The sequence below is a fragment of the Jaculus jaculus genome, chromosome 19, assembly GCF_020740685.1.
Source record: "Jaculus jaculus isolate mJacJac1 chromosome 19, mJacJac1.mat.Y.cur, whole genome shotgun sequence".
Taxonomy (NCBI): domain Eukaryota; kingdom Metazoa; phylum Chordata; class Mammalia; order Rodentia; family Dipodidae; genus Jaculus; species Jaculus jaculus.
In genome coordinates this window covers 56721500-56791998 of record NC_059120.1, presented here as the reverse complement: position 1 = coordinate 56791998, position 70499 = coordinate 56721500, and the positions used below count along the sequence as shown (strand labels likewise).

At 46.1% G+C, this 70499-nt stretch overlaps 6 protein-coding genes across 6 annotated transcripts; 3 read left to right on the top strand and 3 right to left on the bottom strand.

Annotated features, from left to right (window-relative positions):
• The first annotated feature begins 12320 nt into the window (after window positions 1-12320).
• LOC101611427 (small proline-rich protein 2G-like) lies at window positions 12321-12590 on the top strand. Its single transcript, XM_004667177.2, has one exon. The coding sequence runs from the start codon at window positions 12321-12323 to the stop codon at window positions 12588-12590; it is 270 nt and encodes an 89-aa protein (XP_004667234.2).
• An 8824-nt stretch (window positions 12591-21414) lies between these two features.
• Window positions 21415-21660, top strand: LOC101611142 (small proline-rich protein 2D). Its single transcript, XM_045137905.1, has one exon. The coding sequence runs from the start codon at window positions 21415-21417 to the stop codon at window positions 21658-21660; it is 246 nt and encodes an 81-aa protein (XP_044993840.1).
• Window positions 21661-30359: 8699 nt separating this feature from the next.
• Window positions 30360-30578, top strand: LOC101603033 (small proline-rich protein 2E-like). The gene has a single exon (XM_004667071.2). It carries the CDS (start codon window positions 30360-30362, stop codon window positions 30576-30578), a length of 219 nt encoding a protein of 72 aa, XP_004667128.2.
• Window positions 30579-40317: 9739 nt separating this feature from the next.
• Window positions 40318-40563, bottom strand: Sprr1b (small proline rich protein 1B). The gene has a single exon (XM_012950885.2). It carries the CDS (start codon window positions 40561-40563, stop codon window positions 40318-40320), a length of 246 nt encoding a protein of 81 aa, XP_012806339.2.
• Window positions 40564-52549: 11986 nt separating this feature from the next.
• Window positions 52550-54901, bottom strand: LOC101602741 (small proline-rich protein 3). Its single transcript, XM_012950883.2, has 2 exons — window positions 54825-54901; window positions 52550-53387 (listed from the first exon to the last, which is right to left on the bottom strand). The coding sequence occupies exon 2, from the start codon at window positions 53366-53368 to the stop codon at window positions 52580-52582; it is 789 nt and encodes a 262-aa protein (XP_012806337.2). The 5' UTR covers window positions 53369-53387; window positions 54825-54901; the 3' UTR covers window positions 52550-52579.
• A 6685-nt stretch (window positions 54902-61586) lies between these two features.
• LOC123456040 (sperm surface protein Sp17-like) lies at window positions 61587-62112 on the bottom strand. Its single transcript, XM_045138575.1, has one exon. It carries the CDS (start codon window positions 62072-62074, stop codon window positions 61619-61621), a length of 456 nt encoding a protein of 151 aa, XP_044994510.1. The 5' UTR covers window positions 62075-62112; the 3' UTR covers window positions 61587-61618.
• Between the last annotated feature and the right edge of the window lie 8387 nt (window positions 62113-70499).

Genomic DNA, 70499 nt, shown 5'->3' with positions numbered 1-70499 from the left:
AACAAGGGAGAAAGGAAGGAAGGGAGGGAGGAAGAAAGAATGAAATGGCCTGTCTCGGGATGAGAAAGAACAATGGCCGTGCTAGGGAGTTACTACGAGTCATGTTACATGAAGTGGTGTGTAACAGATCCCTTTTAAAAACTATACTGGAGCCGGGCGTGGTGGCGCACGCCTTTAATCCCAGCACTCGGGAGGCAGAGGTAGGAGCATTGCCGTGAGTTTGAGGCCACCCTGAGACTACATAGTGAATTCCAAGTCAGCCTGAGCTAGAGTGAGACCCTACCTTGAAAAACAAACAAACAAACAAAAAAACCAAATAAAAATTTCACTGTAGAGGCCTTTCATTTCATACATTTATTCCAAGATGTTATATTGTGTTTGAGGCAATTGTGGTAAGGTTGTTGCTTTAAATTCTTCTTCAGTATTTTTGCTATTGGTGTATAGGAAGGCTACTGATTTTGCTATGGTGAGTCTCAGTCTTGCTACTTTGTTAAAAGTGTTATCAGTTCCAGTGGTTTTCTGGTGGTGTCTTTGGGGTCTCTTATATGTAGAACCTTATCATCTGAAAATAAAAATATTTTGATGCTTTCCTCTCCTGTCTTCATTCCTTTGATTTGACGCTCTTTTTATAAACATTATTTATTTATCTATTTGTAAGGAGAGGAAGACAGAGGGATATTATACATACATATATACATACATACATATATATATATATATACATATATATATATACATATATACATGTATGTATACATATATATGTATGTGTGTGTATGTGTATATATATATACATACATACATACATATATACATACACATGGAGAGAGAGACCTCAGAAGAAATTCTAGACACATGCACCATTTTGAGCATCTGTTTTGATATGGGTACTAGGGAATTGAACCTGAGTGTCAGGCTTTGCAAGTAAGTGCCTTAACCACTGAACCATCTCTCCAGCCCTGATCTGATACTCTTGTTTTATTGCCGTAGGTCGTATTTCCAGCACTATGGAGTTAGACCGGAGAAACTGCCTAGCCATCTTGTTCAACCAAACCTTCTTATTAATTTATCTTTGTTTTTGCTGGATTGTTCAAGTTCCTTCTTCTTGTCTTCCGACTCTAATGTTCTGTCCTCTCATTGGTCCATCCTTTAACTGAGTCTTTCAAGGGAGCTTTTAATTTGGCTTATTGCAATTTTGATTTTCAGTATTTTAGCTTGGTTTTATTCATTTCCTCTTTCATTTCTTGTATTTGCTTTATTTCATTAAGCTTCTTTTTTTGTGTTTTCTCTTGGAATTCATTCAGGCGGTTTATTTGTGTCTTCTTTGATTTGTCTGAACATATTTATAATCATTTTCTTCAGTTCTTCATCTGGGATTTCATCTCATTCATTCTTACTGAAGACCATTACTATGGGATCAGTAATTTTTTTTTAAACTTTTGTTTTTATTTATTTATTTGAGGGTGACAGACAGAGAGAGAAAGAGGCAGATAGAGACACAGAGAGAGAATGGGCATGCCAGGGCCTCCGGCCACTACAAACGAACTCCAGATGCATGCGCCCCCTTGTGCATCTGGCTGACGTGGGCCCTGGGGACTCTAGCCTCGAACCGGGGTCCTTAGGCTTCACAGGCAAGTGCTTAACCGCTAAGCTGTCTCTCCAGCCCTCAGGAATTTTTAAAAGAGTTATGTAGTTATGGTTTTTTTGTGCTATTTGTATTTTTGCACTGGGACTTGCACATCTGGTCCCCATCGACTGACGTGATTGGTTTGATTTTAGTCACCGTTACTCGTTCAGCAGGAGTGTCTGCAGTTCAGGACGGGCCAGGGCTCAGGGCTGCTTCCTTTACCCGCACCAGTGGTTGGGGCACCAAGCTTGATCCTTTGTACTGCTCTGGTATTATAATGCTGCCTGCAAAAATAATCACTATTAAATGAAAGTATACTAGTAGTCAACCTAAAAAATACTAATCACTCCTTCAGTGCCAATTGTTTTAGGAGGTGAAAGGGTCATTGGTAGTAGTGTGGCTCCTAATCAGATTCATTTCCCTGAAAGTGACATCATTTCATTCTTCTTTATTGGTGATTAAATCTCATTGTATATTGATACTGTATGTTCTTTAGCCATTCATCTGCTGATGGGCACCTAGGCTGTCTCCCCACCTTGGCTATTGTAAGTAGTGGAGCAGTAAACGTAGATGTGCAGGTGTCTCTGTAGTGGACCGACTTGGGAAGGACGGAAGGAAGGAAGAGCGGAAGGAAGGAAGGAAGAAAACGCGTTTGCTTTAGTTGGGTCCCAGATTCTCGTCTTACCGCTGTCCTCCCCTGTAGTAATGGGTGTAGGTTGCAATGCACGCATCATCACAAGCATGTTGTTGGTCTTAACTGGCATCTCTTCACTCTGCCTTCAAGTTTCTTTCTCCGTGCCTCCCTGCCCTCCTGAGAAGGGAGCTGTGGTGATGGAGAAGTTGGCCCACATCCAGGGCCAGCTGTGTACCAAGCTGGGCTTTTCCCTCCGCTGACACCGTGCCGCTTCCTACTATCCGGGGAGGCAGTGCTGGTCAGCAGAGTCTCGGGGGCAATGCTGACTTGGTAGCCGACAGCAGCTTTTCAGTAGATGACACTTGCTCCCAGGGCAGAAGTTCATGGATTCGGATGCTCTTGCTCATAACAAACTCTTCCTCGGAAGGAGTCTGTGGCGCTAAACCTGTGGAAACATCAGTGTCTTTGTTGTCATAGGCAACAGCCACATTTGGGGAGCGGGTGTGCTGAGAAAACTGGCGTCCTTGTGGATGTGATCCTGACTGAGGGGAATGGACACAAATTTCAGATTGTGGAAGTGAGGCCTTCCTTAAAGAGATTCTATCACGGGCTTGTTACGAGGATACCAGGACTTGCCTTTTACCGGGGAAATTCCCTGGGTGTGTCCAAGAGTCCATGTCCCAATTGTGGGCTTAATAAAGATGCCGTGGTCTGTGGGTACTTGTTCTTAAGCTGTTGAGGGTGGCACCTTTTTACCCAAGCCATTCTGAATAATATAGATCCAACATTAAACTCCCTGCTTCCTGGCAAGGGATGGCGTCTGGTGTCTGGTTACCTCAGTGACCAAGTGTGTTTCTGCCCTGCCTGGAGCTCCGCTGCAGGGCGCAGGCTGGGCTGGGGTCATGCTCCTTGCTCGCATCTCCTCTGCCTTTGGCCAAGTGTATACTCTCGGAAAGCCTTTTGATCAGCTCACCCAAGCAATGAAGTTCAAGTGGAGTCACAAGTGAGTTTGAGGAAAGAGAAGTCGATCATAGATCATAGGATCCATGAAATAATTCACTGAAGCTTCATTCATATCTGTTATTTTCCAGACTATTCCAGATCCTATAGATAGGTTAGTGTAAAGCAAGCGACATCTCAGCTCTTCCTTCTCGGAGCTTACACTTGGTGGTGAGTGTAAGTCTGCCTATGTGCTTGTATCAGCTACGTTCTTTTTGCTAGGACAAAATGCCTGACCAGAAGCAGCTTATTATGAAAGGAAAATTCAACTTGCAATTTTATTTTTCAAGGTGGGATCTTATTCTTAGCCTAGACTGACCTTGAACTCACTCTGTTTTTTTCCTCCCCCAGGCTGACCTGGAATTCACTCTGTAGTCTCAGGCTGGCCTTGAACTCATGATCCTCCTACCTCTGCCTCCCAAGTGCTGGGATTAAAGGCGTGCGCCACCATGCCCGGCCTGGCACTCACTGTCTAGTCCGAGGCTGACATCGAATTCACAGTGGTCCTCCTGCCTCTGTCCCTCAAGTGCTGGGGTCAAAAGTGTGTGTCGTCATGCCCAGCTTCAGCTTACAATTAAAAAAAAATTTATTTATTTATTTTCAGCTTACAGTTTTGAGGAGAAGGCTCACCATGGCAGGGAAGAAGACACAGTAGGTTGGAGCAAGGGTTCCAGGGTGACCCCCGGAAACGAGGTGAACAGGAAGTGGGGCCGCGTGCAACGTCAAGGACGCACAGTGACGCACTTCCGCCGGAAGGCTCCGCCTCCTCAAGGCTTCGCAAGCTTCCTGCACAGTTGGGAGTCATGTATTCAAGTACGTGAGCTGTGCGTGTGCGCGCGGGGCTGCATTTACCATGATCTGCCCCTGACCCCTGACCCCGGTAGGCTACGTGGGGTCAAGATGGGGACTGCATTCAGTACAAATTGCTTCTTATAGCAGGAAAATTTTTGGGCTAGCAGGAACCGGAAGGATTTTAGGCATCCTCTAAACCTCAATGGCCTCTATTCTCATATGTTCATTTGCCAATATTTCACATCTTTTTATTTTCTGTGAAACTTTTTTTGAGAGCGAATTCTAAAACTTTCATTGACTATGGCATTATGTAGTACATACCAAGCTTGAAATGCAGCTGATGGATTTTTTAAAACGCAGATAACGACAGGTGGTTGAATCTTAAAAAGAAGATCTCTTTGGCATGGGGCGTTAATGAAGATTAGTGTTTGCTAGTGGAACAAGGTGCTCATGAGATGCTCAGCTTTTCTGGAGACCTTTCCTCCCCTTTCATCCTTTTCTTAAAGGGGAGCAGAAATGAAAGTCTTAGGAATGCACGCTTTTGGTTGGCCCTAGAGGAGAGATAGATGCGTTCTTACTGCTCTTCCTCATTAAATCCACAGGCTGAGCTATGTGGAAGGCGGGGTCGGGGGAGGGTCTGGGAACAACAGGCGGCATAACGCAGCCGGTGGAGGCACCGAAATGTGTCAGACCTCCACGGCTGCCTCCTGGGCTCCCCCCAGTACCGAGCCCGCAGCGCATGTGCTCTGCCTGGCCCCGCTGCCGTCCTGTCGCCACGGGAAGACGGGCTCTGGTTCTTCAGAACCACATCTGCATGCGTTTACATGTGTTACGTGGACACACTGTAAAGTGAACGCAAGCAGTAAAATGCTCAAAATGACCAAAAGGCTAAGAGTTCAATGAATCATTCTGGAGGAGAGGAAGGATGGAGTAGCTCTGGGGGGCTGAGGCCCAGCCTGCAGGTCCTGGTGAGGGAAGGGGCTCGGGAGAAGACATTGGGAAGATGGCACCTGCAAAGGATCCTAGGAAATAAGCTGTTCTGAAGAAGTTAAGGAAGATGGCCAGAGGACGCTGAGCCTCTGAGCTGTGTGAAGGGACTACGCGGTGTGGCCGCGCTCAGAACTGTCGTCTGCACAGCCGCTGCGCCAGGGATTATGGAAAGGTGGAGCAACAAACAGGCGGCCATCAGCCTCTCTGAGGAATATGGCCACTTAGAACAGTATTGACAGCCATGATAGTTAGCAATGGTAATTAGGTAACAAATCATGGCCGAAATGTTCTCCAGTGAATGGCAATTAATAATAACAACTAATCAAAAAACCCAATAATGACTAAATTATGAATAACTTCACTTAAATTATCTTCTAAACTTATTCCTGGTTTCCCTGTAATCACATTCATTGGTACTTAAATACATTAGATAAATTAGCAAACATATTAGTCCCTTGAATAATTGAGTATAGAGGTTATTCAAACCACTAGGATTTTCAATGTAAGTACATGTTGTCCTTCAAAATTTGAGGAACTGCCGCGTGTGGGGGCGCACACCTTAATCCCAGCACTCGAGAGGCAGAGGTAGGAGGATCGCCATGAGTTCAAGGCCACCCTGAGACTGCATAGTGAATTCCAGGTCAGCCTGGGCTGGAGTGAGACCCTACCTCAAAACAAAAAACAAACAAACAAACAAAAAAAAACGAACAAGACAAACAAAAAAAAAGTTGAGGAAAGAAGGAGAAGTTGTTTGGGAGAAAAACCTGTGGGAAGTAGCTTAGCTTAACATTTTTGGAGATCACTGAGGAGAACTTGCCTAGGTGTGTCAAACCAGAGTCTGGGTCCCGAAGGGCTGAAGCCCAGAAGACGTGGGGTTCTGGTGTACCCCGAGCAGTCACAGGAGGCTGTAAGAAGATGGCAGTGCCAGTCCCTGAGCACGTCTGTGCTTCATTGTAAGGATCCTACTATGCCAAGATATGGCCCTGGTAGACACTCCTGGGTGTATTCATATACCCATAATTGTAAACAGTGTTTAAGGAGAGTGTTCTTCATGCCACACACACTCATTAACGAGCATTAGAAGGAGTATTGAAGCCAAGGGTAGTATCCTTGGGAAGGAATGTGTTTTAAGTGTGAGGTGTCTAGGAAGGGCCAGGTACCCAGTTACGTCGCCAAGGACAACGATGCTCTGAGATGAGCGATGCTCTAAGTGCACCCTTCCCGGTCTCTCAAGCACCTCACTGGCTGCCAGTTGGCGCTCACTCCAGTTCTCAAAGTGGGTCAAGGCAGGGCTCTGTTAAGACAAGCTTCTCACTGAGCGCACTGCCCTGGAAGAGGATGTCTGGGAAGTACATGCCCAGAATTAAGAGTGCGTGCCAATGTTGGTGCCAAGTGGGCTGCCTTCGTGTCCTTTCCTATTCGTGGGTGAGCAGGTACAGACTGTTTGGTCGTCTGCAATACTGCCCCCATCTCAGTACCAATTTGGTTTTAGATAGTAAAAGCAGGGATTACATCTTGCTTTAAGAAAGCATTGAATCTAGAAGGCCAAAATGTATGGCTCTGGTTCATGTCACGCAGTCAATAGAAGTAATATATGGTGATGGTTATTTTGGTCTTACTCTGTTTTTTTTTCCCCTCCTAGATTATACTAAAATTTGCAAGGGGACATAAATTAATGAGACATGAGAAAGAGGAAGCTGGGTGTGGTGGCGCACGCCTTTCATCCCAGCACTCGGGAGGCAGAGGTAGGAGGATGGCCGTGAGTTTGACATAGTTGATTCCTTCAGAGGAATGCTGGGGGAGATTCCTACACTCACGTGAGCTGATTCATGTTGGGACGACTTTCCTCCGTCTCTAGACCCTTCCTTGTGTGTGTGCTCACTGGCAGCCCGTAAAGACCAGTTGCATCAGCTGCACATTCCTGAACAACAGGGCGGTTGCAGAGGCAACCTGTAGGCTGAGAAGTCGAAGCTCGTTTAATGAGCTGGGTAATTGTCCATTTGATGTTTCAAAAGTATCTGATTTCTTAATGTTCTGTGACTGTCTGGATTTCACACTTCTTTCTTTCTTTTCCTGTGGCGACATAGACTTGCAAACCAATTCCTCTGTTTCCATCCAGATAGTCTGAGCCAGGCCGATGAGTGGGGCCCGCCTGCAGCGCAGCGACCTTCGTCTTGCCAGAAGCAAAGCTCAGCCCAGAGCACAGCGAGACCCACAGACGTTCAGAAGCTTGACATAAGGACTGTTTCCTTAACGACCCCGGCTCTGGCTTAGTCTCGGGCCTTTCCTTGTGCCCTTGCGTAGTTTTGCTGCTCTGCCTGGAATTGGAGGTGACAGACAGCATGACCTTTGTGTCAGGGTCAAGCTGCTCCTTTCTGTAAGACAGCCACCCTCAGTTTCAACCCTGTAGCGCGCCTCCAGTCCCGGACCGGCCGAGTTTCCATTCCTGGGCAATGCGCCTTCCTTGCAGTGTGACGAATAAAGACCGTGCCTCGTGGTCGAATGCAGATTCAGCTTCTCTCTCTACATCATTATTCTGTTCAAATAAACTCAAGACGAAAAAATTTTTTTTAAAGTTTGTTTTTTCCTATTATCTTTCATGGAACAGTAATCCACAAAAACATTATAAAATCAAGAAGTATAAATGCCAGGGTTGAACTTAGGACAACAGTAATAAAGCAAAGTTCATGATCTGTGTAGATAGATTACAGACTCATGACACCCTTGGTGTGTTTCATGTCTCGTGTCTTTCATGTTGGTGAAACTTTGCTGGTTCACTCTTCATCTGAGGTAACCCTTCCTGTGAGGAGCTGTGAGCTCAGCCTGACCATCTGAACCTGGAAAGTGGCTAGAGTTACCCTCACTGTGGTGCCCACACGGCCATGGTTAGCAGCCCTGAGATAATTTTTATTAATGTTTATTAATCGTGCAAAGTGAGGGGTTTCTTTATGACATGTCTGTTCATGCATATAAGGTATTTTGATCACATTCACCTGTTACTTCTTTTCAGAGAAACAGAGGTGGGGGGTGGAGGGAAAGGTGCTCCAGGGCCTCAGCCACTGCAATGGAAGGCCAGATGCTTGTGCCACCTAGTGGGCATGTGAGACCTTGTGCTTGCCTTACTTTTGTATGTCTGACTTACCTGGGATGTGGTGAGTCGAACAAGGGTCCTTAGGCTTCACAGGCAAGCACCTTAACCGCTAAGCCATCTCTCCAGCCCTATTACTTCTTCTGTTTTTTAAAATTTTTTTCTTTAATATTAATTTATTTGACAGAGAAGAGAGAGAGAGAGAGAGAGATAATGGGTGCTCCAGGGCCTCTAGCCACTGCAAACAAATTCCAGACACACGTGCTCCTTGTGTATCTGGCTAACATGGGTCCTAGGGAATCGAACCTGGGTCCTTTGGCTTTGCAGGCAAATGCCTTAAGCGCTAAGCCATCCCTCCAGCCCCCTATTACTTCTTCTTATCTCTCATCCCCTTTTACACTGTAACAGTCTCTTTGATTTTCATGTTCTTACCAGAATCTACATGTGGGAGAAGAGATGTGACATTTTGTTTTCAGGAGAATAGCTTATTTCCCTTTTGTATGATGCTGCTGGAGTGGGACTGGGGAGTCTTTAGGGGAGGAGCCTCAAGGTGTCCTCACAACTGCATTGTCTGACCCTGTAATCCCACCTGGCCGGCTCTTTCTCTATTTGTGGATGACAGGAATCAGACACTCCTTCGAGGATGGTGTTTTAGTCGTGACGTGAGGCCACGTGGAGTGGTCAGGGACTGCACGAGGAGGCCCTTCCCTTGCCCTGCGGCATGTGCACTAGCCTAGGCGGACCCAGCAGTGACGACACGTGTAAACACGGGGCCTCAGAGATGGAGCGATGGCTTCCGTGGAGTCACGGTCAGTGGCGTTGTCCCAACCCTTCCTTACCGTCAGGAGCACCGACGTGCTGGGAAGTCACCCTGCCCGACAGCAGGATGTGATGCTGGCTTGACTCAGTGCCCCCGGACGTGGTGTGGCACAGCGGTTTCATGTTCAGAGATTCAGAGTGTTTCCTCTTCTTTAATCATCTTTTATTTCTCCTCTAATCACAAAATTATTATTATTATTATTTTTGGAAATCTTCCTAATAGTTGATGAAAACAAAAGGTACTTGCAACATCACCTTACTATCACTATTATTTTTTATTTTTGAGAGAGAGAGAGAGAGAGAGAGAAAGAGAGAGAGAGCGAGTGAGCGGGAGAGAATGGGCATGCCAGGATGTTCAGTCACTGCAAATAAACTCCTTGTGGTGCACGTGTGATCTTGTGTGTTTACTCCGTTGTGTGTCTGGCTACGTGGGACCTGGAGATTCAAACATGCATTCTTAGGCTTTGCAGGTAAGCTTCTTAACCGCTAAGCCATCTCTCCAGCCTGCAATATCACTTTAAATGCTTACCTAGTACACTACATCGTCAGCCCCACTGACTGTGGGCAGAGATCAAGAGATCTGACAGGTGCACTTGGAAAGCATTATCAACCTGTCACGAGTGACCAGTGCCAGCATGTGGCCTGAGGTCCGTTAGTGTCTCCGTGTCGTCTGTGCAGTACATGCAGGAGTGAGCGGGCGATGGGGCAGGCGGAAGAGCGATGACCTTTAAGGACAACGCAGAGAATGAACACGCCTTCTTGCAAACGGGTGGCGCAGTGGTTCCGTGGGTCACAGTGCTTGCTGCTTAAGCAGGTGGACAGCAGCTCTATCATTTGCAGCCATGTCAAGAGCTGGATGTGGTCATGCCTGCCTGCCACCCCAGGGTGGAGGTGGGCAAGGCAGGAGGATCACCAGGGCTCCCTAATCAGCCAGTTAAACTGAAAGAAGGGGGGATGGTAGTTCCAGGTACAGTGAGGGACTCTATCTCAGGGACATAAGGTAAAACATCAGTTGAAGAGGACATCAGAGGTCTTCCTCTGGCCTCTGCAGCATGTACATGGGGTCTTTCAATACCCTTAAATATGGAAAAAAGTGAATGAAATCCAACGTGTGGGACAAAACTAAGTTCACTTTCCACCCATGTTCTCCAAGAGTTCATACTGTATTTTTATTTTATTTTGTGCGTGCATGTGCGTGTGTGTGTATGCATGTAAGCATGTGTGTGTGTGCTTGTGTGGAGGTCAGAAGACAACTTCTGGAGGTCAGTACTTGCCTTCCACCTCGTTTAAGGAAGGTTTGCTCTCTCTTTCTCTTGTTCCTGCTGTTATTATTGAAGACTGCTGTGTTACCAGATCTTCCGAGCTTCTAGAACACTCTTCCATCTTCACTTCCCATCTCACAGTCAGCTTGCTGAGATTGCGGGAGCCCTTTGTAACTTCTGACTTAATTTCATGCCTTTATTTATTTATTTGAGAGCGACGGACAGAGAAAGAGGCAGATAGAGAGAGAGAGAGGGAAAGAGAGAGAGAATGGGTGTGCCAGGATCTCCAGCCACTGTAAACAAATTCCAGATGCATGCACCACCTTGTGCATGTGGCTTACATGGGTCCTGGGGACTCAAGCCTCAAACTAGGGTCTTTAAGCTTTATAGGCAAGTGCTTAACAGCTAAGCCGTCTCTCCAGCCCCTAATTTTATACTTTTAATGCTCTGCTCTTTCCCCCTCCCCTAGCTTGCCTACAGTTCTGTGCGTATGGTGGTTGAGTGTGAACACTCTGTTCTCTACCATAGGGAACATCAGTGGGGATCACAGAAGCGTGTTTTGGTAAGTAGATTTTGAATAAGTACGTGCGATTTTATTTATTTGTACCCACCCCCCCGTTTCCTTAATGTGGTAGTTAAGATGTGTTTGGCAAAGCATACAACAGCTGTGGCGCATCCTCAGGGGAAGTAAGGGAGAAAAGGCTCCGAGACAGCTGGATCCCCGTCTGAGGCCAGAGCCTGTCCTAGGAGAGCGGATGATGGATCACCAGGGTCTGAGGACGTTGGTCCAACCGGGGACTCGGCAGAAGCGGGATGCGGAGCTCGGCATCTCATGCTGAACAGGTTCCACGAATTGCCCAAAGCTGTCAGCACCACTTCCTAGAGAAAATTCCAACCTAGGGCGAAGAGCAGGCTGTGGTCACAGGGCTTGTCAAAGGGGGCACTTGAATCAGAATCCGAGTTTATTTTGGGTCTCTTGTTCCTTCAAATACACTTGTAAGCATATAAAGAGAATAAACATGGATATGAGTTCACAGTCCACAAAAGAGCCGTCAGCTGAAGCTGAGAACGCGGGGTGCATGGGCCTCAGTGGCTCGCCAACCTCAGGAAGCCCATTCACGGACGACCCCGAGAGAACACCCCAGCTCGCCTCTGCCTCGGGTTACCGGAACTTTCTCTGAGTCATGGCTCTCAGCATGACCAGGATGTCCAAGAACAGGATATTTCTTATTTTGCAGGGCCCCAGTCAAGCCAGTTGTGGATGGATTTGCATCCTGGTTAGGAAATTGTTGGGCCTGCCCCCTCTTAGGTAGTCCTGCTTCCCCCTGGGAGGGGCCGTCAGCCCTATAAAGAGGTCCTCTGACCTACGATGTCTGCAGCAATCCTGTTCTCACATCTGGATCGGCGGTGCAGAACCTGGTGAGTGTGATTTGTTGAATTTTTATTTGTCTTTTCGTGGGCTGTGCTCAGTCAGGAGACAGCACATTTGGTGGATCCAGGTCATCGTCACAGGGAGGATGTGACCGAATGGGTAGCATTTAGGAATGGAGCACAGTGTGGTTGCTTGTGTTAGATGTTGGATATATAATAATACAATACAATATAATATAATATAGCCAATATAATAAGAGAGGTTTGATTAAAAGAAAATGATGGAAGAGCCTATCTTTCTCTTTTCCATATCTTTTTGAAATTCCTTCCAAGTCTTCTGTCATAAGAAGTTGAGGGTCACATCAATTCTTTCAAACAACCATTTCTCAGCCATCCTCCTTGGTTTACAAAAGAGAAAGGATCACAAGGTTTCTGAACTTGTGGTGGCCTTTGTGGAAGGCTTCGTTTTCAATCAAATAGTGTCACTAGGTTCGATGAGATGGTAATACCTTCTTAGGAAAATTGATGTGAGATGAAAGAAGGTTTGCCATGGAATTAAGTTGATAAATTGGAAGGGAAAATCCAGAAAGTCATAAAAGGGTGGGTGGACATTACTGGGTGGACACTGGAGAGAAGTGATCTCTCCTGATGTCATGAGCCTTGGCGCCTTCTCTGGGGAACTCCTTTCTTATGAACACTGCCACACAATTTCTTTCAGATTCCGAGACTCCAGCAAAGATGTCTTACCACCAGCAGCAGTGCAAGCAGCCCTGCCAGCCTCCTCCTGTGTGCCCACCTCCCAAGTGCCCAGAGCCTTGTCCACTTCCCAAGTGCCCAGAGCCTTGTCCACTTCCCAAGTGCCCAGAGCCTTGTCCTCCAATGTACCCAGAGCCTTGTCCACCCCCACAGTGTCCGGAGCCGTGTCCACCTCAGCTGTGCCAGCAGAAATGCCCTCCTGTACAACCTCCTCCCCCCTGCCTGCAGAAGTGCCCACCCAAGAGCCAGTGACGACCTCACGACACCTCAGGACCAACAGGAAACAAGGAAAATGGCCTAATCTACTCCCACAGCAACACCTTCACGGTCCCTTCCCAGCCTGCCCTGGCCGTGGAAGAATCTTCTCTACCCTTTAGTTCTTAGATGACCTCTCGTAGCGTAAGGCATCTTTGAGAAAGCTATGGTGTCCCAGAGCTGCAGATGGTCCGTCCTGTGTGGTTCCAGCATGCCAGGGCTTCTGAAGACAAGGGCGGCACCTGTTTCTCTGTGCTAACAGAAGATGCCTTCGGTTTCTGTCTCCTGGTGTTGATTTTCTGCCACCTGGGCAACTGTTCTTTTACTTTCTGAATAAAGTACATTTTTGGTGATGGATTTTATTTTCCTTGAAATCCTTTGTTAATAATATCACATATTGTTTTGGTCCATTTTAAATTTAATTTTACTTATTTGAGAGAGATAGAAAGATGCAAAGAAAAAGAGAGAGAGAGAGAGTGAGAGAGAAAGGGAGATATGGGGGGGGGGAGAGAGAGAATGGGTGCACCTAGCTACTGTAAACAAACTCTAGATACATATGCCACCTCTTGTGTATCTGGCTTATGTGGGTCATGGAGAATCGAACCTGGGTTCTTTAGCTTTGCAGGCAAGCACCTTAACTGCTAAACCATCTCTCCAGCCCTGTTGTATTCTTTTTAAAAATATTTTATTTTTTATTTATTTGAGAGAGAGAGAGGTACAGAAATAGGCAGGTAGACAGAGAGAATGGGCGCACCAGGGCTTCCAGCCACTGCAAATGAACTCCAGACGCCTGCGCCCCCTTGTGCATCTGGCTAACGTGGGTCCTGGGGAACTGAGCCTAGAACTGGGGTCCTTAGGCTTCACAGGCAAGCGCTTAGCTGCTAAACCATCACTCCAGCCCCCTGTTGTATTCTTAATAGAAGGATAAGACACACAGAGAGAGACAGTCACAGACTGTGAAAAGACCAGGGTCAGAATTTAAAAGAACCTTCTGACACCTTGGTACATGCAGAACTGTAAGGAAATTAATTCTGACTATTTGAGCCACTCAGTTTGGAGTCAATTCTAAGGAAGCTCTTGCCCAGTAATTTGACAGTTCTCTGGATAATAGTAAATCTAGCAATGTGAAAACTAAAATGTTTTCAATCCAATCCTTGTCTTTTGATCTGTTCCACAGGCACAGACTTGATTCTTTCCATCATTGCTTCAAGTGGGGTAATAAATCTCCTTGGGATTGGAATGTTAAGAAGGGTGTGTGGGGGGGTGTGGGGGAATGTGTGTGGGTGTGTGTGTGGAGGGGGTGGGTGGGAGGGAATTACTCTAACCTCAAAGGGAATAAGACATTAACTCTGGAACCTAGAGTGAGTAACCAGGAACACAGGTTTAGGTGGCCGCAGAGTCCATGTTCCGATCATGAAGTTTTTTTTTTTTTAAGTTTTAAATTTTTATTTATTTATTTGAGAAAGGGAAAGAGGCAGAGTGATAGAGAGAGATGGAGAGAGACAGTGGGCACGCTAGGGCATCTAGCCATTGCAAACGAACTCCAGAAGCATGAGCCCCGTTGCTCATTTGGCTTACGTGGGTCCTGGGGAATCGAACTGAAGTCCTTTGGCTTTGTAGGCAAGCGCCTTAGCCGCTAAGCCATCTCTCTAGCCCCAGTCATGATGTTTTTATAACTACAGGACAAAAGAAGTGTCAGGCGTCACACCTGTCTTCTCATACACTTGTGTGTACATGGGGGGGGGCGGCGAGTGTGGATAAGAGCAACGTAGGCAAATCCCTGCTCTTGCTCTCAGGTTGACTGTGGTCTCAGCATTCAGGTTGGTGCATGTTAGGGAGTTTGTTCTTATATTGTGAAAGGATTTACTTAAAATCCATTGGAGGTTAAGGCCAGAGAGAAAGGCGGGTGTTAATTGGCCATCGAAAGAGCTATGGTAGCCCAGTGACAGTTTGGCCGTGTTTCTGCATCATCCCAACCTCTTTGGACAGTCGCTGAAACGCTCAGCAGTCGGTCAGCCTCGCGGGAGGCTCCCGGGTGTGGCTGAGCAGCGACATGGCCCACAGCAGCTCTCCACCTACTTCCTGCAGCGCTGCTCGCCCAGAGGCACCAGAACACGTGCCTGCCTTGGTGGCCTTGAGCGTGAGCTTCCTTGCATGCCTCTTTGAAGTTTCTTCTTGGACTCCACCTGTTTTCAGTTTTGATACTTATGCATGGACATTTGAGAGAATGTTAGCTTTGGGTTTTTTTTTTTTGTTGTTGTTGTTCATATTGATGGAGAATTTTGTGTCTAGGGAGGGATTACATTCCATAAAGATACAGAAGATCCCATTTTTGGGGTACTTATCCAAATTAGTAAAGAGTTGAGGAAAAAAAAATGGACTCCTAGAATGGGCAAATTATGAATTAGGAGGTTTATTTTAGGGAGAAGTGGGATCCAGTGTGAAAACTGGCTGAAAGGCACAACCCTTTCCTGGTTTGGAAGGCGGGCGAGAGGCGTAGAGAAATCTCGATCACAGAGAAACACCCCGGGGGAAAGGCCTCTGGAGAAGTCGTGTGCACACACAGACACACACAAACACACATAAGCACAAGCACACATATGCACACATACACACATATACATAGACACACACACATATGTGTGTGTGTATATATATATATATATATATATACACACACACACACACATACCTAGATTTATATATACACAGACACATGTACACATATATACAGACACACAAACATGTATGTGTACACACATACACACAGACACATGTACACATAGATACAGACATACACACGTGCACGTGTACACATATACACAAAGACACATGTACACATCTATACAGACACACACATGCACGTGTACACACATACACACAGACACGCACACACACACAGAGGCAAACCAGGTTAAGTTCAAGCCACACTCACACAGGGTGTCAGCAAAGAGAGAGACAGCAAAGGAAGGTCTCGGAGCTGGAGGAGGGATCGCGTGCTCAGCACAACAAGAAGAAGGCGTCCGGCAGCAAAGCGCGTGCGGAGAGCAGGCAGGAGAGCGCCCTGGCCCGAGGAGATCCCTCCCACTCCCGGGCTGGCTGGGGACAGGGAGCGCTTACTACGACAAGGACTGAGAGGCCAGCAGAGCGGGAGCACGTGGAGAGGGCTCTGCACGCAGGGTTAGGCTCTTCCATACGTGGAGCAGACAGCTGCACGTCGCTGAGGGGAACTTCCAGACCAGGCCACAGTAATGGAGGAAGGGATTGCTTGAAGCTTCCAGATCCAGGGGAAGTTCCATGATGGCAGAAGAAGCTGGCCTGCCTTCACAGGCCCAGGCAGACAGAGAAAAGCCAAAAGCCAGACTCACCACACAGAGCACTTCAGAAACACCAGGTGCAACTCAGACACTCTGCATATCTTTAGGCTGGAATTCCAAACCCAGCCCCCACACTTTAGGGCTGAACCCTAAGATCTGCCCAGTGACACCTCCTGGTCCCGCCAGCAGGTGGCTGTAAATCCAAGAAGTTTCGTTATTGGTTTTATTTATTTATTTATTTATTTATTTATTTGAAAGAGAGAGGGAGATTGAGAGAGAGAGAATAGGTGCACCAGGGCCTCCAGCCACTGCAAACAAACTCCAGGTACATCTGGCTTATGTGGGTCCTGAGGCATTGAACCAGGGACCTTTGGCTTTGCAGGAAAGTGCCTTAACTGCTAAGCCATCTCTCTAGTCCCCAAGAAGTTTCAATCAACTCCTGAATCTATTGAGGGGTGCATCTATCCAAACTACCATGCCATGGTTTAAATATCCAATTAGGATGAACCTTGTCATTAGGCTCAGGCGTGTCAGGGACAGACCTGATTGGTTGGTAGACTCAGGCTGCTGAGCTGGAAGGGGCCAGACCACCGAGGTGCGCTAAGCTGAGGGAGAAGCCAGACGCTGTGTGTGGAGAGTGTTGCTTGCAGCCATCTTGGAGGAGGCTACGTGAGACTCTGGTTCTAGTCCTGCCAGGGCAGGCAAGCTGGCATCCACGCTCTCCTTGGGCCTTGTCCTGGCTGGCTGCCCATCAAAAGCCATCTTTCTTCTGTCCTCCTTCAATATTGCATTCAATAAGCTATTTGTCAGATTCAAAAATTTGTAGCAAAAATGTGATTATATATATGTATTGGAATATATTTGTGGACATCTCAATGATTCTATTTTACTGATTTCCATAGTTGGCTGGACCAATTGACATTCCCAGCAACATTATTTAAATATCCTTATCCTCAGCCCCTCCAGCATCTTTTATTATTTGAGATAATTACACTGGAGTGAGATGACATCTCAGTATGGTTGTGACCCTCATTTCCCTGAGGCTTTGAGATGTTCATGGTGATGAGACTCCCCAAAGGTCAACAGTGAGGCATGCTCTTGGGTCTATAAGGGAGATTCTGTTTTGTCCTTTTTTCTTGTCTCCTTTCCTTCAAAACCTCACTCCAGGTTGTGAATAGGTGCCTCTGGTTTTGTTGCTTCTTTCTTAGGAGAGAAAGGAATGCAGAGGCATCACTCCCTTTCCTGAGAATCTTGCTGAGTCTAGACATCTGGCATTGGGGCTGCGTGACCCAGTTCAGGCCCCATCCAGTGAACTCCTGTGAGAGATCCCACCTATGCCTCTAGATGGACTTTCCCATTTCTGGAACCCTTCTATCTCTCTGCCTGTGTTTGATACGTACATACTAATAAGACTTTCATCATATTTTTGATACATTAAATAAATAGTCAAACCATCTTGGCATGTTCTAAGAATTCTTTTTTTTGGGGGGGAGGCTTCAAGATACCATATCACTCTAGCCAAGGCAAACCTGGAATTTTCAGGCTGGATATGAAGTCATAGAGATCCTCCTACCTCTGCTTCCCTAGTGCTGGGATTAAAGGTGTGTGCCACCCTGCCCAGCTGACCGAAGCGTTCTTCTATATTAAGGCCAAAATCCAATGTGGCTTCCAGTGACCATATCTCTGGATATGCCAGCAATATTTTGCCACATTTCCTCTTTCCTTGTATTTATTTCTTGCATACATTACATGCAAAATTTTGATGGTGGCGATAGTTTTGTTTAATGGTGTACAATTCGCAGCAGGAAAATGTTAAGAAAACCAAACCAAGAGACAGGCAGAAGTAGAGAAATATTAAAACATCCTTTTCATTTCTGCCACTTTCACATAGCAGTGGTTCATCAAAGTCCTTAGAGAATCGGGAAGCAGCAGAACCAGGGGTGGGCCAAGGGCTATTGGAAGTTTAAGGTCATAAGTAAAAGTTCCCAAACAGATGATGCATGACAGACAAATAAGACTAGTGTGTGTGTGTGTTTGTGTGTGTATGTATGCAGATGTGTGTGTGTGTGTGTGTGTGTGTGTGCGCGCACGCATGTCTGTTCCACATCTCAGATCTTGCATCAAGGAACTTGGCTACGGGCCACTCTTCTTTGCAGCCTATATGTATGGCATTGAGTTTCATTATTATATTTGTACACATGAGTATGCGGTACCTTGTTCATATTCACTCTTACCCCTTGGGTTAAGCATATGGGAGAAAATATGCAGCACTTTTCTTCAAAGGAAAGGCCTTTTCTCCCCTAAACACGATGCCTTTTGAACGGGGTATATTCTGAAGAAGACCTTCAAGCGGGAACGAAAACGGTACCATTTATGTTGTCTGACCCTGTAATCCCACCTGGCCGGCTCTTTCTCTATTTGTGGATGACAGGAATCAGACACTCCTCTGAGGATCGTGTTTTAGTCGTGACGTGAGGCCACGTGGAGTGGTCAGGGACTGCACGAGGAGGCCCTTCCCTTGCCCTGCGGCATGTGCACTAGCCTAGGCGGACCCAGCAGTGACGACACGTGTAAACACGGGGCCTCAGAGATGGAGCGGTGGCTTCCGTGGAGTCACGGTCAGTGGCGTTGTCCCAACCCTTCCTTACCGTCAGGAGCACCGATGTGCTGGGAAGTCACCCTGCCCGACAGCAGGATGTGATGCTGGCTTGACTCAGTGCGGCACAGCCGGTTTCACGTTCAGAGATTCGGAGCGTTTCCTCTTCCTTATTCTCCTGCAGTTGGAGAACCATGTTCTTGAAAATGTCCCTGATAAGCCAATCAAGACAAGGGACGTTGGCAACTGGATCTAAAACATTTAGTACGCTGCTTGCAGTGAGCCCGTGATGACGGGAAGATTGAAGAGATGTGAAAGAACGAGATTCCCCAAATAACAGGTCTTCCATGAGCACAGCCTAGCCACGTTCACAGATAAATGGGCACCATGTCTGCGCCCGTGTAATTTAGACTGTGTGGGGGTGAAGGGGGAATGTAGGCGGGTGTCGTCCGAGCTCAAGCAGAAAGCAGAGTAAACATGCTCACAGGCATATTTGAAAAATACTCATTTCACAAAGACGTTAACATCTGTTTGTAAAGAGAATGAGAAGAAACCATTACGTGGGACTGGTACAAGTTCATGTTTTTCCCCTCAGTATTTCAGACGTTTTAGGCTCTGCATCTCTCCCTGAAAACCTACTCTTAATCCTTCACAAAAGCCGGTGTCAGCCTTGCTTCTGAAGGTGAATCAGTGAGAGCACTTGGGATTTTTGTTTATGGCTCCCCCATTTCCCTCATGTGGAGAATGTGAGTTGTATAATGTTAAAAGGACACAGGACACAATCTTGAGGAAAGTAAGATGATAAATTACTGAGAATGATAAATTGCTAGAGTCTGGTTTTTAATTATTTATTTATTAAAGACAGGGAGAAGAAGAGAGAGAGAGAGAAAGAGAATGGGTGCACCTGGGCCTCCAGCCACTGCAAACAAACTCCAGACACATGCACCACCTTGTGCATCTGGCTTATGTGGGACCTGGAGAATTGAACCTGGCTTTACAGGCAAGCACTTTAACTGCTGAGCCATCTCTCCAGCCCCAGAGTCTGTTTTGAAATTTGAATCAGTCTTGGGAGAACAGGAGAGCTGTAAGAACATGGCAGCTTCTAAGGGCCAGAGAATGATCTGAGATTCTGTGCATGAAAAAAATGAGTTAGAGAAAGCCTGGCGTGGTGGTGCATGTCTTTAATCCCAGCACTCGGGAAGCAGAGGTAGGGGGATCGCCGTGAGTTCAAGGCCACCCTGAGACTACACTGTGAATTTCAGGTCAGCCTGGGCTAGAGGAAGACCCTACCTTGAAAAGCAAAGAGAGAGAGAGAGAGAGAGGGAGAGAGAATTTGGGATAGAAGAGGGTTGGAGATAGCCCAGTGATATCAGCCTCCACTCGGAGGGGCAGGTGTTATCCCCTCTGTCCATAGAGAGGGGTTTAAAAGGAAGGAATGAGGAGTGAGCTTTCCAGGGTCCCAAGACTTGTCTGAGATCGGAACTTGGGTGTCCTGTGACTTACGGCTTCTTTCTAGCACACTGGCTGATTGTACGACAAAGAGGGAAGTAAATATGTACCACAAATTGTCAATGAGTTAAAGTGGAACAAATAGATAAGGTAGCTTTTCTATGAGGGGGGGGGAAAGGGGTTTATTTTGGCTTACAGACTCAAGGGCAAGCTCCACGATGGCAGGGAAAATGCTGACATGAGCAGAGGGTGGACATCACCCCCTGGCCAACATCAGGTGGACAATAGCAACAGGAGAGTGTGCCAAACACTGGCAAGCAGAAACTGGCTATAACACCCATAAGCCCATCCCCAACAACACACTGTCTCCAGGAGGCGATAATTCCCAAATTTCCATTGGTTGGGAACCTAAGTTTATGGGGGACACCTGAATCAAACCACCGCATTCTGCCCCTGGCCCCCATAAACTGATAACTATCCATGATGTAAAATGGTCAGGAAGTTTAAGATGCAGAAAAGCTAAGAAAGGGTGCTGTCCTAAGTCAAGAGAGCTTTGACTTTTGGCTAGAGAACCCCCCAGGGTCTCCCTTGGCAGACATTTAGTGAAACGCAGAGGGGAGGAAGTGCTTCTGAGTCATAGCTCTCAACACAACCAGGATATCCAGGGACAGGACCTTTCTTACTTCACACAGTCCCTGTCAAGCCAGTTGTGGGTGGATTTGCATTTTGGTGAGGAATTTGCAGGGCTCGCCCACTATTGGACAGCTCTACATCCCCTTGAGTGGGACAGTCAACCCTATAAAGAGGTCCTTGGGCTGATGTCTACCACAATCCCGGACCTCACAATCTGGATCGACTTTGGAAAAGCCTGGTGAGTCTGATTTTTTGAATTTGCCTATCTTCTCATGAGATAAGTTCTATCTGGAGACAGTCAATTTGTGGGGTGGGAGATCCAAATGACCGTCACCAGGTGGATATTACACAGAAGACAGCCATTTAGGATGGAACACAGGGATATAGTTAGCTTGCATTGGTTGTTTGAGATCCACGTGGAAACCAGTATAACAAGGCAAGAGGATGCCTTTCTCCTACTTGTTAGGTCTTCCTTTCCAAGGCTCGGGCTTTAGCAGGTGTTAAACCCCCTGAATTCCTTCTGATCTGTTCTCATGCGCCCAAGCCAGCAGAGCAGGACTTCACAAGAGGTAATGGTGATGGAAAGTCTTGTGAAATGCCCAGGTTTCAGAACTTGAGACCACCTTATTTGATGTTACTTTATGAGAATTACATTACTAGGTTCTTTAGAATATAAATGCTTTCTCAGAGAAAAACATAGCCTCAAATTAAAGGAAAGCAGAGAGGAGAGGGAGGCAGAGAGTTATGAAAAAAGTTGGGGGGGGGGCAGGGACGGTCGTTGAACACTACCAAAAAATTTCTTTCAGATTCTGAGACTTCAGCAAAGATGCCTTACCACCAGCAGCAGTGCAAGCAGCCCTGCCAGCCTCCTCCTGTGTGCCCACCTCCCAAGTGCCCAGAGCCTTGTCCACCTCCAAAGTGCCCAGAACCTTGCCCACCTCCAAAGTGCCCAGAGCCTTGTCCACCTCCAAAGTGTCCAGAGCCTTGTCCACCTCAGCTGTGCCAGCAGAAATGCCCTCCTGTACAACCTCCTCCCCCCTGCCAGCAGAAGTGCCCACCCAAGAGCAAGTGATGACCTTACGACACCTCAGGACCAAGAGCACACAAGGAAAATGGCCTCATCCTCTTCCACGGCAACACCTTCCTGCTCCCTTTGCAGCCTGTCCTGGCTGCAGAAGAATCTTCTCTACCCATTAGCTTTTATACGCCTGTGCTGACTTCCGGAAGTGTAAGGCATCTTCGCCAAGGCTATCACGTGGCTACGCTGAGGAGCTGGATGAGAATGACCATCCTGTGTGGTGCCAGCATGCCAGCGCTTCGAAGGGCAGAGCAGACCTCACCTGTCAGTGCTGTTAGTGGGTAGCTTTCACATCTGTCTCCTTTGGAGAGGTGTCTGCCACTGACACAACTGTAATTCTTCTTTCTCTTCCTTAATAAAGTCCACTTTGGTAACGGTATAAACATATGCTTTATTTTTACAACGTGCTTTGTTATCAATGTAATGTCATCTTGGTTTGTTTACCTTTTTTCTTATTTCATTATTTACTTACTTATTTTATTATTTTTTTTTTGGGGGGGAAGCATTCCCTCTTTTCTTTCTTTTTTCCTTTTTATTGACAGCTTCCATACTTACAGAAAGAAAACTATGATAATTCCCTCTCCCACTTTCCCCTTCACTGATCTACACCCCATCATATCCCCTCCCTCTCTCCATTGGTCTCTCTCTTTTTTGGATGCAATCACCTGTTTATCCATTTTTGAGAAAGTATGTGTGTGTTTGTGTGTGTGTGTGTGTGTGTGTGTGTGTGTGAGAGAGAGAGAGAGAGAGAGAGAGAGAGAGAGAGAGAGAGAGAGAGAGAGAGAGAGAGAGAGAGACTGGGTGACCCAGGATATCCAGCCACTGCAAACAAACTCCAGACACATGATCCCCCCTCTTTGTGCATCTGACTTACATGGGTACTGGGGAACCAAACCCAGGTCCTTAGACTGCACAGGCAAGTACCTTCAACCGCTAAGCCATCTCTTCAACCCCTTGTAACTTTTGATGTTACTATACATAGACCTAATGTATTTTGATCACATCTACCCCATTACTTTCTCTTGTCCTCCACTCCCTTCTGCTGAACCTCTTCTTTGCAACTAGTCCTTCTTCTACTCTGATATTCTATTTTCAAATTAAATTATATTCATTGGGAGAAGTATAGAACCAAGGGAAGGAAAAGGAATACACCCACTTGTTCTGAGAGTTCCCATGGTGGTCCTGGAGGAGGTAAAGAGCCCATGTGGACAAGGGGAAACCCACCAGAACCTGGAGGTTCATGAGTGATGAATGGGCCACCAAGAGAACTTTCCTTCCTCTGGTAAGTGTCTATAGTCTTCTGATGTCCTGCTTTTGTGGTCCACTGCATGGACACCCGGCTGCTTCCGTGAACAATGGCGGGGATGGATATTTGCCAGAGCACAGGCAACGCCCCAGTGGCTGCATCACTGGTGAAAACGTCTCCTTCTCTAGCTGCCTTCAGTTTGGCATAGGTCCTCAGGGAGGGGTGGGGGCCTCATGAGCCACTCCAGCACACCTGATGGAATGGTGATGGGCATAGTCTTGTGCAGGCCCCGTGCAGGTAATTACAGCTCCTGTAAGTTCAAGACTGCCACAGGTATGTCCTATCAGAAAGACAGCATTTTGGTTGAGCTGCAGAGATGGCTTAGAGGTTAAGGTGCTTCCCTGCAAAGCCCGAGGACCCAGGTTCAATTCCTCAAGACCTACGTAAGCCAGATGCATAAGGTGGCCCATGTGTCTGGAGTTTTGTTTGCAGTAGCTGGAGGCCTTAACATGCCCATTCTTTCTGCATATCTACCTCTCTCTCTCAAATAAATAAGGTAAAGGTAATGACAGCGTTTCATAGTGTCCCTCCCCGCACACTGGTGGCCCTTATTTCCTTCATCCTTCTCTGTCACGCGCTCTGAAGCCTGCAGGGGTGATGTCGCTTCCTCGTGGATAGAGCCACTCTCAGCCTTGCTCAGAGACAGCTTCTCTGTGAGGGAGAGCCCCTTTCTCTAGAGACTCAAAACCCACCGAAGTGCTGAGAATGTGTGACCGTCGGTGGCTCATGATGGCTTATTTCTATCCTCTGATGCCCAGAGCAGTCTTCTATAACCAAATTTGACTGTGCTTGGGATCATACCAAAAATTACTTTTTTTTTTTATTGTATCAAACTCATATTATTTTCTTTACTGGGTGTTGGATTTCACACAGAGAGAATAGGCACGACAGGGTCTCCAGCCACTGCAAATGAACTCCAGATGCATGTGCCACCTTGTGCATCTGGCTTATGCGGGTCCTGGGGAATCAAACCAAGGTCTTTGGCTTTGCTGGCAAATGTTAACTGCTAAGTCTTCTCTCCAGCCCTGATATTTCATATTATTTTTAAAGCTAGGGTCTTGCTCTAGCCCAGGCTGACCTGGAATTCACTATGTATTCTCCAGGTGGCCTCAAACTCATGGCAATCCTCCTACCTCTGCCTCCCAAGTGCTGTGATTAAAGGCATGCGCCACCATACCTAGCTGTCATGTATTCTTCCATATTATGCTTTTGAAAGAAAACATACAGCACTTTTTTAAAAAAATTTTTATTTATTTGACAGAGGAAGAGAGAGAGAGAGAGAGAGAGAGAGGAATGGGCACGCCAGGGCTTCCAGCCACTGCAAACATACTCCAGATGTATGCGTCCCCTTGTGCAGCTGGCTAACATGGGTCCTGGGGAATAGAACCTGAGCCCTTTGGCTTTTCAGGCAAATGCCTTAAGCACTAAGCCATCCCTCCAGCCCAGCACTTGTCTCTTTGAATGTAGTTGTTTGGCTTAACATGTTCCTATCCAAATCCATCCATTTTCCCACCTATGACACAAATTACTTCCTTGTGGCTCAATATTACTACTTCATTAGGTATAAATGCTACACTTTCTTCACTTAGTCTTCACTGATGACCAGCTAGGCCGATTCTAGAACTTGCATTTGAGAACAGAGTTGAAGCAAACGCAGATGTGCAGGCGTCTCTCTGGTACGCACCACTTGACTCCGTTGTGTGTACACACGCAAGTGACGAGGCTGAGTCACGAAGCAGCTCCTTTGTAGCGGGTTAAAGAGCAAGCTGCCTACGGATTTCCTTATTAGGGGGACTAATTTACCTTTCTACCAACAGAGCACGAGGCACCCTCTTTCTCTTCATCCTTGCCAGTACTTGTGATTATTATCTTGACAGTGGGACTTCTCACCGGGGTGCAGTGGAATTACTGTGTAGGTTTGGTTAAAGTGTTGAACATTTTATTTTCTATGTATAATTCTGTACCCATCACTACTTCTATTTGCATCACAAGCTTGTGTTTGGGACCAAATTGAATCAACACATGTAATTCGACTGGCACAATGCCTAACTCCTAATTAGTTTCATAACAGCTGCTGATCATTCTTTCTGCTACAACACCGTTAGGCTCACCACCCCAACCACGATCATGCCCCTCCCCCTCCTCCATCTCCAGCCAAATTCGAAATATCTGCCCCCTTTTCACGTGTCCTTATTTCCTTCTTTCCCAGTGAACGCAGTGTCCCTGCACGCAGCCTCACAGCTGCCCGCATCACTCATGAAAATTTGTAGGAGCCATCTTTGTAACACCCACCTAACACCCACCTTCCCTCACTCCTGCTGCTCACCACCACGTGACTCCGGGTGCAGCTGCCCACACTGAGCGTGGCTCATCCCACCCATGCTGCCTGCTGATGCCAGGACGCAGGTGAGATGGGGTGTACTCTGTAACTCCACGTGCCCCCTTTTCTTTGTACGTGCCACCAGCTGCTGCAATGATGCGTGTGATTCTGGCCACTCGTGTCCGCTCATGCTGTCTGTATGCTACACTCTACAATGGCCTGCCAGAGGTCATCTCTCCCCATCCGCAATTTAGCATCAGCTGTTTGCAAGGAGCAGCTAAGGCAAAGGAACCGAAAGCACCAACTCAAACGCTTGCTTAACATAGGTCCGCAAGAAGGACTCGACTGGGTTGGAAAGATGCCTTAGCGGTTTAAAAAGCACTTGCCTGAGAAGCCTAAGGACCCAAGTTTGATTCCCCAGATTCCACGAGAGCCAGATATGCAAGGTGGCACATACATGTGTAGTTCGTTTGCAGTGGCTAGAGGCCCTGGTGCGCCCATTCTCTCTCTCTATGTGCATCTTTCTCATTCTCATAAATAAATAACTAATAAATACATAAAATATATTAAAGAATAACTTGACCAATGCCATGTCTTTAGAAAATTATTTATTTATTTTTGGGGGGCAGATAAGACAGTGGGCATGCCTTTGCATATGAAGTGCAGATGCATGTGCCACCTTGTGCTTCTGGCTTATGTTAGTATTGGGGAATTGAACGTGGGTCCCCTGGCCTTAGGGATAGATACAGACCATGTGCTCTAGAGGTAGATACAGTGCAGTGTGCTCTAGGGATAGGTACAGGGAAGTGTGCTCTAGGAATAGATAGAGGCAGTGTGCTCTAGGGAAAGATACAGTGCAGTGTGCTCTAGGTATAGATACAGGCAGTGTGCTCTAGGGATAGATACAGTGCAGTGTGCTCTAGGGATAGGTACAGGGCAATGTGCTCTAGGGATAGGTACAGGCTGTGTGCTCTTGGATAGATACAGGGCAGTTTGCTCTAGGGATAGGTACAGGGCAATGTGCTCTAGGGATAGATACAGGGCAATGTGCTCTAGGGATAGATACAGACAGTGTGCTGTAGGGATATATACAGTGCAGTGTGCTCTAGGGATAGATACAGGCAGTGTAATCTAGGGATAGATACAGGGCAGTGTGCTCTAGGGATAGATACAGACAGTGTGCTGTAGGGATAGATACAGGCAGTGTGCTCTAGGGATAGATACAGTGCAGTGTGCTCTAGGTATAGATACAGGCAGTGTAATCTAGGGATAGATACAGGGCAGTGTAATCTAGGGATAGATACAGTGCAGTGTGCTTTAGGGATAGATACAGGGCAGTGTGCTTTAGGGATAGATACAGGCAGTGTGCTCTAGGGATAGATACAGTGCAGTGTAATCTAGGGATAGATACAGGCAGTGTGCTCTAGGGATAGATACAGTGCAGTGTGCTCTAGGGATAGATACAGTGCAGTGTGCTCTAGGTATAGATACAGGCAGTGTAATCTAGGGATAGATACAGGGCAGTGTGCTCTAGGGATAGGTACAGGCAGTGTGCTCCAGGGATAGATACAGACAGTGTGCTGTAGGGATAGATACAGGCAGTGTGCTCTGGTGATAGATACAGGACTTGGTGAAGTAGGGATAGACACAGGGCAGTGTGCTCTAGGGTAGGTACAGGACAGGAAATCCAACTTGTTTTCCAGTGACCACCTCTGGGACAGGTCGGGAATGTTTGGCCACAATTCTTGCTTCCTTGCATTTGTTTCTTGCATATAGTAGTGTAGACTTTTTATTATAGGGGATGGATGGATGGCTCAGTGGGTAAGGCATTATCCTGCAAAGCCAAAGGACCCAGGTTGAATTCCCCAGGTCCCACGTAATCAGGTGCACAAGGTAGTGCATGCGTCTGGAGTTTGTTTCCATTCGCTAGAGGCCCTGGCGCCCCCTTTGTCTTTTCTCTCTCTCTCTGTCTCTAATAAATGAATAAAAATAAATAAAATTAAAAAGAATTTTGATTATGGTGATTTGCTTAATAGTCTACAATATACGGCAAGAAAATGTTAAGTATACTAAATCAAGAACCAGAAAAATACTAACACTTCTTTTTCATTGTCATTTCACGTACACTGAATCATAAGAATTTGTGGGAAATCAGGAAATACCAGAATTAGGGAGAGACGTAGGGTTATTTGAACTTCCATGATGGGAAATCCAAGTTCCTTAGATGTCCAAGTGCATGATAAATGGTCGGCAGGTAAGACCCGTGCATTTGTGAGTATGTGTCCGTGTGAGCGCACATGTCAGTTCCACGTTTCGCATCTTGGCTGGAGGGAGTTGGCTGTGAGCCACTCTTCAGGTCTGGCACATCTTGAGGTCTGCCTGCATGTGGGAGGTGAGGGGCTGGACGTCACTGCCTGCACGTGGGAGGTGAGGGGCTCCTCTCTCTCTGGTGCCTGCACTGTCAAGACTATCAGGCCCTATTCTAAAAACAACTTTTGTTCACGTACATTCATATATAAAATAATGAGTTTCGACATATGCATGTGGTGTACTTTGTTTATATTCACTCTCATGCCATAGAGTAAACAAATGGGAGAAGATGCCTCTCTGAGAGACTGGCTTATTTCCCTTTTACAACGTGCCATTGGAGCGGGATTGGGGAGTATTTAGGGGAGGAGCCTCAAGGTGTCCTCACAACTGCATTGTCTGACCCTGTAATCCCACCTGGCCGGCTATTTTTCTGTTTGTGGATGACAGGAATCAGACACTCCTCCAAGGATCGTGCTTTAGTCGTGACGTGAGGCCACGTGGAGTGGTCAGGGACTGCACGAGGAGGCCCTTCCCTTGCCCTGCGGCATGTGCACTAGCCTAGGCGGACCCAGCAGTGACGACACGTGTAAACACGGGGCCTCAGGAGATGGAGTGGTGGCTTCCGTGGAGTCATGTTAAGCGGAGTTGTCCCAACCCTTCTTTACCGTCAGGAGCACCGACGGTTCTGGGAAGTCAACCTGCCTGAGGATGTGATGCTGGCTTGACTCAGCGCGGCACAACCGGTTTCACGTTCAGAGGTTCAGAGAGTTTCCTCTTCCTCATTCTCCTGCAATTGGAAAACCATGTTCTTGAAAAGATTAGTAATTGCTTGATCAAGACAAGGGTCTTCAACAATATCACCTTAAACATTTGGAATGCTGTTTCTTGACTTTTTTTTGGTAAATATTTATTTATTTGAGAGAGGCAGATACACAGATAGAGATAGATGACAGACAGACAGACAGACAGACAGACAGACAGACAGACAGACACACACACACACACACACACACACACACACAGAGAGAGAGAGCGGGGGGGAGGGAGAGAATGGGTGCACCAAGGGCTTCTAGCCACTCCAAAGGAACTCCAGACACATGCGCCACCTTGTGCATGGGGCTTATGTGGGTCCTTGGGAACTGAACCTGGGTCCTTTGGCTTTGCAGGAAGTGCCTTAACATCAAAGCCATCCCTTCAGCCCTGTTTCCAGGCTTTTAATGTATGACCCACTCCCTTCAAAGTTACTGTAAATCCTTTACATATGCTGGCATTGGCTTCTGCTTCAGAACGTGTGGTTTGCTAAATCAATGTTGAATGAACGCTTGTGATTTCTATTCACGTCTCCCCATTTCCTCTTCCATGTGGAGATAGGATGCTTCTTAATATTTCCAAGGGCAATACAGCCACATCCCGAGGAAACCAAGGTGAAAAGTAACCAAGGACCTCGATTCTACTATGAAATCTGAGTTGGTCCTGGGAGAGAAGGAAGGTGACTGGGAAGATGGCAGCTTCCAAGAGTCAGAAAAATATAGATCAAGTCTGGGATTCTATGGATGAAAGAAAGATGTGGAGAAAATTCAGGCTGTAAGAGGGTCAGAGATGATCTCATGCCATCAGCACCTGCTGAGAGGAGTGGGTGTTAGTTTTCTTTGTTCATAGAAACAGATTTAAACTGATAGAGGAGACGTGAACTGTCCATGGTCCCAAGACTGGTCAGAGATGGAACTGGACTGGAAGGTAGCGTTTTTTTGGATCACCACTTCTTTCAAATACAGTGGCAAGTTGTAGGGTACATGTAAAGACAGGGCAAATGAGTTTAAGTTTCACGAACTGGCAAACAGCTAAAGTGGAACAAATAGACCGGGTGGTTTAAGATGCATGCCAGCTAAGAGACAGAAAGGCTGTTGTCCTTAATCAAGAAAGAGAGTTTTGGCCAAGCGTGGTGGCGCACGCCTTTAATCCCAGCACTCGGTAGGCAGAGGTAGGAGGATTGCTGTGAGTTCGAGGCCAGCCTGAGACTACATAGTGAATTCCACGTCAGCCTGGGCTAGAGAGAAAAACCAAAACAAACAAACAAAACAAAAAAAAAGAGTTTTGCCTACTAGAGAATTCCCTAACTTCTTCCTGTGCCACCACCTAATGAGAGTCAGACTGAGGGCCTCTGAGTCACGAGGAGGCTTTCCAGGACCAGGATGTCTTTTATTTCACAGAGTCCCAGTCCAATCAGTTGTAGAGGGATTTGCATTTTGCTTAGGACATTGTTGGACCTGCCCCTGCCAGGCAGCTGTACTTTCCCCTGGGTGGGGCTGATGGCCCTATAAAGAGGTCCTTGAATCCACGTCAACAGCAATCCTGGTTCTCACATCAGGATCAGCTTTGGAAACCCTGGTGAGTCTGAATCTTTGGATTTATCTGTGCTTCTGATGATGGGGTGGATAAAATAATGGAACGGAACACACTTCTCTGAGACTTTCTTTTCACACAAATAAGATCATTTGGTGCTGTGAAATATAAATTTATTCTCTGGGAAAATATGATGGCAAAAGAAGGTTTACCAAGCTGATGAAATGAAAGTGGAGATAAAGTGGAAGGGAAAATCCAGAAAGTCATAAAAGGGTGGGTGGACATTACTGGGTGGTCACTGGAGAGAAGTGATCTCTCCTGATGTCCCATAAGCTTTGGTGTCCTTCTCTGGAGGACTCTTTTCTTATGAACACTGCCGTACAATTTGTTTCAGATTCTGAGATTTCAGCAAAGATGTCTTACCACCAGCAGCAGTCCAAGCAGCCCTGCCAGCCTCCTCCTGTGTGCCCACCTCCCAAGTGCCCAGAGCCTTGTCCACCTCCCAAGTGCCCAGAGCCTTGTCCACCTCCACAGCGTCCTGAGCAGTGTCCACCTCAGCTGTGTCAGCAGAAACATCCTCATGTACAACCTCCTCCACCCTGCCTGCAGAAGTGCCCACCCAAGAGCCAGTGATGACCTCACGACGCCTCAGGACCAAGAGGAAACAAGGACAATGGCCTCATCCACTCCCACGGCAACACCTTCATGCTCCCTTCACAGACTGTTCTGGTCGCAGAAGAATCTTCTCTACCGTCTGTTCCGCTTGCAGTTCTGCCCTTGACAACCTCCTGCAGTGAAAGACAGCTGTGCTGAGGCTGTTAGGCCACCGCGTCCCGGAGCTGGCCGAACTTGACCCATCCGCTGTGGTTCCGGCGGCATCTGAGATCTTTGGAAGGAAGAGCCGCAGCTCTCCCCGGTGCCACCAGAGGCCGCCTTTCTTTTCTGACATCTAGTGTTGGTTTTCTGCCTCCTGTTCTTTTCCTCTCTGAATAAAGCACACTTTTTTTTTTTCCTTGCAATGGTAAAAGCATTTTCTTTTTCTTCAAAAACTGTTTTATCAGCAATATTCTATCACTTGATTTCTTTTTTAAAAAATTATTTATTTATTTATTTGAGAGCGACAGACACAGAGAGAAAGACAGATAGAGGGGGAGAGAGAGAATGGGGCGCGCCAGGGCTTCCAGCCTCTGCAAACGAACTCCAGACGCGTGCGCCCCCTTGTGCATCTGGCTAACGTGGGACCTGGGGAACCGAGCCTCGAACTGGGGTCCTTAGGCTTCACAGGCAAGCGCTTAACCGCTAAGCCATCTCTCCAGCCCCTATCATTTGATTTCTTTCCATTGATCTTCTATTATTTTATTTTTTTTCTCTCTGCTTTTGTCTAAGTATCGCACAAGAAGCCACTCAAGAGAAATTCGGGTTGCTTTGGTTTACTGTTTGAAAGGATTATCATCTACCATCTCTGCAAAGGCATGGCGGCAGGAGCATGGTCACGCTGTGTCCTCAGTGACCCACTTCCTCCTGTAAAATGCCACCTCCCACAGGTTCTGCAGTCTTCCGCCATTGCACCACTCGCTGGGGACCCACTGTTCTCAGGGGCCCGTGGGGGACCATTTAGACGAAGACCACAGCGAAGCCCTAGGCCAGGGTCTCTTCATTACTGCAGTTCTGGTTTGGGGTCGTGATAGGAAGGCTGTTTATGTATCACTCCAAGCGTTTCTTATCCACAGTGACTCTGTTCCTTTGCTTTGAGGAGCAAATGATTGAAATGCTCAAGAGCTCTTCTCCCAGTTCTTGAAACTAATGCGAACATCGTGGACATGTATTCGGCGCAGCAGCTTGGCCCAATGCCAGAGAACTAAAGTGCTCAGTAAATGGTGGCTCACTTTTGGTCTCTGAATAAAAAAAAAAAAAAAAGATTAAAATGCAACAACCTTTAAATTATTACGAAGATTATCAAGTTACACACTTCTTGAGGACAGGGCTGAGTCGAAGTGCTTCTCTGGAGTAGAACTGAGTCCTTTCTAAGGAAGTTTAGTTACATCTCTGTGGTGGTTTGATTCAGGTGTTCCCCCATAAATTCAGGTGTTCTGAACGCTAGGTTCCCAGCTAATGGAGACTGGGAAACTGCCACCTCCTGGAGGTGGTGTATTATTGGGGGCGGGCTTATGGGTGTTACAGCCATTTTTCCCATGCCAGTGTTTGGCACACTCTCCTGTTGCTGTTGTCCACCTTATGTTGACCAGGAGGTGATGTCTACCCTCTGCTCATGCCATCGTTTTCCCCTGCCATCATGGAGCTCCCCCCTCAAGCCTGTAAGCCAAAATAAACCTCTTTTTTTTCCCCACAAGCTGCCCTTGGTTGGGTGATTTCTACCAGCGATGCCAACCTGACTGCAACAATCTCTAAGAGGTGCTTTAAGGGAAGGAATGATGCAACGTGGCTTTTGTGACATCGGTTGGCAGGTTACAAAGTTGAACATGCCTTTATGAAGATGCTTTATATAATGACATAATATCACTCGCCCTTGAGTATGAGTGAGATTTTCTGTGGTATCATGAATAAAAGAAGTGTCACAATATAGAAAAAATTAATGAAGATAACTATAAGGGAAATATATAGAGGAAGGGGAAGCCATGTAGATGACCAGGGACTGTGCGTGAGGTCAATGAACGCCCTTGGAAGATGTAAAGGTGAAAAGGCCCAGCTCCTTACAAAGGTTTTGGACTTCCTCGAAGGGCAGCAGAGTTCCTCCTGTGGAAGTTGTTTCCTTTCCCGAGGTGTGCGCAGGGCCCTTTGTCAGCACCAGGGTAGTGCAAGCGGCCTTCCGGACATCTTGTGTGTACTTGCTTCATGTCTCCTTCCCATAGCCCGTCTTGGAGGTCCTCCGCAGTGAATTGAGCACAGGAAACCTGCTTGTCATGGGTAAGGCCCTGGGTTCAATCCCCAGCATCAAAAATAATAAACGTTATGGTCTGGAGAGATGGCTTAGTGGTTAAGCGCTTGCCTGTGAAGCCTAAAGACCCTGGTTCGAGACTCGATTCCCCAGGACCCACGTTAGCCAGATGCACAAGGGGACGCACGCGTCTGGAGCTCATTTGTAGTGGCTGGAAGCCCTGGCGGGCCCATTCTCTCTCTCTTGCTCTCTGCCTCTTTCTCTCTTTGTCACTCTCAAATAAATAAAAATAAACAAAAAATTATAAAAAAGATAATAAGCGTTATATCCAGAACAATATCTCCCAGTCAATTCTGCAGTCATCAGTGGTAGTTTAGTCCTGAAATTTTTTTTGTTATACTAAAAGAATAAAGGACAAAAGTCCCTCACACTTATTCATGATTAGATACTATCTAGTGAGAAAGGAAAATCACTCCATGTTATACAGGTATCTGGGGAAAATGTATCATTAACATTACACTAAATGGAGGAACTTGGATGCTGAGAATAAGGCAATAATATGCATTTTTCCTCACTAGTATGAAAAAGCAACAAAAAGTTTAAAAAGTATACTTATTGAACATAAACGAAAAAAACTTACTTCTTGCAGATGGCATGATTGTGTGTTCAGCAATTTCTGTGGAATCTACAGAAGTTATCAGAGGTTTGAGCAAAGCCTCAGTAGAAAATGTTAGAAGAGAAATAAATTATAGTTTTATATAAATTTGGAAGACTTATGCAAATTTCAACAGTCCAAAGTCCAGTCATTTAGAGAGAGTAGCATACAGACAGACAGACACATCACTGGGCTGGACTAAGGGATACACATGGCCAACTGATTTGTGTGTGCGCGCTTGGTACTGGCATTGAACCCAGGGCCTTATCTATGCTAGGCAAGTGACCCACCACTGAGCAGTATTCTCAGCCTACCATCAACATTTTCCCGTGGAGGGTCGAGGAGGACCACAGGAATGAGACAATGTAACAAAGGAAGGACCACCTTGAAAGAGACGGTTCTCAGGGGCGATGGGAAAAGGGAGCAAAAAGGATAAAGAGATGGGAACACGGGGGCTGGAGAGATGGCTTACTAGCTGGGGCACTTGCCTGCAAAGCCTAAGGACCTAGGTTTGACTCCCCAGAACCCACGTGAGCTGGCTGCACATGGTGGCACATGAGTCTGGAGTTAGTTTTCAGTGGCTAGAGGCCTTGGCATGCCCATTCTCTCTCATAAATAAATAAATAAATAAATTTTTTAAAGGAGATAGGAACGTTATCAAACCAGTTTGTTCATATATAAAAGTTCTCCATACAAAACAGATACTATCTTGATAAGAAATGATGACATTCTAGTTGAAAGATGGCTGTCTCCAAAAGATTTGTCTATATTCTAACCCCTGGAACTGGTAAATATGAAATATTTGTAAAGAAGGTTTTAACATATATAGTAAAACTGAGAATACCAGGCTGAGCTCACCCTGGATTATCCAGGTGAGCCCTAAATCTAATGCAAGTGTCCTCCTATGACAGAAGAAGAGGTCAGAGACGGAGGACGGAGTCATGTGCATGTAGAGACAGACACTGGACTGATGGAAGTTCAGCCAAGGAATGTCTGGGGCCACTAAAGCTGGAAGAAGCAATGCAAGATGGCTCCCTAGATCTGGAGAGAGAGAGAGGAGAGAGAGAGAGAGAGAGAGAGAGAGAGGGGGGGGGGGGGGAGGCCTGGAGTTCAGACTTCTGGCCTCCAGAATTTCTTTTTTAAAATCTGTTGTTTCAAGCCACCAAACTGTGGTCATGACAGAAGAAGAAAAGTGAGTGTGTTTCCATAGGACAGGTGTGGTGTCCTTGCCAAGTGAACCCAGACAACTTAACACGAATCTCAGCCTGTTCGCATGTCCAATGCACAACAAAATAAAATTGTAGGAATAGACCAAAACATAAAAGCTAAAATAATACAATGTTAATAAGGAAACCCAGAAAAATAACTCTTCCTCAAGATGAATTAAGCAAAGTTTTTTTTTTTTTTTTTTGGAATACAAAGCATAAACCTTAAAACATTAATAAATTTGACTTCACTAAACTTTAGAAACTTTGAGTTTGAAGTCAGTCTGAAGCAGAGTGAGTTTCAGGTCAACCTGGGATAAAGTGAGACCCCACCCCACAAAAAAAATCAAAAAATTATAAACCTTTGTTATTTAAGAGTCCACTAAAAAAAAAAAAAAAGACAAAAGACATGGGCAGAACACATAGAAAGTCTTGAAACTGAAAAATAAGAACACCTGTCAGTGTTAAAAATTAAGCTAGTCAAAGGTTTGAACAGATGCTTTGTAAGAGGAGTTTTCAACATCCAATAGTCACCTGAGAAATTTATAAATTAAATTTCAGGCTTGGAGAGATGGCTCAGCAGTTAAGGCGCCTACTTGCAAAGCCAAAGAACCCAGGTTTGATCACCTAGTGCCGACATAAAGCCAGATGCACAAGGTGGCACATGTGTTAGGAATTTGTTGCAGTGGCTAGAGGCATTGGTATGTCCATTCTCTCTCTCTCTTAAATAAATAATAAAATAATTAAAACAAATTTCAAGGAGATGTAGTAATACAACCCATTAGAATTACTTGAATTAAAAAAGCAGTAATGTCAAATGTTTTCAAGAACATGGAGCAAATCAAACTCTCAAGTATTGCTAAAGCCAAGATAAAATGGCACTGGCGTTTTGGGTAATGGTTGCCAGTGTCTTATACAAGTGAAAGTGCGTTTTCTTTATTTTTATTTTTTCTTTTAGAGAGAGAGAGACAGAGAGATGGGCGGGGGGGGGGGGAAAGAGAGAGAGCAAGAGAGAGAGAGACCTGGTGCTCCAGGGCCTCAGCCACTGAAATCAAACTCCAGATGCTTGTACCACCTAGTGGACATGTTTGACCTTGTGCCTGCCTCACCTCTGAGTGTCTGGCTTATGTGGGATCTGGAGAGTTGAAAATGGATTCTTAGGCTTTGTAGGCAAGTGCCTTAATTGCTAAGCCATCTCTCCAGCCCTAAAGTGCATTTTGTACATGACCCAGCAGGTCACGTGAAGTAGCCAAGAGATGTAGAAACAGAGACACACAGAAAAGCTTGGACATTCATGTTTATAGTAAGTTTCTTCCTCATAGACAACTTTGGAAGCAAAATCCGTGATTTGTTGGATGGAAAACATGGTGGACAAATTGTGGTCTATCCATACAGCAGTGTATTCCTTAATCACACTAATTCTGAGTCCAAGGATTATGGTAGCCAATAACAACGAGGCATCAACCAGATAAGAATGTGATGAGAAAGAGGAAATTGGTGTGAAACTTTTGAGAAAACGAATATAACAGTGACATAAAGTAAATCAGTGCTTGGGTGGAGGAATGATTCAGATGGGCACAAGAAAATTATTTGAGGTTACAGAATATTTCACATTTTAAAAATATTTTATTTTAATTTATTTATTATAAGGGCGGGGGAGAATGGGCACACCAGGGCCTCCAGACACTGCAAACAAACTCCAGCTGCATGTGCCACTCTGTGCATCTGGCTTATGTGAGTACTGGGTATTTGAACCTGGGTCCTTAGGCTTTGTAGGCAAGCACCTTAACTTCTAAGCCATCTCTCCAGCCCTATTTTCACATTTTAATTATCTTAATAAATCAGAATTTGTTGACAAGTATTATTAAGTGGTATATTTAGAATAGAACTCAGTAAAGCAAGTTTAAAAAAGTAATTTCCTTCCCAGAAGGGAAGGGAGGGGCTCTTTCCCATAACTGGAAGAATGTAGCACTTTGTCCTTAATGTAGCAAACTTACAGAGTCATATACCAGCTTACCAAGACCATGTCAGAAAATGCTACCTCAGCTAGTGGAGACAAAAGTCCATGACAACTGAATTGGGAACAGGAATGTCACCATCTTGAGTATGGAAAGCGAGACCTTAAGGATGTCAAGTAGTAGAAAAGAGGTGTCAAATACTCAGAATAAAATGAAAGAATCACCAAGTCACAAATATTATAAAGATTATTTGAGGGCCGGAGGGATGGCTTGGCAGTGAAGGTGCTTGCCTGCAGGAGCAAAGGATCCAGGTTTGATTCCCCAGGACCCACTTAAGACAGATGCCCAAAGTGGAGCATGCATCCGGAGTTTGTTTGCTGTGGCTGAAGGCCCTGGTGCACCCATTCTGTCTCTCCCTATCTGCCTCTCTCTCTCTCTCTGAAAGTAACTAACTAACTAACTAACTAACTAACTAACTAACTAACTAAATGACTATTAAATGTTATTTGAGCTGGGTGAGCTGGCATCTATTTATGGTAGGAAGTGTGTATGGTGGGAAGAATCATGAACCCTCAAAGGTGTCCAGATCTCAACCCTGGAACATGGGAATATGATAGCGTCCATGGCAAAGGGGAATTGCAGCTTGTCTTAGTTGTTTGAGCTGATACTAAAACAAAAATGCAGCCAGGTGTGGCAGTTCACGCTTTTAACCCCAGCACTTGGGAGGCAGAGATAGGAGGATTGCCATGAGTTCGAGTTCACCCTGAGACTGCATAGTGAATTCCAGGTCAGCCTGGACTAAAGCGAGACCCTGCCTCAAAAACAAAACAAAAGAAAACAAAAGAAAACAAAACAAAATGCTGTATGCTGGGTGGCTGTAAACTGCATCAACGTCTCACAGCTCTGAAGGCTAGAAGTCCAAAATCAAGGCAGATTAAACGATTGCTGAGGGTCCAACCAACCACAGGTTTTGAGCTACACAGGACTATGAGATTTCTTCCTTGGGCAAATGTGCTCTGGTTTTGAAACTGGAGTAAATAAATACTTCCCTCTTCTTGTTCTTGAATTCAGAGGTGGGCAAGGCGCTTGAACACGGCGAGGCCGCATGAGGGAAGGAGCCTAGGTTCCGTTATGACTCATGGAGCAAAACCCTGCTGTCCACAAAGAGAGACAGAGCTGCTGCTTCCGCTGGCCTTAACCCAGCAACAGGGCTGTTTGTTATTGCAACTAGTCTGTGCTGACTGATAGCATAGTGTAATTAGAAAAACCCATTTAAAAAATTGTTTATTTATTTATTTATTTATTTATTTGAGATCTACAGACAGAGAGAGAAAGGGGGGGAGAGAGAAAGAGAGAGAGAGAGAGAGGGCGTGCCAGGGCCTCCAGCCACTGTAGATGAACTCTAGATGCGTGCACCCCCTTGTGCATCTGGCTTACATGTGGGGAATCGAGCCTCAAACCAGGGTCCTTAGGCTTCACAAGGCAAGCACTAAGCCATCTCTCCAGCCCAGAACAAACCATTTTTATGTTTGCTTCTTTGGTTACTTGGTTGTGTTACTAGGAAGTTTTCACTTTGAGATGATAGTAAATCTTATCTACCACTTAAGCAAGAAAATGTTCAGGGTAATTTGATTTTTATGTAAACTCTTCAAAGATACCTTTTATGATTTTAATGAATGTGGTTATGGAAAGAGTTGGGATCGATAACATCACAACCATTTTAGTTATAGGAAATGTTAATGATTTTTTTCATTAGTTCGTTTTCCAACTTAAGGTAAAATGTGCTATTTTTTTTTAAATACTAATGCAGGACAGATTGCTTTGTCTCTCAGCAGCATAACAGAAAGGATAAGTTTGTGTTCTGCAGAACAAGAGGATTAAATAGTGTATAGTAGTATGTTATATGTTTTATTAAGAGCCAGAAGAGTTCAGACTCCAGTGGTATGGAGATGGCAGCTCTGGTTACCCGGGCTTGCTTATACCACTCTGAGTACATGTGTTGAATGATCACACTGCACCTCATAAACACGAACAGCTACTAATGTAGAAATAAAATTAAAATTAAGCATTTTTCATAAATATAGACACATCTACAAATGTGTTATTGATGTTTTCTTTGTTTTATTCCACTATAAATATTTTGTAATCTAAAAAAGGCAAGTGGCCTTGCCTGTTTCTTTTCCCACCCTCCCTCCCTCCCTTCTTCCTCCCTCCCTTCCTTCCTTCCTTCCTTCCTTCCTTCCTTCCTTCCTTCCTTCCTTCCTTCCTTCCTTCCTTCCTTCCTTCCTCTGTCTTTCTCTCTTTCTGTTTGGTTTTTTGAGGTAGTATCTCACTCTAGCCCAGGCTGACCTGGAATTCACTATGTAGTCTCAGGGTGGCCTTGGACTCATGGCAATCCTCCTACTTCTGCCTCCCGAGTGCTGAGATTAAAGGTGTGTGCTTTTTTAGGGTTTTCACACTATGTGTGTGATAAAGCTCTGATCTGGTTATCTGATGGATCAGCCTTTTCTAATTATGTATTTATTTGTTAGAGAGAGAGAGAGAGAAAGAGAGGGAGAGAGAGGGAGAGAGAGGGAGGAGGGGGGGATGAACAGGACCTCTAGCCACTGCAAACAAATGCCAGATGCATGCCCTACCATGAGCACCTGGCTTATGTGTTTTCTGGGGAGTCAAACCCAGGTCCTTAGGCTTCACAGGCAAGTGCCTTAAATGCTAAGCCATCTCTCCAGGCCTGGATCAGCTTTTGTTTGTGACTCTGTGAGGCCTCCAACCTCTCCCTCTCTCTGTGTGTTTGAATGAGGTGTGGGCTGGAGTGTGAGGCACATTCCTCTGGAGTGTGTGGCAACTTGGGACCCCTCACCTCCCTTTTTGGCATAAAATGAGAATGTAAGAGGACTAACAGTGAGAACTATTATCCTTAGGTGTATTTGGGACTCTGAGCTGTGGGTACCTAAAAGAAATGAATAAGAAGAAAATTTACCTATACTATGACAGCAATTCCTGAAATAAGGAGAAGTGGTGGAGTGAGGGAGCACAGGGGAGGTCAGACTTGGCGGGAGGGCACTCAGCGTTTGAAGAGTCGTTGGGAGTCAGCTTTGGAAAGACAGTGATTAAATAATCCAACTCCAGTGTGACTCACTGGGTTCTCAGAGCCATGCCACAGCACTACGCGCCCAAAGCAGAAAGCTCTGGGTGGCATTGCACAACCTTCCTCTACCAGCCCAGGAATGCTGAGCTCACCACCCCGTCCCCGCCACTGCCGCCCCAGTGCCAGGCTCAGACGCTGACTGAACAAAAGCCCTTACGCATCCCGCTCGTCCTCACCGGGGGAGGGAGGGAAAGCACCGGGTCAGACAGCAACGCGCACAGGCGAGAGTGGATGGAAGCTTTAATGAAGGGTTGACGGAACGGGACCGCTCGTTTACACCTCAGTCCCATTGGCATGAACTCTGATCAGGTCAACTAGCGCAGGAACCAAGTCCCTCGGCTTAATCCAGAGACCCAGGAGCCTCAGGCCCGTGGGAAGGAAAGCGTCACAGAACTTGATGGCAGGGTGTAAACGAGAGAGGGACTGTGATTCCAGGTGACAGTGTGCTGGCAAGGCAGAGGCCCACGCACAGTTGGAAGGACGGTCCACGTCTCAAGGCTCTGGACCACGTTACTTCTGCGTGGTTTTCTGCTGAGCGGGTGCTGGAGTGACCGTCGAAGGGCAAGGTCCAGGAACGACGGGGTGGCAGGGCTCAGGTGCCTTGGGGTGGCAAGGTTCAGGAAGCTTTGTGTCACAAGGCTCCTTGGTTTTGGGGACGCATGGCTCCTGGGGTGGAGGCTGGCACGGCTGTTTCACCTGCTGCTGGTGCAGCTGGGGGGGTGCGGCGCACGGCTGCTTCTGCTGGTGGGAGCTCATGCTTCGGCGACGGCTGGCCCTAGACACAGAACAGAGGAAGGTGGAGTGACCTGGCACGAAGCCACAGCGGATGCCCCTAACACTGCTTATTAAGAGCCTCTCCACTGCAGGAGAGCTCTGGTGGAGAGGAGCTTGGAGGTCATCTTTTCCCTCCACTCGAGCCGGGGCCCCCTTCCTACGCACGGTGAGCAGCGCCAGGCTTCTAGCAGGACGTTAAGACTCTCCACGTTGGGTTATAGGAAAACCGCAATGGAGTGTGTGCCCGACCAGAAAAGGACTCCGGCCCAGCTGCTCACTGTGATCAGTGAGATGTTCTCTCGCCAGCTGGACGACTCTGTCTGCTCTCCAACAGTGGCCTGGCACACATGCTCCTCCTCTGCCTCTGCGTGCTCCCTCCTTCTCTCCTCATGGAGCTTAACCAGACATTGTCAGCTGACCTCAATCACACTCCACAAACTGTCAAAGCACTTGTCCCTGACACCAGACACCAAACCCTCACTGTGTGGCTTCAAGTCTCTCCTAAACAAATGGCAAATTCCCTGTTGTGTCCATGAGTTTTTATTTTACTTTTTTCCCAGTAGCCCAAAGTGCCAAGTAAACTCTTACAAAACCATTTGTTGGAAGAATAAAATTCTCAGCATTGATATCATGGACAGAGATTGTGTTAGCAAAAGTGCCACGAGCCTGTTTTCTCCTGATCCTTCTGCGTACTCAGGGCCGTGCACATAGCAGAGATGCACCAGGAAGAGCCTGGCTATGATCGTTGTATTTAAAAAAAATTATAAGTAGAGTAACACACACGCAGACAGAGAGAGAGAAAGAGAGAGGGGAGGAGGGAGAAAGAGAGAGAGAATGGGCACACCAGGACCTCCAGCCAAGACAAGCGAACTCCAGATGCACGTGTCACTCCATGTGCATTTCCTTGAGTCCTGGGGAATGGAACCTGGGTTGTTAGGCTTCGCCGGCGAGTGCCTTACCGCTGACCCATCACTCCAGCCCCATGGTGACTTTTAAAATAAACATTTCTAGGGCTTTAATTCAAATGAATGGTCTGCTAACGATGGCCAGATGTCAGTGACTGGGTGAAAGGAGACAACGGAGATGCTAAGGAGGTCCTGATAACAGGCAAATAAATGCCCAAGATGGTAAAAAAAAAAAAAAAAAAGCATCAGGGCTGGAGGGATGGCTTAGCGGTTAAGGCATTTGCCTGCAAAGCTAAAGGACCCTGGTTTGACTCCCCAGGACCCATGTTAGCCAGGCACACAAGGGGATGCATGCGTCTGGAGTTCTTTTGCAGTGGCTGGAGGCTCTGGTGCACTCTTTCTTTCTTTCTTTCTCTCTCTCTCTCTCTCTCCTCCCTCTTTCTCTGTCAAACAAACAAGTAAATAAAAACAAAAATAAACAATTTAAAAAAATGCATCAAATCAAGAGACTCACCTGGCGTGCAGAGGAGAACAGGCAGTGTGGCCCCTCGGCGCTGATGTGGCACCCTCTGCCAGCATCGGCTTTTATACAGGGAACAGGCCTTGCCTCAAGGAAACGGCATCGTCTGGGCCACTGTGTCTTCACTGCTTACCGGCCTGTCAGACGTGACTCACTGCAGCCCTACACCCACCTGCGGGCTCAGCTTGGTGACGAAACGACTGATGCGACCCATTGCGCTGGCACTTGCTTGCAGCTGCGTCACCCGAGACTACTCCCCTCCGAGAGCGCCCTCTGCTCTCAGCTGCCCATACCGGGAGGGTGGCATGGGCTGAAAGAACCCTTGAGAGGTGGGCTCTGTAGTCAGGAATCCTGTTTTTATGGATGGGGCCATCCGCAGCCCAGCTGTGGTGATTAGATCTGAGGCAGAGCTGAGATCACCGAGTGGGTTTTTTCTGGCTCATTTGGGAGACCGTGGGAATGATTCCATGGCCTGAATTTTCCCAAGTAGAAGAAAGTAATAATTCCATGTGTCCATTATCTTGTTGACTGAAGCCTGGAAGGGGGAGTTAAAAAAAAAAAAACCTAAAATGATTATTTATTTATTTATGAGAGAGAGAGGGAATGGGCACCCCAGAGCAGAGCACCCACAGAGCACGGTGTGCTCCTGTGTACGACCTCATGTGAGAGAGTTAGTGTACATGGCTCAGGTTGCAAACACTGGTAGTGACAGACGGGAGAGAAAGCTATGAGTGAATTCATCTTATCTTCATTTCTAGGACAAAGAATGCCAAGACCATTTATTGGAGATCTTCAAAAAGACCCTCAGACGATGGGTCGGGGGTATGATGGAGAGTGGAGTTTCAAAGGGGTGAGTGGGGGGAGGGAGGAGGGTATCACCATGGGGTATTTTTTATCATCATGGAAGTTATTAATAAAAAAATTAAAAAAATTTTTAAAAAGACCCTTAGAGGTGTTCATGGTGATGTGCAAAAAGAAACCATTTCCAATAGACTTTCTTTTTTTAAAAAAATTTTTATTAGCATTTTCCATGATTATAAAAAAATATCCCATGGTAACTCCCTCCCCCCCCCCCCCGCCCACACTTCAATAGGCTTTCTTTATGGCTCAGATTTCCCCTTGTCATGACTCCTGTTCCCTGTATTCACATTCCCAAACAAACTCCCACCCTAAGTAGCTTTGGAGTCAGGCATACCTTATTGGAGAATTCTTGTTAAGAAAATCAAGAGGGCTGGGGAAATGGCTTAGTGGTTAAGGTGTTTGCCTACAAAGCCTAAGTACCCTGATTCGATTCCACAGGACCCATGTAAGCCACATGCACAAGGGGGCACATGCATCTGGAGTTTGTTTGCAGTGGTTAGAGGCCCTGGCATGCCAATTCTCTTTTTCTCTATCTGCTTCTTTATCTCTTTCAAATAAATAAATAAAATATTTTTAAAAAGAAAATCATGAAATAGACAGTTACTTGGTGAAGAAAACAAGTGGTATAGTTTACAGGCCAGCAGCCAGCGCTCAGGGAACAGACAGCCCGGTGGCTGGTCAGGCGTTTAGGTGTGATCTAATTTTCTCCCGAGACTCTGGCGGTTGGAATGGCTGAGGATGGTCTTTTTCTCAGCTTCCTCCTGGCTGTCACAGGGTAGTGAGTGCAGGAAGGAAGCCTTCTCTGCTAAGCCTCACCATGACTGGCTTTCAAGAATTTTTGATGGAGGGCTGGAGAGATGGCTTAGTGGTTAAGGCGCTTAGCTGCGAAGCCTAAGGACCCAGGTTCGATTCCCCAGATCCTATGTAAAGCCAGATGCACAAGGTGGCACATGCTTCTGGAGTTCGTTTGTAGTAGCTGAAGGCCCTGGAGCACCCATTCTCTCTCTGTGTGTGTCTGCCTCTCTCTCTGAAACAAATAAATTATATATAGATAAAGAATCATTGATGGAGTGCCATGAGAGGAAGGGCACTTTGTTGGTTTGTCTTTGTGGGTTTTTGGCCCTGACACTGTCTGAAAAAATGCTGTGCTTCTGATCAGAAGCAGGAACTTTCAAAGGGTAAGATTGGCAGGTGGTCACTGGGCATGGACTCTGAGGAGGGATCAAGTAGCGTATTGGAGGGCCATGGTGAGGTGGGTTTTGTAGCAGTGTGTGAGATGCTGGACACTTGAAAACCAGACTCCAGACTCCAGAAAGAAAATGTACAGGCTGGGCAGGGACGATTGCAGAGGGGCCTGGGCAGGCTGCTGCCAGCCAAGTACCTGTTCACCTGGAAGAATAGAGTGTTTTTTTTTTTTTGTTTTTTTCTTTTTTTTTCAAGAAAAGAAGAAAAACTTTCTTTGATAGGCCAGGGCCATACTTGTCCAAGTTGTGAACATGCACTGGGTTACGACCTCTCATTTTCTTACCAGAAATTTGGGATTCACTACAAAAGACTCCTATGCTATGTTAGTATGTAAGGCAATCTGCCTTTCCTTATGCAACAAAACCCAAAACAAAACAAAAACAGTTGGCTTAATGGCAGTATTAAGGAAAACAGACTAAAGTTTTGAAATTCTGCTCATGAGGAGTTTTCTTTTCCTTGTCTACTGAGTAAGTAAATGTTTGGTAATGGAGGAAGAGTGCCTTGGGTGGAAATGGACAAATTTAGTAAGCTCTGCTTTGAAACCAACATGGAGATATTCTTTCTTAAATGGCGATTGCCTTATCCTCATCTTTATTTTCATTTTAATGCCATCTGCCTCTTTTCATGAATATTTCAAAGGAATCCAGTATAAAACAAAGCAAAATCTTAGATAATTTCCATGTCCTCATTCCACTCCATGAAAAAAAAAGCCCAATGTCTCAGACATTATATTTCATAGTGAAAGACTCTCTGATGGCTCCAAACTGGTCTCAGGCCCAGTTCTGTGAAAACTGCAGCCCCATATGGTTGGATCTAGGATATCCCAAGACCAAACAGGATCAAGCTAAATTTGAGTCATCTGAGATGACAAGTTAGGAAGCTTTGGGTAATGACCTGGGCTGGAACCTCCCTCGTGGGGTGTGTGTGTGTGTGTTCAATACTGGTGACACTCATCTTTACAGTTACATTGAGTTGCGAATGACAATGGAAAATTTTGAGGATTATCTAGATCTAAGGAAAAAGAAGAAGAAGGAGGAGGAGGAGGATAAGAAGAAGAAGAAGGAGGAGAAGAAGAACTACTTGAACCAGAAACTTGCTAAACTTTTGGCTGAAAGTTTCTTTTATGCCTAAGAAACAATGAGCCTGGGACTAGTGTTTCTGAGTTTTCACAAAATACCAGAGCAGAAAGAGCACGCTAAGTTGTGTGGTCCCAGAAGAGGCTGCCCAGCCTGATTTGGGAGTGGTGAATAGAGAAGACCAGCTGCTGACATCAAGAGTGCCTCCCGGAGAGGGAGCTGACTCCACAAAAGAGAATTTCATCATGCCTGATGGAATTGTTCATGCGTTGTGACTCAAGTTTTAGCTAGTCCCCTTTCTTCTCTGACCCCCACCCATGGAAAATTCTCCTGATGTTATCTCGTCTGCTCTACTACTGCAAATTGGATTGTAGTGGGGTGAAAAGGACTGATCTTTTATTTATTTATTTATTTTTAGTTTGCTGGACCACTGAGAGCAGAAGATGTGACGAGTATTTTATCTGGAGATCCAGCCCTCTTGAGACGATGTCATGACTCACTGGACTGGGAGTTGGGCTTATCCAGGCAGAGGTGAATGTTAAGGTAGAGAAAGAAGAGAATAAACAGATATTTTTAACCAGAAGTTCTGACTGTGAGGGAGCTGAGAGCTCACTAGCACCCAGTTGTTTCAGGGTACACAGCCACACACGTTTGGTGAGACCATCAGAGTTCATTAATATTCTGTTATTTCAAGAGACACAGCCATTCATGTTTGGTGAGACCATCAGAGTTCATTAATATTTGATTATTTCAGGGTACACAGCCACACATGTTTGGTGGGACCTTCAGAGTTCATTAATATTTGATTATTTCAGGGTACACAGCCACACATGTTTGGTGGGACCTTCAGAGTTCATTAATATTTTGTTATTTCAAGGTACACAGCCACACACGTTTGGTGGGACCATCAGAGTTCATTAATATTTGATTATTTCAAGGTACACAACTATACATGTTTGATGGGACCATCAGAGTTCATTAATATTTTGTTATTTCAAGGTACACAGCCACATGCGTTTGGTGAGACCATCAGAGTTCATTAATATTTGATTATTTCAGGGTACACAGCCACACACGTTTGGTGGGACCATGTACCTGACATCTAGCTAATGCAATGGCATTGGAAATGAAGATTGTCACCTTCAAATACAAGCAATTAAGAGAAAGTCTTCCTTCTTTTGTACTCCGTGAGCCGGGTGGGATAGTAGATGGGGTGGCTGCTGAGCCTAGAAAAGAGGAATGTGGATCTCTGCAGGGAACGAGAGTGGAGTGCGCGATGGACGAGCCATTCAATAGCCGCTGCACGAGGTGACGGGTACTGCGGGACGTTTTCTCGGGATGATGCCGCTCTCTGACAAGCCCGTAGCATGAATCATATGGCTGGCCTGTCTGATGCGTTTCACCGGGAAGAACACCGACTCTTAAGACGCTGTAAAGGTTGTTAGTTTGGTGAATTAAAGTGATCCCAGGAGCCTATATCAGCTACTTTCTCATGGCTATGGCAGAGGCCACCTACGGGAAGCAAGGATTTGTCTTCATTCATAGTTTCAGGGGACATGGTCCCTTGGGGTGGCATGACATCACAGCTCGGCTTGTCAGGAAGCAAAGAGCTCAGGGGCTTTCAAGGCCCCAGGACCTGTTCCTACTAACTAGACCACGGTCCCCAAGGCTCCTAAGACGCTGCCACTAGCTGGACCAAGTGTTCGAACCCAGGAGTCTGTGGGGACATCTCACACCCAAGGCACCAAAGAGCTAGAGCTTTCAGCATCATGCTGAGTGAGGTCAGTCAGATGTAGAAAGACAGGCATTACTCTATCTCCCAATGTGGAATTTAAGGAAAAGATAAAAGGATGCAAAGTGGGAAGGAGACTGTTGAAGGGAGAAGTAAGAAGGGAGAAGGGGCCAAGAGAAGGAAACGGGGTAAAACATGTTCAAACTCCATGTGCATACACAGCAATGGCAATAAAGCATATGACTTTGTAAAATTAGTATATGCTAGTGAAAAGAAAAAAAAAATGTGAATTTAAAAAATATGTAAAATGATAAGACTTGTGCTTTATAGTTCACAAAATATAGGCTGATCGATATAGTCAAGAACTATATCCTATGTTTCATAGTCCTAAACATTCTGCTCTATATTTTTCTATTGGAAAAATGGCATGGGGTGTTTTGTTCCTAAACCCATTATCGTCATGGATTCAAATGGAAAAGGGTCAAACTTGGAAGCCTTTCACTTGGATTCAGGAAAGATAACCCAAAGCCGGGCTTGGTGGCCCACTCCTTTAATCTCAGCACTTGGGAGGCAGAGGTAGGAGGATCACCGCGCGTTTGAAGTTATCCTGAGACTACATAGTGTATTCCTCGTCAGAATGAGACCCAACCTCAAAAAACCAATTAAAAACGAAAAAAAAAAAAAAAAAAAAAAGGAAAGATAGCGCAGTCTCCTGGAAGATTTAGGATTCCTCTTCAAGGGTGTTGCAGGCACAGCCAGGAACTAGCAGATGGTTTGTTTGCAGGCGTCAGGCCTGCTGCGGAGGAGGTGACTTGAATGTGAGAGGCGCCCAACGCCATAATGTGTTCACTTGGTCCCTGGCTTTTGGCACCACATTGGGAGGTTGTGGATGGAGGCCACCAGGGGCAGGCCCTTCGAAAGTCACGTCCCCCGTCCTGTTCTGTGCTAATCCTCCGTTCCTGGTTTTACCACACCGTGAGGGGCTAAATACTTCTGCCACAAGAGGACCTTGTCATTTTGTCCTCCTTATTGTGGTGGGCTGGTTTGGTTGGCAGAGAAAATTTCAAGAAAGAACTGGTATCTACATCGCATCACATTGTACACTGCTTTGATCAAAACTTACAGCAAGAGAAAGGGAAAAGTCAAACAGGAAAATGAAAAAAAAAATCTGCAGCTTGGCTGGAATAAGAGCATGGACACAGTTAAAGTTGTGGACAATGGGGGGGTGAACAAAATATCTAAGTTTAACACGATTAAAGAGAAACTGGGCACTTTGCACTGAAGTAATGGACAAGGTGCCTTGCGGGTGAGACTCCTCCCGTGGAAGGTACAAGAGTATAAAAAGGCAAATGCATTTTGAAAGACTTTGCTTTGAATAAAAAAAAAAGTACCATCAGGGAACAGTGGCCTATGGAGTGACCTCCTGGGGTCAGTCACACAGGTGCTCAGAGGTGGCCACAGCTGTGGTACATGGGGGGGGGGGCTTAGCAATATCTCAGGCTGGTAGAATTTGGCATCATTCATGTGGTGCTGGCATTGAAGGCATGCAGGATGTAAGAGTTATGGGATCAATGGACTAAGTCCTGGAATTAGTCTGAGGAGAGTAGGCAATGTGTAGGTGGACCAGATTACCTGTAAGGATGTGTGTGTGTGTGTGTGTGTGTGTGTGTGTGTGATACACTGAGGGTAAAGACACAAGGCACCATGGTGACTTCAGGCTGTTGGAGAGGTCAGGACTACATCAAGGAATTCCTAGATCAGGAAGGATCTGGTTGAGAGTAGAATGCAGATGCTTTCGTCAAACTCACTGCTTCGCTCGGTGAAGGGAAACCTTACCAACCTCTGCCAGCACCAAATGATTCCTGCCAGTTGGCTCACAGCAGGCTGGGCCCCGAGTCCACAGAGGAGCCCAGAACCAACACAGACACGGCTCCAGTTAGGAGAGGTCAGGTGTGAATCCAGGGACCCAGGTCTAAGAAGAGCATGATACGGGAAGGGCACAGGAGTCTGGTTTAGGCTGTGGCACATTGGACAAACTGCCCCCATGAAGTGATTGGTTCCTGGGAATTCTGGGAGATGGTAGAGGTAGGGAGGGAGAGTGAATGGAGGGCGTAATGGCACACAGAGAGGAAAGAGGGCACAGACTGAGAAAGCTAAGTTGGAGGCTAGCAAAAATTAGTTTAGGGGGCTGGAGAGATGGCTTAGCAGTTAAGCCCTTGCCTGTGAAGCCTAAGGACCCCAGTTTGAGGCTCTATTCCCCAGCATCCATGTAAGCAAGATGTGCAAGGGGGCGCATGCGTCTGGAGTTCGTTTGTAGTGGGCAGAGGCCCTGGTGTGCCCATTCTCTCTCTTTCTCTCTCTGTCTGTCTGTCACTCTCAAATAAGTAAATAAAAATAAAAAAAATTAGTTTAGGAGATTGGTTAACCTAGGCTCACCTTGACAATTTTTATAGTCAGAAATGTGGGTGTACTGGATGCTCCCTCAATCACTTACTTTTAGCTGAACAAGTAAATACAGTGATTTTTCCCCCCAACAACTAGGAGGTTATAATCCAATAGGAAGCAAGAAAGAAAGGTGACAAAAATGAAGGCAAGGCATGGAGAAGAAAGCAAACGTCATTTCTTTATCTGTGTAAGTTAACAGCGCAGTGGACCCAAGACGCCCGCCAGCGTCTGCCAAGCAGGGTCCACGTGGCTTGAGCCTCATGATCATTCTTCTTGCAGGAGCCGTACGCTGCTTGTGACATGACCGACCTCACCCTTCTAAACATTTTTAAATGTGCACTGGAGGTGTGCCAGGCACAGAAGAGCTCAGGTAAAAAAAAAAAAAAAAGAAGCTGGTCCCAGAACCTGGGAGGCAGAGGTAGGAGGATGGCCATGAGTTTGATGCCACCCTGAGACCACATAGTGAATTCCAGGTCAGCCTGGGCTAGAGTGAGACCCTACCTAAAAAAAAACAAACAGAGACAGAGAGAGAGAGAGAGAAGCTGAGACACAGACAGAGGAGACAACTGGCTTGAGCTGTCGATGAGCTGGTGATGTCAGAAGGCCTTGGACTGAGAACATTAGCGGTTGTTGGTCTAGCAGGTTCCCCAACAGAAGGGTGGGAGGTAGGGTGGAAAGACGTCAGGGGCTCTCTCCAAAGGAATCTCAGCAAGCTCACCCTTGTGCTGTTCATCTGTGATCTGTGTGGGAAAACCTCAGGAATGTGTTTAATGAGCAGAACTTAGACTTTTCCTCTAGCTCAGCACAGCGTCTCGACTGACTGCTATTATTTTAAATATCACAATAAAAGTCATAAAGGGAAGTATGAGATCACATCATACAGTGCAAGTTATTGTGGAAAACATAGAAAGACTGAGGATTAATGAAAAGCAGCCCAAATGATCACTGTGCACTTCCAGTTTGCTGAGTTTATCATCGGGACACTTTTTTTTTCCTTCATGTTCCATAAATCCTCATGCATACATATATTTAAACAAACACGGACAACATTGTGAAATGAATTAGTGCCACAAGATTATGTTTTAAAATGTTTAAAAGGGTAAATTTTGTGTTTCAGGGGCCTGGAGGGATGGCTTAGTGGTTAAGGCTCTTGCCTGCAAAGCCAAAGGACCCAGGTTCGATTCCCCCAGGACCCACATTAGCCAGATACACAAGGTTGGCACACGCTTCTGGAGTTCATTTGCAGCAGCTGAAGGCCCTGGTGCACCCATTCTCTCTCTCTTCCTATCCATCTGCCTTATCTGCCTCTTTCTCTCAAATGAAATAAATTTAAAAAAATTAGGTCGCAGACATTTTTCTATACTAAAGCGTGTTTTGAAAAGACAGCTCCAAATGGCAGGAGGTTTAGGAGTACCTTATTCCACACTCACCATAGCTGCGCGTTGCGCGGTGAATTCCTGTGCCCCGAACGTGCTTATTCAACAGACGCTCATCCTGCTGTGAGCTGTGACCCGTCCACCACCGAACTCGGCAGCCACGAGAAGCCTCTTCAACACGTGCCTATCTAACAGACACAGGGGATGCCAAGGGGTGCCATCCTCCCCGGCCAGTCTGACAGCCACTCAAAGCCTTGTAATGACTTGGTGGGTGATTTTGATCTCAGAGTTTCCCAACGTCTCGGCATTCTTGTTAAACCCTGTTAATTTGGAGAGCCTGAGTAATCCGCAGGTTCTGCGTGCCGCCTGCCTCAAACCTGAGATTGTAGGACAGCTTCTTAAGTCATGGAGCGTATATGCCTGGTGACACTGCAGTCTTTGAAACTCGTCATTTGCTGCTGGGGACAGCTCTCCAGTCTCCCGCAGCCTCTGTGGGCCACCCCTGTGTGGAGATGAGGCTGTGGAAGAAAGCAAGGCGCTAGGATTCTAGGCTCTGGATGTCATGCGGAGGCATAATTTATGGGTTTCCTTAACTAAACTTCAAGGTATTAGTTTCTTGGCTTGAAAAATGGCACGGCAGCCCATGATGCTCTCAAAGCCTCCTTTCCCTCCCGGGATCTCGTTTCCTTACCTGTGCTTTCCCAACATTGTAGGCTGTTTTCACTTGTGTACAGTGTGATACAAGTCACTGCTTAGAACTCGCTGCCCGTTTTAATCACTCAATGAAACTCTGTGTGTTTTTCCATGGCAGAGGCACGGTGGGAAAGGAGAACGGGGGGTGGGGAGGTAGCGTGTGTGGTGTGTGTGTCTGTAGGAGAAGGGCATGAGTATCCAGTCTTCTAGAAGAGACCATGAACTCTCCGAGGGGAGGCACCATGTGCTCTTTTCTCATGTTGCTGCAGATGCAGGACTGTCGGATCACAGTGGGTGTCCAGCACAAGGGGACACTGCGCCCCGTGGATGGCGGAGGAGTTTGTGTATGTGTGCGCGTGAGTGCCTAGAGAGGTATCGTGAGGGTTCCTCTGCGGCAGCGTGTGGATCCGCGCGCATCGAGGGCAGTTCCAAGGGAAAATGAGAGAAGGAAAACTCAGAGGAAATTCGAGTGCGCACGAGTGACGTATCCCTTGGTTGAAGTGGAGACTTCCCGGTGTCACTGCGGACGAGGGATGGCTTGGGGGGCCGAAGCCACGGGGCTCAGTTGCAACCCAGTCCAGCGCAACAGGAGGAACTTGTCCAAGCGGTGACTGTGCGAAGTGACAGGTTGCACCAGTTCCACAATACACAGTGCACAAGCACTGTCCCAGGAGTGCCCTCTAAATGCGTCCCTGCGACTTCCTGGAAGTGCACAGTGATGGGGTAGGGAGGTGATGATATCTATTCCCTCCCTCCATGATCTATAGGTCTTGACTCACCCATGAAGACAAAGGAAGAAAAGAGAATTAGCAAAGATGCTCACACAGCCAAGAGCAGTGTTAAAGTAATTTAATGGGGAAAAGCAGGAAACAGGGAGTTCTTCCTTCCAGCATCACCCTGAGATAAAGTCTGAAGACCCGACAAGGCACCAAGGCCTTCAACTTCACTCAGAGGACCACACGACTCTTTGGAGAATATGCAAGGGAAGGCTTTAATGCATATATATAGATTTTTAGGATACAAACAGAGTGTGGCTCAGCAGGGTGTAAACTGATTACAGGGTCTGCGGACACGGAAGCACAAGGGAAGAGGGTGGTGAGAGGGGAGGGGGTGCTGGCTCCTCAAGGACTTTGCTGTGGACTGGACTATTTCTGCTTGGTCTTCTGAGGAGCTCCAGGAGCGACGGTTGAAGGGTACACCGCAGGATTCTTGGACTGGCATGGCTCTGGTACCTTGGAGAATCCCTGCTCAGGGATCTTGGTATAGCCTGGTTCTGGTACCTTTGTTCCTGGCTCAGGGATGCCAGCAGAACAAGGCCCAGGAACAACAGTGTAGCCTGGCCCAGGGATGTTGGTAGAACAAGGCCCAGAAACTACATTGTAGCCTGGCTCTGGGATGTTGGTAGAACAAGGCCCAGAAACTACATTGTAGCCTGGCTCTGGGATGTTGGTAGAACAAGGCCCAGGAACCACAGTGTAGCCTGGCTCTGGGATGTTGGTAGAACAAGGCCCAGAAACTACATTGTAGCCTGGCTCTGGGATGTTGGTAGAACAAGGCCCAGAAACTACATTGTAGCCTGGCTCTGGGATGTTGGTAGAACAAGGCCCAGGAACCACAGTGTAGCCAGGCTCTGGGATGTTGGTAGAACAAGACCCAGAAACTACATTGTAGCCAGGCTCTGGGATGTTGGTAGAACAAGGCCCAGAAACCATGATATTGCCTGACCCAGGAACCTTGTAGCCAGGCTCAGGGACTTTGGTGTGGCACGGCCCTGGAGTCTTGCTGCTTCCTGGCTGTGGAACATTTGGCTGGCATGGCCCTGTGGTTATGGGAACAAAGGGTCCTTGTGGTGGAGGCTGGCAGGGCTGCTTCACCTGCTGCTCTTGAGGCTGAGGGGGCGGGACAAAGGGCTGCTTCTGCTGGTAGGAACTCATGCTTCAAAAGACGCTGAGCCTGAGACAGAAAAACTGGCTTACTGGTTTGGAGAGAAAAGGCAGAGCCCTAGTTCAAGGACATGTGTAGCTCACAGTGAAAGACATCATTCCCTTTCCCTGAGTTTGAATCCATGGTCCTTGCACACTTTCAAAAGGGTAAAAATTGGGTGGTAGAGATGGCTTAGTGCTTAAGGAGCTTGCCTGCAAAGCAAAGGACCCAGGTTCAATTCCCTAGGATCCATGTAAGCCAGATGCACACCGTGGCGCATGCATCGGGAGTTCGTTTGCAGTGGCAGGAAGCCCTGGCATGCCCTATTCTCTCTCTCTCTCTCTCTCTCTCTCATCTCTATCATTTATCTATTCATATCTATCTATCTATCTATCTATCTATCTATCTATCTATCTATCTATCTATCTATCATCTCTATCTCTTTATCTCAACTAAATAAATAAAATAAAATACTTTTTAAAAAAAGGTAAAAACGAAGGAGACTTGTTAGGCTTCGTGTGAGGGGAACCCTTCTCTTTGCTCCTTTTCCCCCGGGTGCACATAAAACCCTCGCTCAGCCCCAGACACAATACAACTCAAAACAACAGCAGGCTTGATGTGAGGCCCCAGGTTTTCAACAGTCTGGAAGGGCAAAAAGCATTGCGTCTATCTGCTCATTCTCCCATAGCGAGTCTTTACTAAGGCAACTGGGTGGCCTCTCCGATCCTAGCACGCCCCGAGCCCACGATACCCACCACTGAACCACTGGTCATGTCTTCTCTGCGTGGTTCTTTGTGGTGGCTCTCACGGCACCAGGGCTTTGTTGGCAAGACTCGCCGTCATGGCCTTCCTCCCTGCGTCTGCCATGTTCAAACCCTGTGACCCCTCTATTTTAGCAAGACGCCTCTCCTCTGAGCTTAGCCATCGTTTTCCCTACTGTATGTCAGGAAATTATGCCCGTGTACGATTGAACATTTGAACGTCCAGTGCCTTTGAGGCAATAAACATACACCGAATCAACGTAAACAATAACGTAATAATAAACACAGCACCAAAGTGCCTGGGCATAATGTCCCATTGGTGACTTCTTGATAATTTACTGCTGAGCTTCATCCAAATGACTCCCCCTTTTCTGATCCTCAGTCCCATAACTGTAATCTGAGTCAAGTCAAAACCATCTGCATTAAAAATAAAATAAGGGACTGGGGAGATGACTCAGTGGTTAAGGCACTTGCCTGACCTAATGACCCACGTTCAGTTCTCCAGTATCCACGGAAAGCCAGATGCACAAAGAGGGGCACGCATTTGGAGTTCGTTTGCAGTGGCTACAGGCATTGACGCACCCCTTCTCTCTCTTTCTTGGTCTCCCCGCACCCCCGCAAACAAATAAATAAAGTATTATCAAAGGTCCCAAATGAAATACATATCGTGGGGGGAAATGAAGTACTTCCAAGCTGGGAGTCTTACCTTGGGAGATGACGCTCTCTGGACTGGGATCTGTTGAAGATCTGACCAGCTGGGTTTTATAGAGACAACGAGCCCTGCCTTCAGGAAGTGGACGTTTAGAGAGCTGCACTGCCTTCATTCCAGCTTTTGTGATGAAAAACCTCCGGCTTAACATTTTTTTTCATGCTTCTTGTCTGACAGTGACGTCACCGTCACCTGGTCTGTCTTCTCTGTCACCCTTTGTGGTGCGCTTGCTGTGGGCAACAGGCTTCTGGGAGGCTCTGGGCTCTGTCAGTAGGGGCTTCACTCCCAGGACCAGAAATAACCAGGCTGGTTTTTTTTTTTTCCTCCCATGACCTTAATCTTTCGTTTCAACTAATCAGCTTTTTAGTATTAAAAATGTGGATGGAGAAATGCACAAGAGATCTTTCTGGTTCTTCTGGAAGGTCAGAGGGAAGGCAGCAGTGAGCAAATGATGCGTCAGTGGACTCAGGCCTGGGAGGGGAAACCGAGAGGCTGAGATGCTTCCTTTGGAAATGGGTTGTCCTCATGCTGGAAGAAGCCAGAAAGTGCTGGTGGTGCGGGGGAGGGGGGACTTTAAAATTTTTTTAAATGTATCTTATTTATTTATTTGAGAGAGAGAGAGAGAGGGAGGGAGAGAATGGGCGCATCAGGACCTTCAGCCATTGCAACTGAACTCCAGATGCATGTGCCCCCTGTGCATCTGGCTTACATGGGTCCCGGAGAGTCGAACCAGGATCCTTTGCCTTTGCAGGCAAATGCCTTAACTACTAAGACATCTCTCCATCTGTTTTTTTAAATTTTAAGTTAACTTTAAAAAAAATTTTTTATTTTATTTAGTTAAGAAAGAGAGAGAGGGAGGGAAAGAAGCAGGGAGGGGGGAGGGAGGGAGGGGGAGAGAGAGAGAGAGAGAGAGAGAGAGAGAGAGAGAGAGAGAGAGAGAGAGAGAGAGAGAGAGAGGGAGAGAATGAGCATGCCAGGGGCCTCCAGCCACTGCAAAAGAAATCCAGATGCATGCGCCCCCTTGTGCAACTGGCTAACATGGGTCCTGGGGAATTGAACCTGGATTCTTAGGCTTCTCAGGCAAGCGCCTTCACTGCTAAGCCATCCCTCCAGCCCTTAACTTTGTTTTTGTTTGTTTTGATTATGGGCTCAGTGAGTAAGGTGCTTGCAGCGTAAGCGTGGCGAGCAGAGCGGAGTTTGGCTCCCCGGCGCACACGAAGCCAGCACGTGGAGTGTGCACCTGTAATCCCAGTGCTTGGGAGGCAGAAGCAGGCTGGTTGATCCTTGGGACTTGCTGGCTTGTTCATCTGTTCCAGTCACAGTGAGCTCCAGGGTCAGTGGAAAGCAGTTGAAACAGAAAACATGACCACAGAAACCTGTGTGTGCACACACACAGACATAAATGTACGTATACTGTATACACATACAAACATACACAATCTTTTAAATTTACACGTAGTAATTGTGTACCTCAAGAAGCCAAAAGTAACGTTTTATTTCATGTATATGCTGAGTAACAATCAAATCAGAATAATTAATATCAACCACTTCAGACTTTTATCACTTATTTTTTATTTTTTGTTTTTTGGTTTTCTCAGGTAGGGTCTCACTCTAGCTCAGGCTGACCTGGAATTCATTATGTAGTCTCAGGGTAGCCTCGAACTCGTGGTGATCCTCCTATCTCTGCCTCCCGAGTGCTGGGATGAAAGGTGTGTGCCACCACGCCCAGCTTTTAGTATGTCTTTATGGAAAATGCATTTAAAATAATCTCCTCTAGCTATTTTTAAAACATTCCATGCATTATTTTATTTATTTATTTATTTATTTTTTCAAGGTAGGGTCTCACTCTAGCTCAGGCTGACCTGGAATTGACTGGGTAGTTTCAGGCCAGCCTGAGGAAGGTGATCTTCCTACCTCTGCCTCTTAAGTGCTGCGATTAAAGGCATGTTTGCCACCATGCCTGGCTATGCATTATTTTTTAAAAATATTTTTATTCATTTATTTATTTGTGCAATAGAGAGGAAGAGAGAGGGACAGAGAAACAGAAAGAAAGAGAGAGAGAGGGAAAAAGAGTGGGTGCACCAAGGCCTCTAGCCACTGCAAATGAACCCCAGACGCATGTGCCACTCTGTGTGTCTGGCATTATGTGGATACTGGGGAATCAAACCTGGGCCAGCAGGCTTTGTAAGGAAGTTCCTTTAATGACCACTGAACCATCTCCCCAGCTCCACACTTCGCTTTACTTTTTAACTACATTTACTGTGTAGTTAAAACACCCACTCCCGTGTTCCCCTCAGCCTCTGGTGCCCGCTACTCGACTTCAACGTCCATAAACCCCTCCCCCCTTTTTTTTAAGATTCTGTGTATGAGTGAGATCGTGTGATGTTTGTCTTGCTCTGCCTATTATACTCACCGTTCTATCCACGTGCTATCCCGTTATGTACTCACACCTCACTTCCTTCCTCCCCTCACTGTGGCCAGCGCTGGACTAGACGTTGGAGTGCAGGAGTGTCTTTCACATGGGCACTTCAGCTTTTAGGGTTATATTCAGCAGTGGGATTACAGGGCTAAAAGGTAGTTCTGTCCTCATCATTTTACTGTTTTCCATAATAGTTGTACTAATGTACATTTCTACCAACAGTGTGCAAGAGTTCCTCTTTCTCTATGTGCTTGCTAGAATTTGTTATTTTTCATCTTTAAAAATTATTTTATTTATTTGAGAGAAAGAATTATATACATACATACATATATATATATATATGTGTATATATATATATATATATATATATATATATATATATATATATATATATATGGAGAGAGAGAGAGAGACAGGAGAATGGGTGTGCCAGGGATTCCAGCCACTGCAAATGAACTCCAGATGCATGCACCACCTTGTGCATCTGGCTTATGTGGGTTCTGGGGAGTCGAAGCTGGGTCCTTTGGCTTTACAGGCATGGGCCTTGACCACTAAGCCATCTCTCCAGTCAACTTTTCATCTTTTTTCTTCTTTTTCTAATAGTCAGACTCACTGGGGTGAGGTTGTGTCTCTATAGTTTATATTATTTTATTTTTATTAAGAACATTCTTTGCATGGATACATCATGTGCTGGTACTATCTTTATCCTTCTCCCTGTCCCATTCTACGGGGGGGTGGAGGGCTCAGTGGGATTGCTGGTATTTCCCATGAGGTTGTGGGTTATGTATTACGGAAGCTGCAGTCAGTTACTGGGGAGATGCGGGGCCTTTGGGCATGACCTTCCAACCTACATTCTTTCCACCTCCTCTTCTGCAAAATCCCCTGAGCTTTGGTGGGTGCATTTTAAGTCTACTTCAGAGATGAGCTCTTGGGAGCCTCTGGATTTCTGCTTTGGTAGGTGTTGAGAGTCCTCAGCATCTGTCTCCTTCACCCCAGTTCCTCTGTGGTTTCAGCTGGGCCTTGCCTGAAGTTGCAAGGGGCAGTTTATTTCCTCATGTCTCGCTACCTTCTGAAAAAGAAAAAAGATTCTTCAGCAGAGAGTTAAGTCAGTATAAGTTAAATGGGATAAGCATTATTAATTTAGGTAGAAATTGATGTATGTAACCCCTCTTTTAGCCAAAGATTAATGAGAGCTTGACACTGGAGAGCATGATCTTTGTCTCCATAGGATTCTGACCTGGTTCTCAATTCCAGATATAGGTTCCTTTCCACTGAGCAGATCTCATAGCCAATCAGGAAGCCGTTGGTTACCCACCAAGGCTGTGTGCCACCATTGCACTGGTGTGTACTTCCTGTCAGGCTGCGAAGATTAGACCCCTGCTTGCTCACACCATTGTGGATTAGACCCCTGCTTGCTCACACCATTGTTGGTTAGAGCCCTGTTTGCTCACACCATTGCTGGTTAGAGCCCTGCTTGTTCACACCACTGTTGGTTAGACCCCTGCTTGCTCACACCATTGTTGGTTAGAGCCCTGCTTGCTCACACCATTGCTGGTCACCTTCCCTCAGTAGCTCAGGTAGCACTTTCCAGCACTAGTTGGACCATCTGGGGACTGGCTGTCTTCCAGATTCCAGCCAGTTCTCTCCATGCTCTGTGTTGTTGGCAGCATATGGTATCTTCAGCAGCAGGGTCTTACCTTTTACCTCAGGTAGGTAATCAACTGCTCTGATAGAAGCCTGTCTTATTTTGGGGTCCTTGCCGGTTTCTCTGATCAATAGCTCAATGAAGGTAGCACCAATTTCTGGTATTGCTAGTTACAGGTCAGAGCTAAAATGTTTTAAGGTTGGGTTTCATTCATCCTTCCGGGACCCTTCTTTTCAGGTGCTCCCCATATAATCCTGTTGAGGGTTATATCTTTTAGTCAACCTTCAAGGAGAAAGGGTTGTGTGGTACCAGTTCATTTTGGGTTTAATTTTGTGTTTCTTTCCCCCTACCCTCCCTTTCCTTCCCCCCATCCCCTGCCACCTACCAAACCCTTCCATTCTTATTTTCTAGGCCTCAAGTTGCCTATCTGGTATGCAGAATGTTTCTCTTGACTAGTAACTACCACTATTTGGTTTAGTTAACTGAAAAGGATTATGGGAAAGGCTCTGCAGTTCCATGCATCAGGATGGATGGATTGAGTGCTATGCTCAGGAGAAGGTAGAGGCAACCGTTGATGAAACCCATGGGTGATTGTTCTCTGCTTTGGTTATGTCCTCCCCTGTTTCGGGCAGAGTCCTCAGGAAATTCAGTTTAAGCTCTCAGGTGTGGTGTCCTAGTTGATAGGATTCACTGTGAGGCTCTTCAATCTCTTGGGATAGGCTGCTGGTTATGGCGTGAGGCTGGGCCTGGGAAGTGGGTTCATTAGGATCTAAGGGCAGCGGCGCTCCTTCCTGTCCCGGGAGTGACCGGGTGGGGAGTGGGGGTGAGACGTGCGGTTGCCTGGTTCCTCAAGTCAGTGCCACTTCTGGTGGGGTTGCCGCAAGCTCACTAACACATGCGCCTGGCTCCTGGGACCTCTGTCTCCTCGCTCTGTCTCTCCAGCCTTATGTTGTCTAGTCACTCAGTTTCCTCCTGTGCTCTGCTACGAGTGAAAAGAAACATCTCAGCATGACAGGGAACTTGATCTAGTCTTTCTTCCTTCTGTGGGTGCTGAGGGCCCTGGATGTTTCCCTGTTGTCTGTCTGTCTTCTCTGGGGTGGCACAGAAACAAGCTCAGGTTCTGAGTTCATATTTCAGATATTTTCTTTGATCACAACAAAACGAAGCCAGAGGTCACTAAGCCACAGTTCCCCTCCGCATACACTCAGTATATGCAATACGCCTAGTAGGCTTCACCTTTAAGAAATGCAACTCAGGTATTTCCAGCACGTCAGCTCCCAGGCACCTGATATCCCTGGCTGAGCCACCACTCTCAGTTCCTTCCACCCATTTCTCACAGCAAGTAGTTTCTCTCTATCCTTACACAGCCTGGCTCCCATGGGTGCACAGTTAATAGAGTTTTATTTTTCTAGATAGATCCATGAGTTCTTTTCTTAAGTATATCCATGGGTTCATAAGAGAGAAAGAGAGTGAAGGATGGAGAAAAAAAAAACCCCAAAAACCAGGAGGAGAAAGGGTGGGGGGAAGGAAGGAACAAGGACCAGAGAGCACTATTATGAGGCAGATGCTAGAAAATGAGTCACTGTCTTATGACAGATTTGTGGGATAAGCTGAGGTGCGGATGTGTCACCGGCCTTCCCCACCCATATCCTTTCCTCTCTGCCAGCATCTTCTAGGGTAGTGCCAGGGCTGTACCATGCCTAAGCTCCTGTCTCTGGTATTATGTTAGCTGTCCTTTGCAGTTGGGGACAGGTTTCTCTCCTCATTAGAACTATCTCTCGGGAGCCCCAGTCACAGGGAGCTCTGGCCATAGCTGCCACCCACTCCTCTGGCTTCTGACACGCGTCATTGTCCTGGGAGTTTTGTAGGACTTGATTGTAGGTGTTGCTAGGTTCCTCACTGACCCTGCCAGCCTTATACTCAATTAAAAAAAATAGATCTTTCTTATGATCATCTATTTTTTTTTATAAATGCTATAGAAATTTTATTTTTTTCAAATATAATACTATTAGTCTTATTCTGTGTGGCTCTGTAAGCTGAGTGGATGTTCACCACTGAATCTTGCATGTGAATTGTGCTCAATGAGTGTTTGAATGCATGTTATGACAAATGAAAATCAATGGGTAACATTTACAAGATCAGGAGTTTTACTATCTTTCTAATAATTCAAGCTATTTAAAAGTTAGGGACTCAGGATGTGGCTCAGTAGTGGCAAAGGAAAAGCATTGGTCCAGCATGCCCAGAACCCTGGGTTTCTTCCCCAGCACCATAAAACAAAACAAAACAAAACAAATCCTAAAGAAGAGTATCCTTGGAAAGGCAGTAAAATTTACTATTACTATAAGCTAAACAAGAGCCAAAGGACTATTTTTCAGGAATGTGTTAGAGAGGTTTTGCTCACTAGATAATGGTTAGAGCACGTAACCTCTTGAGATCTCTGAAACATCAGATATTCCAGCTCTGTAGCTGAATCCAAGGGAATCTATACATGGACTGGGGTAAGTACAGCCCAGCCTCAATGTCTCAGGGAAATCTTGTGCTGTGCATCAATTGCATGTTTATTAAACAAATGTTCTGGACAGATTTCCACAATGGTATCAAATGTTACTCCATAATACCAAATTTCTGTTAGAAAGCAAAAAGAGAAAAAAAAAAAAAAAAGACAATCACAAGATTGATGGAATTTTTTTTCATGTTTTCTGGGGGGGGGGGCAAAACCAGTGTTCCTCACTCTTTTTCCACTTCCTTATCTTCACCTTTATCTGATTTCATTTTCTTAACTTCTTCTCTGGCCACATGTCCTCGGAAGGCTGACTGTATTTTGACAGCAGCAACTTCCAACTCCTCTTTTGCTTTTTCATCAGTAGGGAGCTCTAGGGCAGTCACTGGTGTTTCTTCTTTCACAGATGACTGGGACATTTCTTGTTTAAGTTCACATATCTCAGATTGTTCTTGGTCCTGGAATGCATGGATGTTATAGAAGCGGTCTTCCAGCTTAGCCCCCCATTCGGCTGGATCAAAGTTGTTTTTCTCTCTTTTTTCTAGAAGGTCCTCAAAATACGCCGCAGCAAAAGCAGGAATATTGTTCGGTTGCTCCCTCAGAATCTCGCGTGTCAGTCCTTCAAGCAGATTCCCGAATCCTTGTGGAATTCGGCAGTGGGTGTTGGAAAATGGAATAGACATCTCCCTGGGAAGAACTGCCTATGGTACCTCACCTCTTCTTTCTCTCCCAGCAGAGGCCGAACGGTTCTTGTTGTTTTACGTGTTGTTGAGTAACCGTTTTTTTAAACTAAACTACGGCGGCCCTGATCATTTATTTTTTAATATTTTATTTAATTAATTAATTTATTTGAGAGAGTGAGAGAGATAAAGAAGCCAACAGAGAGAGGGAGAGAAAGAGAGAGACAAAGAGAATGGATGCACCAGGGCCTCCAGCCACTGCAAGCGAACTCTAGACGCATGCACCACCTTGTGCATATGGTTTATGTGGGTCCTGGGGAATCGAACCTGGGTCCTTTGACTTTCCCGGCAAATGCCTTAACCTCTAAGCCATCTCTTCAGCCCCTGTTGTGATCATCTTTAAAAAAATATATTTAATTTAATTTATTTATTTGAGAGATACAGACAGAAAGAGGAAGAAAAAGAGAGAGAGAAAGAGAGAGAGAGAGAGGGAGAGAGAATGGGCACGCCAGGGTCTCTAGCCACTACAAATAAACTCCAGACACTTTAGCCACCTTGGGCTTCTGGCTTTGTTTTTATATGGGTACTGGGGAATTGAACCTGGGTCCTTAGGCTTTGCAGGCAAACACCTTAAGTGGTGAGCCATCTCTCCAGCCCTCTTATGCTCATCTTTGATTCTAGATCTCAGTTCTAGAAAAAATTGCTTTCTCACTTCCTATGTTCCTTCAGTGAGTGAGGCCCCCTCTGCCCTTCCCCCAGTTGTGCCTCACCCGCACCTTTCATCATTTTGAACATCTATCTTCATCCCAAGCCCTGGTATTTTTGTTGGTTTTCTCAGCCATAATTAGTTGGGCCTCCTCCTGTCTCCTAGGAAAGTTTTGGTGCTTTAAATTATTTTCTTGAGAATCTCAATACATGAACATACTTTAATTTGTTGTTGTTGTTTGAGATACAGTCTCACTCTAGCTCAGGTTGACCTGAAATTCACTTTGTAGTCTCAGGGTGGCCTTGAACTCACGGCGATCCTCCTTCCTCTGCCTCCCAAGTGCTGGGATTAAAAGCGTGCTCCACCATGCCCAGGGCACATACTTTAAATTGATCATAGTTCTCTTTTATCCCCTTCATTAGTACCCTTCCCCACCAATTCCAGAAATCCCCTCCTCTTTCCATGTAGCCCCTCTTCTATTTTGATGCCTCATTCTATTTTCCCTCCCTCCATCATCTATGTTAAACTTCTGATGGGCTCAATATTGTCCAAGTCTCGAGGTAACAACCTCTACAGTGAGGTTATGAAAGCTCATCAGGGCTGGAGAGATGGCTTAGTGGTTAAGGTGCTTGCCTGAAAGGTGTAAGGACTCACGCTCCAATATCTAGGTCCCACATCAACCAGATGCACAAGGTGAATCAAGCAGGCAAGGTCACATGTGTGCACAAGATGACACACATCTCTGGGGTTTAATTGCAGTGGCTGGAGGCCTTGGTGCACCAATTCATTCTCTGTCTCTCTCTCTCTCTTGTTTTTGCTTTCATAAAAAAAAAATACAAAAAAGAAAACTCATCAAAGTGCTGAAGACAAGAGGCTCTCATGAGTTTAGAGTGAGCTGTGATGGTTCTTAGTTGGTACTGTTGAGCATGCTGATAAATATGGCTTCTGGCTCACAGGATAAATCCAGTGGCTTTATTTAGTTATTTATTTGCAAGCAGTGACAGAGAGCAGAGAGAGAGAATGGCTCCCAAACGCCTCTAGCCTCTGCAAATGAACTTCAGATGCATGTGCCGCCTTGTGCATCCGGCTTTATGTGGGTCCTGGGGAATCGAACCTGGGTGGTTAGGCTTTTCGGGTAAGCACCTTAACCACTGCTCCATCTCTCCAGCCCTCCAGCGGCTTTGGTGGTGACTCTTACTCCTCTGAGCCTTTGACTTTTTCCACTGGTTCCCTTCTCTGCTGGTGGAACAAGGCTACTCTTCCAACTTCATCATCCAGAAAGACATTGGGATCTGTTTATGGATGATACTAGCTAACCTCTTAGACATTTTTCAAATATTCTCTTTTACCTACCATGGCCATATGAGCCATCAGAATGCATGATTGGGTGTCTCTACCTCTCCCTTCATGGGTTAGGAGTTCTCCAATGACTCATCTCAAGACGCCTGTGGACTCTTGATGCGTGTGTGGAAACTACCTCTCCCATCATGGGTTAGGAGTTCTCCAATGACGCATCTCAAGATGCCTGTGGACTCTCGATGCGTGTGTGGAAACTACCTCTCCCATCATGGGTTAGGAGTTCTCCAGTGACACATCTCAAGACGCCTGTGGACTCTTGATGCGTGTGTGGAAACTACCTCTCCCTTCATGGGTTAGGAGTTCTCCAGTGACGCATCTCAAGATGCCTGTGGACTCTTGATGCGTGTGTGGAAACTACCTCTCCCTTCATGGGTTAGGAGTTCTCCAGTGACGCATCTCAAGATGCCTGTGGACTCTCGATGCGTGTGTGGAAACTACCATTCCTTCATGGGTTAGGAGTTCTCCAGTGACGCATCTCAAGATGCCTGTGGACTCTCGATGCGTGTGTGGAAACTACCTCTCCCTTCATGGGTTAGGAGTTCTCCAGTGACGCATCTCAAGACGCCTGTGGACTCTCGATGCGTGTGTGGAAACTACCTCTCCCTTCATGGGTTAGGAGTTCTCCAGTGACGCATCTCAAGATGCCTGTGGACTCTCGATGCGTGTGTGGAAACTACCTCTCCCTTCATGGGTTAGGAGTTCTCCAATGACGCATCTCAAGATGCCTGTGGACTCTCGATGCGTGTGTGGAAACTACCTCTCCCTTCATGGGTTAGGAGTTCTCCAATGACGCATCTCAAGATGCCTGTGGACTCTTGATGCGTGTGTGGAAACTACTTCTCCCTTCATGGGTTAGGCGTTCTCCAATGACGCATCTCAAGATGCCTGTGGACTCTCGATGCGTGTGTGGAAACTACCTCTCCCTTCATGGGTTAGGAGTTCTCCAATGACGCATCTCAAGATGCCTGTGGACTCTCGATGCGTGTGTGGAAACTACCTCTCCCTTCATGGGTTAGGAGTTCTCCAATGACGCATCTCAAGATGCCTGTGGACTCTCGATGCGTGTGTGGAAACTACCTCTCCCTTCATGGGTTAGGAGATCTCCAATGATGCATCTCAAGATGCCTGTGGACTCTTGATGCGTGTGTGGAAACTACCTCTCCCTTCATGGGTTAGGCGTTCTCCAATGACGCATCTCAAGATGCCTGTGGACTCTCGATGTGTGTGTGGAAACTACCTCTCCCTTCATGGGTTAGGAGTTCTCCAATGACACATCTCAAGACGCCTGTGGACTCTCGATGCGTGTGTGGAAACTACCTCTCCCTTCATGGGTTAGGAGTTCTCCAATGACGCATCTCAAGATGCCTGTGGACTCTTGATGCGTGTGTGGAAACTACCTCTCCCTTCATGGGTTAGGAGTTCTCCAATGACGCATCTCAAGACGCCTGTGGACTCTTGATGCGTGTGTGGAAACTGGAGGTGCAGCATAGTGAATTCTCAGGACTCCTTGGCCTGTCAGTGGAAGCTTGGTGCTTATGGGATTTTTTTCTGTTATGGACAATGAAGACCTTCCGGGAACATTTCACATTCTCAGGAGGCTCCACGTGATCAAGCCCCAGTGACCCTGGATAGTGAGTGCACTTCCGTCCTTATATTTTGGCTTTTACTCTCATTTGAGTTCACCCTTGTCATTCTTTCTCCCCAGAATTACATTTCAAGCAAACCTGCCTGTGCACAAAACTTCCCGGCTGTCATAAAGCATCTGTTTTATTTGAAATGAAGAAGGATGCACGATTTTCCAGGGATATAAATCAATGTTTGCTCTAGAATCACATGAAATTTATCTGAAGGATCAGTATATAAAAATTTAGAATTCAACTAGGCGCTTCTTTATTATCTCTGTAATCCAGACGTTAGCGAAGCATCATGTGGCGAGACTCTCGAGATCTCTGCCTGGGCCAATGGCTTGCAAGAAGACTCCAGCAGTTACAGTGTATGATGATGAAAAGTCCCAGATCAAAGCCAACGGGTGAAGGGAATGCATGGGGTGGAGTCTGTGACAATCCAGGCCTGAGAATCCCTGTCATCACCGCCCAATGCAGTCTCATGGACCGCTCTTCAAACTCTTGGCAATGATGTTTGAAAACCCGTACGGGGTGTTCCAGGGAAGCTTGCCTCAACGCCGATGTGCCTATTTCCCAGTGACACTGCCTAGCTGCTTTCTCTGCAGCCCTGCTAGAGGCCAAACGGAATGACAAAACCTACTCACCATAAATCACATTGTTAGCACTAACTATTTGCGATAGCGTAAGGTTCAAGGTATGCCTTCAACAGTTCTACCTGCTAAGACAGACCAGGTGATCAGAGAACATCTCCTAGCATATGGGAATTGTATTAATAGGAATATGTGTGAAATGTGGGACAGTCAGTGAGAGATAGGAAAAGAGTTAAAGAAACAACTTAAAACCATAGCAAACATTTTCACATTTTTGTTCTAATAGTCATTTGCTTATGCTTTGCTTTACTACTGTTAAAACCGTATAATAAGCTTGCCTGTTGAAATTAGCTGTTGGTTATCTAAATCTGGACTTTCCTCAGACCTGTCACATGCCAACAGTTTAACACCTTAAAGAACCTTTTACTCACAGTAAGGTTTTGTCTAGTAAATCACCATTGCCTCTTTTCAGGACTATTTATATTGGTTTAACTTTACTTATTGTGAAGGGTTATGACGTCCATTTCTTTGTATATTCTGTATATATATATATATATATATATATATATATATATATATATATATATATTTGATAATTGGAGACTTGAGAGTAAATGTTGTGGGTACAAATCAGATTCTCCCCTTCCCAGGGTTTGCTGTTGTATTTTCCTCTTGTTAATTGGAGGGTGACTCTGCACTGAGCCCACAAATCACACAGGCCAGCTTGGAAGTGGCCTTCAACAATGGAGACAAGTATAGTAACAGTGTCTGCCATGTCTCCGCGCCTCCACAGCGAGGTTCAGTAACGATGGTGGCCGTGTCCTCATACTTCATGGATACAGGTGGCCATCAGTGACTTCCAGAGTGTGAAGGACAGGGCTCTTCCTGTCTTCCATGGATACTACAGGCTGCCTTAATCCTGCCCCAGAGGAACAGCTGGCTCCTGTGTCACTGGACATCTTGGGATAAGTGGTCACTACTCTAGACCACTATCTCTTAGGAACTTTGATGTAAATGCATTCAACAGCATATGGACACCGTTCAGTCGTGTATTCAAAGGAGACTATACCATGAGGGGAATTTATTTCTAGAATGCATGATGAGAACTTTGATGAGACCGACGCTCTGGCTGATGGGAGCAAGCATCAGAGCACAGTGTGGTGCAGACTCTGATTCCGCCAAAGCCAGCAGACCTGTTGGAGGGGAGAGAGCATCGGTGCTTGCACTGGAGGGCGCTTAGCTATGGGTTTAGGGCCCACCCTATGCCCCATCGCTGAGGAAGACTCAGTCAACTTCTCCTAGATATGGCTCTTAGAACAGACATAGTACAAGCCATAGCAAGAATGCATTTCTTTCCTTCCTTCCTTCCTTCCTTCCTTCCTTCCTTCCTTCCTTCCTTCCTTCCTTCCTTCCTTCCTTCTTTCTTTCTTTCTTTCTTTCTTTCTTTCTTTCTTTCTTTCCTCCTTCCTTCCTTCCTTCCTTCCTTCCTTCCTTCCTTCCTTCCTTCTTTCTTTTTTCTTTCTGCCTTTCTCTCACTCTTTCTCTTTTTCCTCTCTCTTTTTCTTTGTTATTTTTCGTTCACTTACTGGTTGGTTTATATGCAGGCATATGCATTTTTACTATATTTTTTGATGTTTCTCTATGTTTGTTACTTCTTATTCCGTAACATTTTAGGAGGTCAATTTCTCTTTCTAGTTGGTTATTCTATACAATGACTTGCAACTGTGTGCATTGTTAACCCACTAGGCTTTAAACTACATCTCACCAAATTACAACTGCGCCACTGTCCTTCGCTTTTCTATGCCTACAAGGAAACCTCCTCTGTCTTCCTTGCCTAGAGCAGTCTCGCCACTACCTTTGATGCCTACAACCCGGAGCACTTCCACCCATAGATGCTCCTTTTTCCTTTTTCTTCTCCTTAAGTGATTCTATTGATCCAAGACCCCTGACCGGGAACCCATCAGTACTGTCTCTGAAACATGATAGCTGTGAGTGTTAAAAAGAAAAAAACCAACAGTGCCAATGAATAAGTGGAAAGACCTCACTGAAATTCCAACCTAGATAGCTAAGGTTTCACAAATACTGGAGAAATGGTCTTTAGAATACTGAACAGGTAAAGAAAGAATCGACCGACTAGTGGTGGGAAAGAGAGAGTAATCCTGCAAGACACACCCATCCCAACAGATGAGGAAAAAGAAAAACCCAGGAAAGGATGAGGCAGCAGTTCACCATGGCCCCCCCAAGCCCCTCAACTCTCTTATCATGGAAACCCAAGAACGGGAAATGTCAGGAGATGAGTTCAGAATACTACATTTTATGGGATTAATGATCATCTAGAAGACTCAAATATTAGTGGGTGAACTAAGAAATCAAGACCTTGATAAGACAGTCTCCAAAGTAAATGAAACTTAGCAAATTGGACCAGGAAGTCATAAACATGAAAGATAAATTCTGCATGAAAATTGAAAAGAAATAGACAATGAAAAATGAAAGAAGTAATTGACCAAATAGAAATCTCAACAGAGGGGCTAGAGAGATGTCTCAGCTGTTAAGGCACTCACCTGCAAAGCCGATGGACTCATACTCGATTCCACAGGATCCATGTAAACCAGATGCACATGGTGGTGCATGGAGTTTGTTTGCAGTGGTTAGAGGCCCTGGTGTGCCCATTCTCATTCTCTCTCTCAAGTGAATAAATAAATAAAAATCACAACAGAGACCATCACTAAGAAACGAAACCACACAGAAGAACAAAGTTCACTGACAGAGGACAAAGTTGAGACAAGTCACACAGACAGATGTAAGGACAAAAAAATCAAGAAGTGTGAACAATGCTTCTAAGAAGTTTGGGATGCATCCAAGTAACCAAACCTGAGAATTCTTGAAGTAGAAGAAGCTGGGATTTTACCCAAAGCAACAGATAATTTATTTAATAAAATCACAACAGAAAATTTCCCAAACCTGGAGAAAGAAGTTGTCATACAAACACAAATAGCAGAGAAGAGCCTCTCCGAAGTGCAGGGAAGCCGAAATGTCAAAAACACAAACTAGGGCTGGAGAGATGGCTTAGTGGTTAAGCACTTGCCTGTGAAGCCTAAGGACCCCAGTTTGAGGCTCAATTCCCCAGGACTCACGTTAGCCAGATGCACAAGGGGGTGCATGTGTCTGGAGGTACTTTGCAGTGGCTGGAGGCCCTGATGCACCCATTCTCTATGTATCTATCTGCCTATTTCTCTCACTGTCTGTCTCTCTCAAATAAATAAATGAAAAACAAAAAATTAAAAAAATACAAATTAAAGAGGCAATATTAAAACCCATAAGAGAAAACAACCAAATCGCATACAAAGACAAGAATATCAGAATATGGGTTGGAGAGATGGTTTAGTGGTTAAGGCACCTGCTTGTGAAGCCTAAGAACCCAGGTTTGATTCTCCACGTTCCACATAAGCCAGATCCGCGTGGTGGTGCATGTGTCTGTACTTCGTTTGCAGTGGCTGGAATTCCCTGGCATGCCCATTCTCTCTCTCTCTTTCTCCGTCTGTCTTTCTCTAATAAAAAATAAAAATAAATCATAAAATAAAAAGAACATCAGAGTAGCTTCACATGTTCAGCAGCCCTAGACATTAGAAAATCATGGTTGAAGTTAACTTCTCATTGCTGGGGATGAAACACCTAACAAAGCGACATCTGGAAGGATGGGATTTATTGCAGCGTAGTCTCAAAGGCAAGTCTCATCTTGCCAGGAAAACGTGGCAAAGCAGAGGCTGGACGTCACATCTTGCCAAAGCAGCTGGCAAGAAGCAGTAAGAGAGTGAGTTTGGATAGCACTGGCAAGCTGGACGAAACCCCAAGGTCTGTCCTCAGTGACACGTGTCCGCCAGCAAGGCTCCATCTCCCAAATTGCCTCCAGCTGGGGATTGAATATGAGGCTTCAACGCAAACAGATGAGGCTATGGGGGGGGGGGGGCATTTCACATTCAAACAACGCCATTGTGCCCCTGACCCCTACAGACTCATGAGCACCCTATGAAACAAAATGCATCCAGTCCAACTTTAAAAGTCTCCATAGTCAGTATCAATTGACACACTGTTGAAAAGTTAAGCCTCACGTGAGACCAAAGACAGTCGCTTAATCGTCAGCCTGTAAA

Coding starts and splice junctions, on each gene's coding strand:
- LOC101611427 (XM_004667177.2), top strand. CDS start 12,321: ATGTCTTACCACCAGCAGCAGTGCAAGCAGCCCTGCCAGCCTCCTCCT.
- LOC101611142 (XM_045137905.1), top strand. CDS start 21,415: ATGCCTTACCACCAGCAGCAGTGCAAGCAGCCCTGCCAGCCTCCTCCT.
- LOC101603033 (XM_004667071.2), top strand. CDS start 30,360: ATGTCTTACCACCAGCAGCAGTCCAAGCAGCCCTGCCAGCCTCCTCCT.
- Sprr1b (XM_012950885.2), bottom strand. CDS start 40,563: ATGAGCTCCCACCAGCAGAAGCAGCCGTGCGCCGCACCCCCCCAGCTG.
- LOC101602741 (XM_012950883.2), bottom strand. CDS start 53,368: ATGAGTTCCTACCAGCAGAAGCAGCCCTTTGTCCCGCCCCCTCAGCCT.
- LOC123456040 (XM_045138575.1), bottom strand. CDS start 62,074: ATGTCTATTCCATTTTCCAACACCCACTGCCGAATTCCACAAGGATTC.